Here is a 50885-nt window from a genome sequence, read left to right as displayed (position 1 = left end):
CATTTTAAAAATTGAAGTACAACATATACACAGAAAACTGTTATGTCATAAGCTTGATGACTATGATGTGATATAATAAGAAATTTATATTTGGTCTTTGTCCCAGCTCTGGGCACAGAGATAATCAAACTCTTGTAACTTCCTAAGTGGTAAGAACCATAGGAACATCTTCTGTTATATATATTTTTTGTCCCCAGCTCCTAAAACAGGTGAAAGGAGCATCTTTCACTATAATATTTGGTTTTTCCCCCTTGTTACTGAAATAGCCCTAGAATGGTAAAAGTGAAGGAGTGCCTTTTGTTGTTTATAACAAGCCCCTTTCAACCACACCTCAGTTTATGGTAATGAGGCAATTTTTAGAAAGCTTCTAAGGATGAGGCCTGGTAGCTAGTGAAATGACCATGTGATTGGAGAGTTGGAATTTTCAGCCCCACTCCTCAACCTCTGGAGAGGGAAGAGAGCTGGAGTTTAATTTTTTTTTTTTTTTTTAGTTTATTTATTTTTTGAGAGAGAGAGAGTGAGCAGGGGAGGGTCAGAGAGAGAGGGAGAGAGAGAATCCCAAGCAGGTTCTGCACTGTCAGCGCAAAGCCCAATATGGGGCTCAAACTCACAAACCGTGAGATTATGACCTGAGCCGAAATCAAGAGTCAGGGGCTTAACTGACTGAGCCACCCAGGCGCCCCTGAAGTTTAAGTTAATCACTAATAGCCAACAATTTAATCAATCATGCCTACTCTAATGAAACCTCCATAAAAATCCTAACCAAAAGCATTTGGAGAGCTTCTGGGTTGGTGGACAAGAACACAGCCATATGTCAAGAGAGTGGTGTAGCCCAAACTCCACAGAGACAGAAGCTCCCATACTCGGGACCCTTCTGGACCTCACCTTAGGTATCTCTCACCTGGCTATTCATTTATATTCTTTAATATATCTTTTGTAATTAATCAGTAATGAGTAAACTGTTGCCCTGGATTCTGTGAGCCATGCTAATAAATTATCAAATTTGAGGAGGCGGTAATGGGAACCCCTGATTTATAATCAGTCAGAAGTACACACGACAACTTGGGACTTATGACTGGATTCTGAAGTGGGGGCAGTCTTGTCGGACTGAGCTCTTAACCTCTGGGATCTGTGCTAACTCTGGGGAGTTAGTTTTGGAAAACCCCACACATATGGTGCCACAGTATTAAGCTTGGGTGTTTTTCCTTTGAATGATTTATTACAAAGTGAACACTCTCATGTAACTTTAACCAAAGTTGAGAAATAAAATATTACCTACATGCCAGAATAGGCATGGACCTCACGGCCCCTCCCTACTATTGCTCTCCTTTTCTTCCCAAAAGATAACTACCATGTCTCATTATAGTTTTGCCTATTTTTGACCTTTTTGTAAATGGAATCATATGGTACATATTTTAATAGCTTTATGAATATGTAATTCATATATCATACAACTGACCCATTTTAAATGTGAATTCAAGAGTGTATAGCATACTCACAGAATTGTGCAATCATCACCACCATCAATTTTGAATATTTACATCACCACAAAAAGAAACCCTGTACTCATCAGCACTCTCCCTTCTTCCTAATCCCCCCATCCCTGCCCCAGCACCAACAACCATTTATCTACATTTTGTCTCTGTAGATTTGTTTATTCTACACATTTCATGTAAGTGAAATCATACAATGTAGCCTTTTGTGACTGCTTCTTTTACTTAGCATAATGTTTCCAAGGTTCATCCATACTATAGCATATATCTACTTCGTTCCTTTTTATTGCTGAATAATATCCCATTATGTGGTGATGGACTAAATTGTATCCCTCAAAATTCATATGTTAAGACCTTTACCCCCAATGTGACTATATTTGGAAATAGGGACTTCTAAGAGGTAATTAAGGTTATATGAAGTCATAAGAGTAGCGGCCTAATCCAATAAGGCTAGTGTCCTTATAAGAAAAAGAGACACCAGGGATGTGCATGCACAAGAGAAAAAGCCATATGAGGACACAATGAGGAGGCAGCCACCTGCAAGCCAAGGACTGAAGTCTTGGGAGAAACAAACCTACAAACACTTTGATATTGGACTTCCAGCCTCCAGAAATGTGACACATAAATTTGTGTTTTTTAAGCCATCCAGTCTCTGGTATTCTGTTATGGCAGCCCTAGGAGGTTAATACAAGAACAAATGGAAATTCTCGAGCTGAAATGTGCCACATCTGAAATTAAAAAGGCACTGGATAAATTAGGAGCTAGAGATGAAAAAGAAAGGATCCATGAATCTGAAGACAGGTCAATAACAACTCTTTAAACTGAAGCACAGAGAAGTAAGGCTGAAAAATAATTAACAGAGTCTCAGTGATGTGTGAGACAATATCAAGAGTTCTCACATTTCTATATTAGAGTTCTAGCAAGAGAGGGAGGGAGGTAGAAAAAAGATTTGATGAAAGAAATATTTACAAATTTGATGACATAGGTAATTTCAAGAAGTTCAAAGAAGCCCAGGCATCATATATATAAGGAAAAGCATACCAAAGGTGACTATAGTCGATGACACTGTTGTGCAATTGAAATTTGCTAAGAGAGTAGAAATTAAATGTTTTCATTGGGAAAAAAAAGTTAAATACATAAGGTCATGGACGTGATAATGAACTACATGGAGAGAATCCTTTGACAATGTGTGCGTATATCAAATCATCATATTGTGCACTTTAAATATCTTACAATTTTATTTGTCAATAACACTGAAAAAAAAAAAAAGAAAGAAAACCATACCAAAGCACATCAAAATCAAATAGTTGAAAGATAGTGATTGAGAGAACATTGTAAAAGCACCAAAGAGGGGCATCTGGGTGGTTCAGTTAAGTGTCCAACTTCGGCTCAGGTCATGATCTCACAGCTCGTGAATTTGAGCCCCGTGTCAGGCTCTGTGCTGACAGCTCGGAGCCTGGAGCCTGCTTCAAATTCTGTCTTCATCTCTCTCTGCCCCTCCCCTGCTCACGCACTGTCTCTCTCTGTCTCTCAAATATAAATAAACATTAAAAAAAAAAAAGCACCAAAGAAAAAAGATGCATTACATACAGAGAAACAAAAATAAACATTTCTGCTGATTTCGCATAAGGGACAATACAAACCAGGGGGAATTGGATTGACATTTGAAAACAATAAAACAAAACAAAAGCAAAGGGAAAAAGCCTACCAACCTACAATTCTCTATCCAGCAAAAATAACCTTAAAAACTGAAAGTGAAATAAAAAGACATTCACAAACAAAACAGATGAGATTGGACTAGGGTGGGACTTTAATCCAGTAAGACTAGTATTGTCTTAGTCCTGTCAGACTGCTATTAAAAAAATGCCATAGATGGGCTAGCTTATAAACATAGAAATTTATTTCTCACAGTTCTGGAGGTTGTAGAGTCAAAGATCAAGGCACCAGCATGGTTGCCTTCTGGTGAGGGCCCTCTTCCTGTTTATAGCTGGTGCCTTCTTGTGTCTTCATATGGTGGAAGAGGCTAGGGATTTCTCTGGAGTCTCTTTTATAAGGTATTAATCCCATTTATAAGGCCTCCACCCTCATGACCTAAGCACATTCCCAAGACCCCACCTCTTAATACCTTTGGGGTTAGGTTTCAACATGTAAATTTTAGGGGGACACATTCAGACCATAGTAAGCATCTTTATAGGAAAAGAAGAGATAAACACACAGACAACACATAAGGGTAGACTCTTATGTGATAACAAAGGCAGATTGTAATCCTATAGCTATAAGCCATGGAATGCCAAGGATTGCTAAACTAGCAAAATGCAAGGAAGGATTCTCCCCTACAGGCTTCAGATCCTGATGACACCTTGTTTGTAGACTTCTAGCCTCCAGAAAATTCTTAAGACATACTCAGTTTATGGTACTTCATTATGGCAGTCCTAAGAAATTAATATGCCATGTGTCCCTTGAACAATTAAAATGTATATCTACAAATATACATGAATGTTTACAGCAGCTTTATTCATAATAGCTTGAACTAGAAACAAGTCTAAGTTTCCACCAATCGGTGGATAGCTTGACAAAATGTGGTATATTCATACAATGGAATATTACTCACCATTAAAATTGAATATCCCATTGGGAATGCAAGCTGGTGCAGCCACTCTGGAAAACACTATGGAGGTTCCTCAAAAAACTAAAAATAGAACTACCCTACCACTCAGCAATTACACTACTAGACATTTATCCACTGGATAGAAGTGTGCTGTTTCGAAGGGACACATACACCCCCATGTTTATAGCAGGACTATCAACAACAGCCAAAGTATGGAAAGAGCCCAAATGTCCATCGATGGATGAATGGATAAAGAAGATGTGGTATATATATACAATGGAGTATTACTTGGCAATCAAAAAGAATGAAATCTTGCCATTTGCAACTACGTGGATGGAACTGGAGGGTATTATGCTAAGTGAAATTTGTCAGTCAGAGAAAGACAAAAATCATATGACTTCACTCATATGAAGACTTTAAGAGACAAAACAGATGAACATAAAGAAAGGGAAACAAAAATAATATAAAAACAGGGAGGGGGACAAAACATAAGAGACTCATAAATATGGAGAACAAACAGAGGGTTACTGGAGGGGTTGTGGGAGGGAGGATGGGCTAAATGGGTAAGAGGCACTAAGGAATCTACTCCTGAAATCATTGTTGCACTATATGCTAACTAATTTAGATGTAAATTTAAAGAAATAAAAATAATATTAAAAAAATTGAATATCCTATGGATAAATATAACAAAATATGAAAATCTCAAGATCATTATACCAAGGGCAAAAACGGGGCTATACTGTATGATTCCATTTTCCTGAAGTTTAAGAATAGACAAAACTAATCTATCATGAGAGATAGTGGTTCTATGATAGTAATGCAGATAAATGGTTGTAAACATTTGTCAAAACTCACTGAGCTATATACTTAAATTTTTACTTATGTAAATTATACTCAACATGGTTGATCAAAAATATATACCATAAAAACTTGTAATGAATATTCATAGCAGCATTATTCACAATAACCAAAAAGTGGAAACAACCCAGATGTTGTCCATCAGTTGATGAATAGGTAAAATGTGGTTTAGCCATATGTGTTAGTCTTCTGTGGCTACCATGACAGAATACACATAGGCTGAATGGCATTTCATCTTCTCATAGTTTTGGTGGCTGGAGGTCCGAAATTAAGGTTTTGCAGGTTTGATTTGAAATTAAAGTTTTACAGGTTTGATTTCTCCTGAAATCCTCCATGGCTTGCAGACATCTATCTGCCTTCCTGCTGTGTCCTCACCTAGCCTTTTCTCTTGTATATTCATCTTTCTGGTGTCTCTTCTTCTTATAAGGACAGTAATCATATTGGACTAGGGTCCCACTCTTATGACTTCATTTAACCTTAATTACCTCTTTAAAAGCCCTACTTTGAGGGATGCCTGGGTAGCTCAGTTGGTTAAGCGTCCAACTATTGATTTCAGCTCAGGTTATGATCTCACGGTTTGTGGGATAGAGCCCCATGCTGTCAGCATCAGCACAAGCCTGCTTAGGATTCTCTTTCTCCCTCTCTCTGCCCCTCCCCTGCTCATGCTCTCTCTCTCTCTCTCAAAATAAATAAAACTTAATAAATAAAATCCCTATTTCCAAATACTGTCACATTTGGAATTAAGGGTTCACCACGTGAATTTGTGAATATTGAGGGGAACAATTCAGTTCATAACAGTTTTTTTTATAGTTTTCATTTCTGTCCTTATTTGTTCATCTTTTCCTTAAATCCTTGACAACATTTATTTATTAAAATTTTTTTTAATGTTTATTTATTTTTGAGAAAGAGACAGAGAGACAGAGCATGAGTGGGGGCGGGACAGAGAGAGAGGGAGACACAGAATCCAAAGCAGGCTCCAGGCTCTGAGCTGTCAGCACAGAGACTGACATAAGGCTGGAACGCACGAACCACGAGATCATGACTGGAGCTGAAATCCGTCCACAAGATCATGACCTGAGCGGATGTCAGATGCTTAACTGACTGAGCTACCAGGCGCCCCTCCTTACATTTATTTATTTACATTATTTACATTATATACATTATTTACATTATATTACATTATTTATTACAACATTTATAATAGCTCTTTTAAAAAAAGATTTTAGGGGCCCCTGGCTGGCTCAGTCAGTAGAACATGTGACTCTTGATCTTGGGGTCATGGGTTTGAGCCCCACATTGAGGGTAGAGATTATTTAAAAAAAAAAAAAAAGATAAAAATATTTAAATAAATAAATATAAAAACAGACACTAAATGTCATTTAATTCTATCATATATTTCATATAAACTTCTGTTTCTCCTGACTAATTTTTCTCCTAAATATAGGTCATTTTCTTGATTCTTCAATATCTAGAGGATTTTTTAAAAATGTCACCCATTTGAAGTGACAATGCAATAGATTTTAGTATATTCACAAAGTTGTGCAACCATCACCAAATCTAATTTTAGAACATTTTCATTCACCCAGAAGGAAATCCCATGCCATTAGCAGTCACTCTCCAATCCTTTCACCCCCCAGCCCCAGGCAACCACAAATCTACTTCCTATCTCTATAAATTTGCCTATTCTTGCCATTATCTAGTGATTTTGATTGGATTTTGGTCATTATGTCTGTTACATTGTTGAATTTATGGATTTTGTTGTGTTCCTTTTAAAATGCTGAGTTTTAGGGGCGCCTGAGTGGCTCAGTTGGTTACGCGTCCAACTTCAGTTCAGATTATGAACTATGGTTCATGAATTCAAGCCCCAAGTCAGGCTCTGTGCTGACGGCTCAGAGCCTGGAGCCTGCCTCGGATTCTGTGTCTCACTCTCTCTGTCCCACCCCCACTCACACTCTGTATGAGTCTCTCTCTAAAATAAATAAACATTAAAAAATTTTTTTTAAATATTGAATTTTATTTTGGTAGGCTATTTAGTATAAATCAGAGTGGTCCTTTCAAGGCTTGTTTTTAACCTTTCTGGGTTTTGTTGTTTGTTTCATCTTTTTCTTTTATTTAGTTGTTTATTTATTTATTTAGACAGAGGGCACGAGTAGGGGAGGGGCAGAGAGAGAGAGGGAGAGAGAATTCCAAGCAGGCTCCACACTGTCAGCACATAGCGCTGATGTGGGCCTCAAATTCACGAAATGTGAGAGCATGACCTGAGCTGAAACCAAAAGCCGGTCACCTAACTGAGCCACCCAGGCACCCCTATTTTTAAGCTTTGTGATGATAGCTCTAGAGTAGCCTTTTCTATAGGTCTAACTTAGTCCTACTGAATGCATCAGGTCATCAAAGTCTCTCAACACCAGTCTCCCAACAAGATCTCTTAATACCAAGGTCTCTCTGATGTCTGTTCAGCTTGCAGTTCTCCAGTAGGTTTTCTTTGCTCAGCCTCATAGGGTCCCATTCTACTCTTGTACAGCTTTGTATTTGACCAAAGACAGGGAAACTCCCGTGCAGATTTCTGAATCTCATTCTCTGTATAGTTCCCATCTCTCTGGTATTCTGCTTTATAACTTTTAGCTGTCTCAGTCTCTACAGGCTCTTTTTTCTCCTCAGATCATCAAGTCTGCCATGCCTTGCTTGGGATCCTCCTTCCTATGCTGATATTTGGTAAACGACATCAGGAAGACAGCTAAGGAAACCGTAGGACTCACTTCATTTTGTTCCCCCTTCTCTCACTAATGACTGTCCTGTGCTGCCTTGGTCCAATGACTGAGAATAACTATTTCACATTATGGTACAGTTATCCAGTTGTGTATGACAGGAGAGTTAGTCTGGTACCAGTTACTTTGTCATGGCTAGATGTGTGTGTTATTTTTTGACTGGCTCCCTTTTTGCTCAATATTATGTTTGCGGATTCATGCTTATTGTTGAGTGAAATATTTAGCTCACTTCTTATTTCTATATGGTATTATATAACTGAATATATCACAATTTACTTATATATTCTATTGTTGGACATTTGAGTAGTTTCCATTTTGGAGCTATTGTAAATAATGCTGTTATAAACACTCTTATACGTGTCCTTTGGTATATGAACTCCTGTTGGGCATATGTCTAGAAATGGAATTGCTGGATAGATTATGCATATAGTCAGGTTTATACATATTGCCAATTAATTTTGCGAAATAGTTGTACCAACTTTCATGCTCATGTACAGTTGTATGTGAGTCCCAGTTACTCCATGCTTCATTAACACTAGGTACTGTCAACTTTTTATTATTACATTTATTTATTTATTTTTTTAAATTTTTTTCAACGTTTTTTATTTATTTTTGGGACAGACAGAGACAGAGCACGAACGGGGGAGGGGCAGAGAGAGAGGGAGACACAGAATCGGAAACAGGCTCCAGGCTCTGAGCCATCAGCCCAGAGCCTGACGCGGGGCTCGAACTCACGGACCGCGAGATCGTGACCTGGCTGAAGTCGGACGCTTAACCGACTGCGCCACCCAGGCGCCCCTACATTTATTTATTTTTGAGAGACAGAGAGAGACAGAGCACGAGCAGGGGAGGGGCAGAGAGAGAAGGAGACACAGAATCTGAAGCAGGCTTCAGGCTCCGAGCTGTAGGAACAGAGCCCGATGTGGGGCTCGAACTCACAATCTGTGAGATCGTGACCTAAGCCGAAGTCAGATGCTCAACCAACTGAGCCACTCGGGTGCCCCTGTATATTTATCTTTTTATTCAACAACCTTACTAAATCCATTTTTAATTTTAGCAATCCATCTCTAGATTCTTTTGATTTTATTCATACAGAATCATGTATATAAATAACTGTTTTACTTCTTACTTTCTAATCTTATGGCTTTAATTTCTTTTTCTTATCATATTGTACTTTCTAGGACCTCCAGTAGAATGTCAAATAGAAATAATGGTGAACATATCCTTCATCTCTTGTGCCCAATATCAGGGAGAAATGTGTCAATATTTGCCATGTTTCCAAATAATCCATGTATCAAAGAATAAATCACAATGAAAATTTAAAATGTTACATTGAAAAAAATGTTATATTGGAAGTTAATGAGTATGGCATATGAAACTAGAAGGATATAGCTAAAGCCATACTTAGAAGAAATTTTATAGCCTTAAATGCAAAAACATCAAAAAGGAGGAGGGCTAAAAAATCAATGAACTAAGCATCCATCTCAAAGTGTTAGAAAAAGAGCAAATTAAACCTAAAGATAGCAGAATGGAGGAAATACAATTAGGGCAGGAATTAAACAAAAAACAAATAAACAGAAAACAAAGGATTATCAAAGACAAATATTGGTTCTTTGAAAGGGCTATAAATATTAAAAAACTCCTGACAAGAACAGTAAAAGAGGATATTATAAACAAATTCATGACAATAAGCTTGAAAATACACATGAAATCCAGTTTGCTACATGCATCAATAGTTTGTTCCTTTTTATTCTCAGTAGTATTCCACAGTATGGATATGCCGCAGATTGTGTAACCATTTATCTGTGTAAGGAATCTGGGCTAATTCGAGTTTGGGGCTATCATGAATAAAGTTGCTATAAATGTTCGTACACAGGTTTTTACGTGAACGTATGTTTCAATGCCCAGGAGAACAACTGCTGGCTCATATGGTTCTGGCATATTTTGTTTTTAGGAAAATGCAAACTGTTTTCCAGAGTATCTGTACCATTTTACATTCCCACCATCAACAGATGAGAGATTAATTTCTTCACATCCTTACCAGCATTTGGTGTTGTCACCAAATTTTTTATTTTAGCCATTCTTACAGGCATGCAAATCAATTAAAAATATTTCATTCAGATTATTTAGTATATTTTTAATGATATTTTTTTTAAGTAATCTCTTCACCAAACATGGGGTCAAACTCACAACCATGAGATCAAGAGTCACATGCTCCACTGACTGAGCCAGCCTGGTGTCCCCAAATTATTTGGTAATTTTGGAGGGTGAGTTGACCTGCAACATATTTAACCTTTATAAACAGTGCTGAATTGGGTTTTGTGGGATAGGACCCAGACATCTGGATATTTTAAAAATCTGCATTGGTGAATCTGATTTGCAGTTAAGATTATGAAGACACCTTCATCTCAGAGGACACAAGCTTTGAAGAAAAAGTCATCCTTTGAAGAAACAGCCATATCTAATGATGGGAATATCATAGACAATGAAAATATGTGGTAGCATAGTAGAGCTGAATGACATTTCAGAAATAATAACCAAGGATTCTATAACCATGGAAAATAATGTTTTTTGGAAAATAATTTTTTAAACTTTGAAAGTTCAAAATATAATTTTAAAGGGGTCTAAGTAGACCAAAAAATAATTTTAAATTTTAAATTGATATCTAAATTTAAAAAATGGTTACTTAGAGCCATGAAGAATTTGTTATTACCAAGAAAGTTCAGGTAGGGATGAATCAAGTTATTTGACTAATTTGAGGCTATCAAAATCTCTGACAACCAGGAAAATTGTGGATTATGTCTCTAGAGGGCGCTGAACCTCTACAGAGCAATGCAGGAAAGGAAAATCTTGAAAATTCTAAGAACCAAACAAAAGTAATGCTTCATGAATAGCAGTAACATCAATTAGAAAATTAGAGTATATTATTAAGAAAGGAGCAAGTCTAAGAGTAAAAGGTTTAAGGGAAACAAAGAGAAAATGTCTGCCTAGTTCCCACTCTGGCTTAAGGAGTCCAGTAAGATTCCAAATCACCCCGACCTCTCCAGTGCAACCAGACTCCTAACTAATAACAACACCTATATGCCATTTTGGAGATGATGGTCATGACACCAGAATGGCAAGGGCCAGTCAGGGCAGATTAGGTAGGTCTAAGTAGTCAAACCTGCCCATCCTCTTGTGCTCACTACCTGAAATTACGGCTGTAGGATCCACCCAGTCACTGAAACCAAAAACTTGGGCTTCATTCTTGACTCTAATACTCTAATACTTTCCACTGATAATATGACTAGTTTTCCTACGTGACTACTTTAGAATTTATTCTGAACAATCTATGCTTCTCCAAAATATCCTCTCCCACAGCAAACTATGGGTTCCACCCTTGCTATTTCCCCACATTCCCCAGCAACATCACTCAGTCCTAGTCTCATATGAAGATGCTAAAGGTCACTCAAGAAGATTTTCAGGATTCTGTCTACAAGTCGATTCCTTTAAGCTTGAGTACTGTAAGGTTTTAAAAGAAAAAATTATGAGACTTCTAGGATTGATTAGTAATTACTTGTCATACGGAAATGACGTTTTAGTATAATGTTGCTTAAATATGTCCAAATCCAACATTAGGTATAGACTTCTTATAACTCTTATGTGACCATAAAATCAAAAGAAACCTATATATTGGGTGCCTGGGTGGCTCAGTCAGTTAAGCATCCTACTCTTGGTTTGGGCTCAGGTCATGAACTCACAGTTTGTGAGTTCAAGCCCTGCATCGGGCTCCACGCGGACAGTGCAGAGCCTGCTTGGGATTCTCTCTCTTTCTCTCTCCCCCTCCCCTGCTCTTGGGCATACACTCTCACTCACTTGCTCTCTCTCTCTTTCAAAATAAATAAACTCAAAAAAACCCTACATATTAAATACAAACCAAATTATAGCTAATAAAATAAACTCAACATTATTTTATTATAATGGCTGATGCTGTTTTGCTGAAACTAAATTACCTCTCACATGAATTTGGCACTAATTGCTTTAGAGGAGGTTCTTTGTATTTGGCAAGTTGATGCTACCTTGGGCAGAGCAGTGACTCAATTATAAGACATTTCTCTAATTGAATTACATGCATCACTTGGTTCATGCATTCTCAGTTTATCAATTTTAGATTTACAGAATTAAAAAATTTTTTTAATGTTTATTTATTTATTTAAAATTTTTTTTAACGTTTATTTATTTTTGAGACAGAGAGAGACAGAGCATGAATGGGGGAGGGGCAGAGAGAGAGAGGGAGACACAGAATCCAAAGCAGGCTCCAGTCTCCGAGCCATCAGCCCAGAGCCCGATGCAGGGCTCAAACTCATGGACCGCGAGATTGTGACCTGAGCCAAAGTCGGATACTTAACCGACTGAGCCACCCAGGCACCCCGGTTTTTTTTTTTTAATTTTTTTTAACGTTTATTTATTTTTGAGACAGAGAGAGACAGAGTATGAATGGGGGAGGGGCAGAGAGAGAGAGGGAATGTTTATTTTTGAGAGAGAGAGAGACAGAGCATGAGTGGGGGAGGGGCAGGGACAGAGAGAGAGACATAGAATCTAAAACAGGCTCCAGGCTCTGAGCTGTCAGCACAGAGCCTGACGCAGGGCTCAAACCTGGGAATAGTGAGATCATGACATGAGCTGAAGTTGGACGACTGAGCCACCCAGGAGCCCCCGAGTTCTTTTTTTTAAATATACCTACTTTAAAAGACTTTTAATTAGTTTTTTTAAGCCAAAAATACCCTATGACATGATACATTCATCTGTTAACTTCTATTAAACAACATCTGTACCATTCCCCTACTCCACCAACCCTTCATAACCATTTCACTTTCTGCTTTTACAATTTTTTTTTAATTCCACATATAAGAGATAACATACAGAATTTGTCTTCCTCTATTTGACTTATCACATTTAGCATGTTTTCAAGGTCCACCCATGTCATAGCAAATGGCAGAATTTCTTTTCTCATGGCTGCATAGTATTACATTATATTTGTATGTATATAAATGTGTGTGTGTGCACGTGTGTGTACACACACACATATGCCGCCACATCTTCTTTATCCATTCATCCTTTGCTGGACACCCAGGTTGTTTCTGTATCTTGACTATTGTGAATGATGCTACAATAAAAATGGGAGTACATATGTCTCTTCAATAATGTGTTTTCATTTCCTTTGGATACATATCCAGAAGTGGGATAACAAGATCATATGGTAGTTCTACTTTTTTAAAAAGTTTTTTTGTTTGTTTTAGTGTTTATTTTTGAAAGAGAGAGGGAGACTATGAGCAGGGGAAGAGCAGAGAGAGAGGGAGACACAGAATTTGAAGCAGACTGTAGGCTCTGAGCTGTCAGCACAGACGTGGGGCTCAAACTCACAGACTGTGAGATCATGACCTAAGCTGAAGTCAGACACTTAACCGACTAAGCCACCCAGGCGCCCCTAGGTCTACCTTTAATTTCGGAGGAATCTCCATGCTGTTCTTCATAGTGGCTGAACCAGTTTACTTACTATTATAATTTGTAATAAAATAATGTTTGCACTTATCTAGCCACACATTGGCTTATAACAAAACTAACAATGTTGTACCTCCCAGATGTAATACTTAATGAATCTAATAATTGAACTCCTGACAGTACAACATATGGTTATTTATGAGTAAATTCAGGTTTGAGAAGTAGATGCAGATTTTGTTTAGTCTATGGACTCAGAAGACATAACAATTCTTACAAACTCTTTCATTGTATTTCATAATTACATATTTGATGGTATACTTTGTAGAAATCCTAAGATTAAACCAATTAACTAAATAAACTTTCAAAGATCCACTCAATTTTCAGGCCTACCTGTGACCTGTTGCATCAATATTTATAAGTCATTGTTTTTACTTGACCACTCCATGCTCTGGATGCTTCTTCAATCATTGCCTAGAATGATTACAGAAAAATTATGCCCAAGTGGAGAATCACTTCCCCCAAATGTATTTTATGGCTATAGAGGAGGACCTTAAGGAGGCTCTATTAAATATCAGCCCAGACTTTTCCTTCACCAAGAGTACCAGGGTATGACAGGCTCTCCTGGTGTTGGGGAGGTGTTCTGAATTTCTTCCACATTCTCTCTTGGGCCTAGATTAAATCCCACTCCTCTGGCTGGCATATGGTCCTAATGGTGGTGGCCATAGCAGAGTACTTTGTTCACTCCAGCAGACTCCTATCTTCACTCTCCCAGTATCCTCTGGTCTGACAGTCTAGTCTCTAAAATGAACTTTAGCCCAGTGGAAGGGGCGATCTTCTTCACTAGAGGCACACCACAGGAAGATGGTTGTATACAAAGGAGACGCCTTTCTGCTCAGACACCAGACTGTACCACAAGGATCCTCTTGTTCCCAGGGCTGAGGGGCCCATCTTTTGCACTTCTGGCTGCCACCCTCTCCTACCACCAGACTTTGGCACAGTAAGAATGGTATTAGTCAAAATTGACTGGCCAAGAGCAAGAATGAAATTGTTACTAAATTTCTTAGATATATTAGGATTATGGTTTTATTGGAAAGTGTCTTTTTTAGGAGATGTGTGCTGATGTATTTTGAGATAAGTGTTATGGTATCTCACTTTCAAATAGTTCAGAGGGAGCCTGGGTGGCATCTGACTTTGGCCTAGGTCATGATTTTCCCAGTCCCAAGTTCAAGCCCTGCGTCAGGTTCTGTGGTGATAGCTCAGAGTCTGGAGCCTGCTTCATATTCTGTGTCTCCCTCTCTCTCTCTCTGCTTCTCCCCCATTCACACTCTATCTAAAAGTAAATAAATATTAAAAAAATTTTTTAAATCAAATAGTTCAGAAAACCAAACACACACACACACACACACACACACACACACAGAGCACTTGTGCAGTATATTAATCTGTTTCCACTAATTATCTGCTTATAAATAGAAAAACTGAGGTCAAGGGAGATCTGTTCATAGGTTAAGGCACCAGGATTATACATGATACTGCCAAAGGGTGATTGATTAATCCTAAAGGTATTTTTCCTCTTGGTGGGGAGAAGCAACTGGGTGCCACTGCCATCAGCCTCAGCATGGTCTATCCTGGACCACAAAATGATTGTAATATGGAGAAGGAACATCAAATATGAAATGAGCATGTCTGGGTGTCTGTAAATTGAATACTGGTCGGGAGAACCATGTGTAGCCCTGACAGCTGGTCTTAAAAATAACGTGAAACACAAGCAAAGGGTTCAGTCTGGTTGCCAGGCAACCCTGCCACCAGCTCCCTTTCGGTTGACCTTTTTTGTTTTCTATATACTTAATATTTATACTTTCTGGACCTCCTTTGATTCATTTAAGATTTAATGGGTACTGTTTGTATAAGTTGAAGGGATCCAGGATAGACCAGACTGTAAGTTCTGAAACTAACAGGGCAGAATTCTTGCCTTCAAGCATCTTACAGTCTAATAAGGGGTCCTGGGTGGCTCAGTCAGTTAAGCATAGCACTCTTGATTTCGGCTCAGGTTATGATCTCATGGTTTATAAGATTGAGCCCTGTGTAGGGCTCCCTGCTGACAGCACAGAGCCTGTTTGGGATTCTCTCTGCCCCTTAGCTGCTTCCACTTGCTCTCTCAAAATAAACTTAAAAAAAAAAAAAAAAAGCAGGTACACAATTACTATGATTATGTTTAACATAATCCTTTACTACTTGCAACATAATTACATCTGCAAAGATCCTTTTACCAAAGTAACATTTATAAATTCCAGGGATTAGAACCTGTTACCTTCAGGGGACATTTTCAGCCTACTACAGATGGGGGACTTTGGAAAGCCTACTTTTGGGGCAGGGGGCAGAGGGAGAGAGAATCCCAAGCAGGTTATACACCCAGTGTGGAGACTGACACAGGGCTCGACCTCACAACTGTGAGATCATGACTTGAACTGACATGAAAAGTTGGATGCTTAATTGACTGAGACATCCAGGTGCCCCTGGAAAGCCCACTTCTAAGGGGTGACTATTGAAGTTCTTGTTTGTCATCTGAATAGCTGACTGGCAACTAGAGCTAAGCCATATTCAAAATGGTATCCTGATTCTCTGTAAGCCCAGACGGAGGTGCCTTCCTTTGCTTACTTTACCATTATGTTTCCTCAAACTTTCATTAACTAAAGTAACCTGGGTAGATCTCTTGCTTGCCAATTGAAAGGGTCAAACTGTAACAAAATAGCTGACCTAAGAAGGGTTTGTTTTATACATAATTTTCATACAAATATCAATAGTTAGTTGTAGATCTTTGGACTATTAGTTTAGCCTGTACTCCCCTTCTCTGAGAACTACCTCCTCAACTATGGGAGGGGGCCTTTTGGATATGTGGATACTAAATTACTATGTCATTTAGTAATGACAGTAGCCCCCTAGCCAGAGCTGACTGGATCAAAGGCAGGTGCTTAATTAAGTTGGATCAATCATATTCTCTTCAGGAGCTTAGGACACTGCTCACTTGGTTTCTGGAATTGAAATGAATTGTTGATATAGCCCTGAAAGGCTATACTTTTTGCAAGTAAAAACCATCATGTAGAGAGAAGCAGAGACAAGTGACCGTGAGAACTCAAGAAAATGCAGCTGCCTTGATTCCTTTTTTAAATTTAAACTTTAAAAAAAATTGGGGCACCTGAGTGGCTCAGTTGGTTGGGCATCCGACTTCAGCTAGGTCATGATTTGACAGTCCGAGTTTGGGCCCCGCGTCGGGCTCTGTGCTGACAGCTCAGAGCCTGGAGCCTGCTTCGGATTCTGTGTCTCCCTCTCTCTGCTCCTCTCCCACTTGTGCTCTGTCTCTCTCTCTCAAAAATAAATAAAACATTAAAAAAAAATAAACTTAAAAAAAATCTTTTAATGTTAACTTATTTTTTTGAGAGACAAAGCATGAGCAGGGGAGGGGCAGAGAGAGAGAGACACACAGAACCCAAAGCAGGCACCAGGCTCTGAGCTGTCAGCACAGAGCCTGATGCAGGGCTTGAACTCCCTGACTGCAAGATCAGGACCTGAGCTGAAGTCAGGCAGATGTCAGTCAGTCAGTCAGTTGGTACAAATGCTTAACCGACTGAGCCACCCAAGCGCCCTAAACTTTCTTTTAAAGCTTATTTGAGAGAGTGCGTGCGCATGTATGCATGTGATCTGGGGGTGAAGTGAGAGAGAGACAGAGACAGAGGGAGAGAATCCCAAGCAGGCTCCGTCCTGTTAGCACAGAGCCTGAGGTGGGGCTCTATCTCACAAACCTCCAGATCATGACCTGAGCCGAAATCAAGAGTCGGACACTCAACAATCGACTGAGCTACCCAAGCGCTCCTTTTTTTAAAAAATTTTTTTTAATTTTATTTTTTTAAGACAAAGAGACAGGGAGAGAGAGCAAGTGGGGGAGAGGGGCAGAGAGAGAATCTCAAGCAGGCTCCACACTCAGCTCAGAGCCTGAAGCCTACTTTAGATTCCATCCTCCTCTGTCTGCCCCTTCCCCACTTGTGCTCTCTCAGGAAAAAAAAAAAATTAAAAAAACAAAACAAAACAAAACATGCAGAGAAGACAGTGATCCGGCCATGATGAAAAGGAACTTACTCTTGACATACTATCTTGGTTTCTATTCTCTACTTCTCTCTCGTCTCTACTTTTATCTTCTGCTTAGTCAGAATTTCTGCTTATTCGTAACTTTGGCTTATTCTTGGTTGTATCAGCACCACAGCCTGGATTACTGCATAATATCCTAAACTGATCTGACCCTGAAGCCCTTTTCTTAGAAACAACAGAGAGTGACTGTCAGCAAAGTCTTCTGGGCTTTATAGAGAACAAGTAAGAACAGGTTTCTTCTTCCAACTTGGTAAGGTTCCTCAAGACATCCTAGGATCGGAATTAACCAATGTCATTTGGTTACACTACACTTGGATTAGATCATATGTGGGCTTCCCTGAGGCAGGAGGCTTGACAAGACAACCAAGATCCTTTCCAGGTAAGTAGTCATGTCTGCAATTTTCCTAGTTCTTTGTTATTTAATAACTCTAAGTTCGATTACTTCTCCTCCTCCAAATTTTAATGTCACTTACTACATAAAGTATTACCCAATTATCTTTTGCTCAATGTCTTGTAATTTATACAATGGAAGGGTATTATTCAAAATATGACAATGGGCGTTGAGGCAGGCACTTGTTGGGATGAGCACCGGGTGTTGTATGTAAGCCAATTTAACAATAAATTATATTAAAAAATATGACAAACATTAAGAATGACAAAAATGAAGAAACAGGATTTTTTTCAACCTATAAAAAGTTCTGCTGCAGTTTTTCAAATTTTTTATTGGATTTAAAATGCTTTTAAGGGATATACAGATACACAACTAGTTTGATCAGCTACTAATATATTTTGGTATCCCTTTATTTTTGTACTCAACAGCCAGTTCACCTTTTCTCCATGTTCAACACTTAGTTTTGGTAAAATTTTGCCATGTTCTTCATCTGTTACTAGAGCATGAGTATTTCTACCCTGCTTTGTATAAGCTGCTTTTTTAGTTTTCTTCCTGTGGGTATGTTTCGTAGGGCTCTTCTGTTTTTTTTCAACTTCACTGCTTACATCCCACAACATTATCTTCCCATCATTCCCTCCAGTAAGCAGCATATAGGACTCTGGCAGAAAGCAGACCTGGGATACTCCCAAAGTGTGGCCCTTAAATCCCAGTTCTTGTTCACACTTAACTCCCACCACCCTAAAGATTCGAACCTTACCATCTTCTGCACCACAGCTAAAAATATTGCCACATGATGCTACAGACACAGAGTGGGCTAAAGCAGGGTTTAAAAGCTGACCAGGTGATTGTGGGCTTTCCATCTCTTCTGTTTCATCTTCCTGCAAATTTGTAATCCAGAGTGGCCGTGCTTTCTGAAGGTTCCACAGCATCACCTTTAAATAAGAGGAAGTTATGTAGTCAAACAGAGGCCTAGCCATTTTGCTCAACTATCATGCTTATTCCACTTGTAATAAAGTCATCAAAGTAGTCTGATAATAATTAGTATGATACATTTCTAGCAATATTAAATTTTTAAAAATTCAGCTGGCACCACAATGTGCCAATGGAAAAACTCAGACGCCAATGTAGAAAACAAGATCCTGAATAACTTGGGATTAACAAACCCATCAAACCGTAATCCACATTCTTGAGCAGTTGCATTTCTTTAAGTCACTGTACCCTCATCTCTACAAGTAAAACAGAACATTATAAAACTTATTAATTTTAGTCTATGTTGGCTGCAAGTCAGAAAGCCTGTCAACTAAATAAATGAAATCTGGATCATCACTGAAATGATTTGTATCTGGGATGCTTTCTCTTTCCTTTCATACAACCTAAAGTACCCATTTTAGAGGCTTACCTCAAGTTCCTGTCCCTCTAGGAAGGCTTTCCTAAATATTCCAGCCCACTTCTCTCTTGCCTGTATTTAATTTCTATGCTTTTAATTAACATATACTATTAGCTTGTCAGTTTCTTGAGATTTAATTCACCTTAAACATTTTTTCGCAAATTTTAAGTAGGCTCCACGCCCAACATGGGGATTGGACTCACAACTCTGAGATCAAGAATCATGTGCTCTACCAACTAAACCAGCCAGACATCCTGAGATTTAATTAATCTTTGCTTAATACCTGGAAAGAGCAAAAATTCCATATCCATCTGTTGATTAATTTGACATCCTGGCATATGTGGGTTTTTTTGTTGTTCCCTACCATGATTTTGGACCTACTAAATTGATTTAAATGAAATGTTAATTAAAACCTGTTTAAAACAAAACAAAAAACTTTGTGAATTGATTTTACTCTATAATCTAGTGATTCATTTTCTTCCCACAGCAACCAATTTGAAAAGGAAAATATTCTTCACACTTTCAGAGAATAGACAGCTTTATTTTACCATCTAGTATTATCCCTTAATTATTACTCACAATTTAAAATAGATACTAGAATAAGCATGGTTCAGTCAAAAGCACAGATCTGAACTGACAAGATCACTACTGCTGATGAATATTAAGGATTTGGTTTTCTATTGAAGGTAACTGCCCTCAACTCAGCCTCTGAAAGAAGTGACCTCTAATAACACATTCTGCTTCTATCAAGAAAAGCACTGAAAACTCTTTTAGATTGGATTTATAACATTTTACTAAGTGGCCAGCAGTTGCTATTTGGCTGAAGCTAAAATATTAACAAATTAAAATAAAGTAAAATAAAGAAATACCAGAAAATATAACAAAGATGTGAAATGGACATGATAAGGAAACAAATCCCTAAAAAAAAAAATCTGAACACAAGGCAAACGGCACATTCCCGAATCTGCTAACTTAACTGTCTTGGCAGGTATCCCCAAGTCTTTCTTGCACTACCGTGCATGATGCCTAGATTATATTTTCTGCCCTCTTAAGACATTAACTATACTCAAAGTATTTTCAGCAGCTTAAACATTTTTGTATTTACTGAAATCTAAATGTGTTAACAGCCATCCCAGATTCTACCAATCCAAGAATAATTTTCAAGTATTGAAGATTTCCAGACTGTTCCTTTCTGGACATTCTCTATACTACTTTACTCTTCCTAACTGCCAAAGATTCCAAGGTGTTTTACAATTTCTCAACCACCTGGTTCAAGTGGTGTCACTCAAAGCAGGAAAGCAAGAGATACTAAAAGAAAAGAACACAAGAGTCTGGGGGTTATGGTCCTACAAAATGTCAGTGGGGGGAGAAAGTGGACAACTGGCAAATGTTCAGAAGTGAATTCAATCACTTCAAAGTGACCCTGCTCACAAATTCCTCCCCCTACAAAAACATTTCTTTCCACAGGAAAGATTAATTTTTAAGGAAAAAAAAAGCCTTCCTGCCATCCTGATCCTTAAGTATTTGTACTAGTGATCCTTCAAACTCCAGAAAAAACAATAAACCTTTTGAACCATTTATTTTCAGATGTGGAAATGAGGGGCAAAAATCAATGTGTATGCCACAGAAATATATGATGGTCTCAAATTTCCAAAGGTCTTTACAAGAGAAAACTGTATCTGAGTGGTGGCTACACATGTATTTAATGTTCTTCTTATACTTTACACATATATTATAAATATTTTGTAGTTATTTATTAAAAAATTAAGCAGTCTAGGAGCTCCTGGGTGGCTCAGTCGGTTGAGTTTCCGACACTTGATTTTGGCTTAGGTCATGATCCCAGGGTCTTGGGATCCGTGCTGTTTGCATGGAGTCTGCTTAAGATTCTCTCTTTCCCCCTCTGCCACTCTCCCGCATTTGCACTCTCTCTAAAAAAAAAAAAAAAAAAAAAAAAAAAAAAAAAAAAAAAAAAGAAAGAAAGAAAAAAAAATTAAGCAGTCTCAAATGCCTTAATAAATCAATTTGTTAAGTTCCCTGCCACTCTAAGTGTGCTTTGCCTAATTATTTAAACTGATGTAAATCAAAGGGTATAATTTTAATGATTTCTGTAATAACAAAGATAGGTACATTGAATATATCTCCTGTGTGTGGCAATAATTCAATTCCTGCCTTGAGGTAAAATGTGTTTGTTCAGAGAGAAAGAGCTCTCAAAATTAACCTTATAACAACTCCATTCCACTTTTATGCCTACAGTCTTGGACTCCTTCAGATTAGCTATTCTTAAAGTTTAGAATAACATCAGATAACCAGGTTTTAAGAAGTAAACTGTTAGATACACAACTTGAGCGGAAGTCAAATGCTTAACTGACTGAGCCACTCAGGCACTCCAAGGAAAGTAATTTCTTAAAAGTTCTGTGTGCTTACCACTGTTAAATCACAACCCAATGCAGAAATTAATCTACAGTGAATATTTAGGTCTTGGCAGTCAAATCAAATAAGCAATTACCTAAGCCTCCTTTTCACAAAATATTTAGGTTGTTCTATATTGCTCTCTAGCAGTTGCCTGCCACTAGAACTTCTCTCCCAGAACTGACGGCAAAATAAATTCTAGATGCCTATTTCTTATCTAATCTGAGAAGTATATAGGTCATTTTTGCACACCTAATTGTTTCTGCCATGCCTAGTATATTAATGAACCAGAGATTGGAAACTGGTACAGCCTAAGGTTGAAAGAATGACTAGTCAAAGAGACACTGTACAATCTGCCTACTCAACACAGATATCCACCTGGATGTGTAGGTCTTTTGTGTGTGTGTGTGGGGGGGGGTGCGCACGCGCGTGCGTGTGTGTGTATAGGTCTTTCTGTATAACCAAAATAGGCAGATTATCACCATGAGGGTAGAAAATGTAGGTTTGTAAGGGCTTGGTCAAGACCTAGGTGTGGATAAAGAGTTTATAGGTTGTAGGGTCACTGTGCCCCTCAAATGCAGAATGATTCCCAACAGAGGAACTATAAACATTTTTGGTAAGACAATTCTTTATTGTTTAGGGACTGTCCCAGTGCTGCTGGCCATCCACTGATCCTGCCTACTAACTACCAGTAGCTTGGGGGAGGGTAATGGCAGTCATTGTGGAAACAACAAAACCCAGCCTCGTTTATTTCTAACTTATGAGGGGGTGTAGTGGGTAGAGAAGGGAGGGGTAAAGACTGCTGGCCAAATAGGTAGAAAGATAAAGCCTTTGATGATATTAATGGAATCACAAAGTCTTGAAAGATACTGTACACAGTAAAGAATATAGACTGGGGCACATGGGTGGCTCAGTTGATTAAGTATCCACCTCTTGATCTCAGCTTACGTCACAATCTAATGGTTCGTGGGGTCGAGCTGTGGATAGGGCTCTGTGCAGACACCGTGGAGCCTGCTTGGGATTCTCTTTCTCCCTCCCTCTCTGACCCTCCTCCACATACTTTCTTTCGCAAAATAAATAAATAAACATTAAAAAAAAGAATAAACACTTATAACTGTGCAGGACACACGTCATTAATAAACAATGATTCTTTTTCTAGAAGTCGCCTGTTTGCAAACCAAGAACCTTTTCTAACACATTGCTGATGATCTCCTGCTTGAGATCTCCTGTTTGTGATACCTCTGGTGTCACAGAAAAAAAATACAGCCTTTGGAGCCAGAGAGACTCAAGTCCGAATCTCAATTCAGGCAGCTATATGGATACTTAATTTGAACCTCAGTCTCATTTCTAAAAAAGTAACAGTAATTATCAGGGTATGAGTTGAATGAAAACTAATATGTAAAGCACTGGCAAGTAGTAAGTGCTTACCAAAAAGAAACCATGATTATTCTCACTCCAGTGATACATTTATTTTTAACTAGGCTTCATGCCCAGCATGGAGGCCAACGTGGGGCTTAAACTCACAACCCTGAGATCAAGACCTGCGCTGAGATCAAGAGTTGAATTGGACACTTACCTGACTGAGCCACCCAGGCACCCCTACAAGATTTACTTTTAAGAGGAAGTACATCTGGGGCATCTGGGTGGCTCAGTTGGTTGAGCATCCGACTTCAGCTCAGGTCATGATCTCACAGTTTGTGAGTTCGAGCCCCCCGTTGGGCTCTGTGCTGACAGCTCAGAGCCTGGAGCCTCTTCAGATTCTGTGTCTCCTTCTCTCTATGCCCCTTCCCCACTCATGCTCTGTCTCTCTCTGTCTCTCAAAAATGAATAAACGTTAAAAAAAAAAAAAATTAAGAGGAAGTACATCTGCTATGGGAAAGTTCAAGCTATCTGAAAGCTTTCTTTTATTAAACCAAACCAAAGTCTGCTTCCCCATGACTTCTATTACCACTAGCACATTCCACTTTTCCCCCTCATGAAAACTAAGAATTAAACAGTTCCATTTCCAGGGCGCATGGATGGCTGAGTCAGTTAAGTATCTGACTCTTGGTTTCAGCTCAGGTCATGATCTCACAGTTCATGGGTTAGAGCCCTGCACTGGGCTCCGTGCTGACAGTGTGGAGCCTGCTCAGGATTCTCTCCCCCCTGCCCCAGTTCATGCTCTTTCTAATAAATAGATAAATAAAAAAATAAACAAACACTTCCATTTTACCCACATAACGGGGTTTCTTGCTATATCCACTCTTCTGACAGACTTCCTCTGAATTTGGTCTAATTTGTGATGTGATGTTCCTTTTAAAACTTACTCAAGGCAATGCTCTGATCTTGGTCACCAATATACAATAATTCAATTAATACACCACAGAATTTTAAAGGACAACAAGAGATTCTCTCTCTCTTTTCTTTTAGAAAAAATAATAGAATTTGTAGAGAGTGGGCGATAGTCTTCCTTCAGCATGCTCCTGTTTAAAAAGATGTTTAGGGGGCGCCTGGGTGGCGCAGTCGGTTAAGCGTCCGACTTCAGCCAGGTCACGATCTCACGGTCCGTGAGTTCGAGCCCCGCGTCAGGCTCTGGGCTGATGGCTCGGAGCCTGGAGCCTGTTTCCGATTCTGTGTCTCCCTCTCTCTCTGCCCCTCCCCCGTTCATGCTCTGTCTCTCTCTGTCCCAAAAATAAATAAAAAACGTTGAAAAAAAAAAAAAAAAACTTTAAAAAAATAAAAAAATAAAAAAAAAATAAAAAGATGTTTAGAATCAAATATTTCAATTCTCAGGTTTTATGACTGTCTTAAGCACAGAGAAAGGAAGGCTAAAGGATAAATGATTACTTTATGAATAAAATCTACTTGGCTTTGTCAAGTTAGCATTAAACATGCAGAAATAAAGCTCATGCTTCATACACAGATAAGACACGTTAGAGAACAGAAAATGCAAAGATATATTTAGCCTGGTCAGTAATTTGATCGTTACCAAACCCATTAAAAATTACCCAAGTACTCTCTGCAAAATATTCATTACCTGCATATCCAGTCCACATGACACCAGGCTCTGAGGTCTTTGAGGCCGAAAAGCTACTGAAGAACAGATATTGGAATGTCTCTTCAGTGATCTGCTAACTTTCTTATTTTCCAAATCTAGGATTTTGATTGCTCCGGAGTCATCGGCAGAAGCCAGCAGGTTTTCAGTTTCATTCAATGAGAGACAATTGATCTCTTCTTCATTCACATGAAAATGGTCCAAGGAACCTTTGAGTGACCGGACATCCAGTAAGCTAATGGTTTCTCCGTGTGAAGCATAGAGCTTAGTGGGGCAGGAGGGAGAGAATAAGACACTGGTAACATCATCAGCCCCTTGGAAGCGTTTATGTCCTAATGGAGTCCCATCTTCACCCCAAACCATAAGATCACCACCCTCTGCTCCAGAAGCGACTAGGCCTTCTTGACTTGCATTCAGGCAGAGAATAGGTGAAGAATGTCCACCAGTCCACTTGACTGCCATTATGGCCCAGAAGACACTGTGGAGAGGGGGAAAAAAACTATAATCTCTTATTTAAGAACTTGATGGGAGGAGACAAATACAATATGCAGTATTTCACTTAAATATTTAAAAAGACATCTAAAAAACCTTAATTTAAAAAAAGGACATTTGAAGATCAAGTCTACAAAAGTTTAGTTGAACACAGGATTGTGGTACACCTGGCTGGCACATGCCTAAATGGACTTTCTATGCTATCAGGGACCCAGGCAAACCTTGTCCTCTAGCATCTGATATGAGGTTCACATTAGAATAAACATCATATATTTAAATTAGTAAAAATTATTTTTAAAAGAGAGATGCTTGGGGCACCTGGATGGCTCGGTCGGTTAAGCATCCGATTCTTGATTTCAGTTTAGGTCATGATCTCATGGTTTGTGAGTTTGAGCCCCACATCCGGCTCTGTGCTGAAAGTGTGGAGCCTGCTTGGGATTCTCTCTCTCCCCTCCCCCATCTCTGCCCCTCCCCCCCTCAAATCAAACAAACAAATAAACAAACATTTAGGGGCAACTGGGTGGCTCGGTTGAGTGTCCGACTTCAGCTCAAGTCATGATCTCAATGTGGGTTCAAGGCCCGCATCAGGCTCTGTACCGACAGCTCAGAGCCTTAAGCCTGCTTCAGATTTTGTGTCTCCCTCTCTCTCTCTCCCCCTCCCCCACTCTTTCTCTCTCTCTCTCTCTCTCTCTCTCTCAAAATAAACGTTAAAAATAATTAAAAATAAACTTAAAAAAATAAAAAATAAAAGAGAGCTGTTCAATTATCAAGTTATATCTTTTATATGAATAATGTTTTAGAGAATGAGCTCTGGAGCTAGATTCTCTGAGTCTGAATAGCTCTACTACCTATTATTAGCTGGGTGACTTTGGTCAAGTTACTGAACCTCTCTGATTCATTTTCCTTCTCTATAAAATGGGGGTAATAAAAATAATAGCACCATTTCACAGGATCATAGCAAAATAATATGTGTAAAGCACATATAACAGTATCTGGTACATAATGAGGGCTCAACAAATACTACCATGATCACTTTTCCTATTTAAAAAAAATATATTTTAATGCAATCTCTACACCCAACATGGGGCTCTAACTCATAAACCCATGATCAAGAGTCACATGCGCCACTGACTGAACCAGCCAGGCACCCCTCACTTCTCCTATTTTTATTAGGCTGGTCAAAGTGGTATCATGTATCTACATCAATGGTGCTCAAAGTATGGCCTCCAGACCAGCAGCATCAGCATAAACTAGGAACTTAGAAATATAAATTGCCCAATACTACCCTAGAGAATCAGAAATGCTGGGGTTGGGACCTAGCCATTTGACAATAGTTTAAAAAAAATTTTTTTTAACATTTATTCATTTTTTGAGAGACAGAGTGTGAACAGGGGAGGGACAGAGAGGGAGACACAGAATCCAAAGCAGGTTCCAGGCTCTGAGCTGTCAGTACAGACCTGGAAACGGGGCTTGAACTCAAGAACTGTGAGATCGTGACCTAAGCCGAAGTGGGCTTAGGTCATCCAACATGGGGCTCAAACTCACAACCCTGAGATCAAGAGTCACATGTTCTATTGACTGAGCCAGCCAGATGCCCTGTACTCATGTATTTTTAATTACTTTATCACCCACTTAACACTTAACAGCAGTACTTATGTGCGAAATTGAGATTCTTGATACACTAGGCATCCCAGATTTATATAATGAAACTGTCATATAATACCACCCTGCCTTAACTGCCTGTTGGATAAAGCAAAAAAAAGGAAATCAGGGCAATTTATATAACTCTAAATGGTTAGAGAAAAGAAAGCAAACAAATCTACCGGGAGAATTTATCTAGTGAGAAATTGCCATTGCTGCTTTCATATTTTCAGATATGAAACCTGAATTTAGTCCAATAGCACAGAGATAAATTTCCTAATATTGTTCTGAAAAATGATTTAAAATAATCTGACAATCTGCCCGAAGTTTCTATTCCTGACACAAAGCTTATTTCCTCCCATTTTTAGACACTCGCACATACACAAAATCACTAACTAGACTGCAAAAAAATCACTAATCTTTTAGTAATCAAAGTAACAGGGGAGGGGGGGGAAGTAACAGAAACATGGTCACATAAACAGATATAGCAATTCTCATAAAGATGACAAAATAGGAGAGACAAAAAGATTTATTTAAAAAAACATTTATTTCAGCAGAAGCACTGAATTAGTATACAGACGAAACTAAAGACTGAAGTAAATAAGTTTTAAAGGAGAGGTTTGGAGAGGAAATGACTCAGAAAGAGGTAAAGACAGGGAACTCGGGTAGTTTGATTTTTGCTGACAAGTAATGAAATAGTAGTTAAATAATTTTCTACCATAAAAAAGGCTTTTGCCAAATGTTCCAGATAAACGAAGAAAAAAGTACTCTTAGCACAATTTGAAATAAATGTTATTAACGTTATTTAGGCTTAGGGACTGTCATCTGTGGTGACTGACTTATCACGTTAACATAGATAAAATGCTACCTTAAAATATGAAGTTTGTATTAACCATTGAAAAGACCAGTAGAGTTACAAATAATTTTAACTTTTTTCTTTAGAGAATTGATCGATTATTTCCTATGTTAGTTTTAATTTTTCTACAGTGAATCCACTTTAAAGTCCGGGGAAGTCTGCCCTCTACAGCTTTAGGATTTTGTGTGCATGTATGTTTTTGAATTCCTACTGGGATTTTAAGTTTTCTCTAAGGCAAGAATGAGGCAAGGTTTCTAGTACTTCTGTTTTCCCATCACATATCTACCCACAGGTGACCTAAGTAAATGCCGACTGGTGAAGTTTTAGCAGGTTTTCTGCCTAATATAATTTTTTTCTGGAAAAGACTAACTCATTAAAGACACACGTGGTTAAGCTCACCCCAAAGTGTGAGAAATTAGGCAATAAATGGATTTTGAGCTTAAAGGAACTATTACAGACAACACAGCTCCTGTAAATTTTTCCATAATGGAACCAGTAAGTGTCTATTAATCTCACAAAACCAAGGTCAGCCCTACCTTAACCTCTACGCACCAGTGTAAAATACAAATTAAACTTCTAATCTCTACATCACATGAATAATATTTACTGATCACCAAGCTAGTCAGAAATATAAAAATAAAGACCTATTATGGAGAATGTTAAGAAAAATAGTTGAAGGGCTCCTGGGTGGCTCAGTCAGCTAAGCATCCAAGTTTGGGTCAGGTCATGATCTCAGAGTCATGAGTTCAAGCCCCACATTGGGCTCTCTGTTATCAGCACAGATCCTCTGTCCCTCTCCTCTCTCTGCCCTTCCCCCGCTTGTGTGCTCTCTTTCTCTCAAAAATAAACAAACATTAAAAAAATAAAATTAAAGCAAGAAAAACTGTGGGGAAAGTCCCAGAAATGTACTATACATTGAAGCATTTCAGCTTATGCAGGGTATTGATCACGGGAGTCAACCAGAACCCCTGGGATCACTTGTTTAGTCTACAAAATTAAAATTATTTGTTCTTATTTGAAACATACCCAAAGGCCACTATCAAAAAGTATTAAACAACAGGGGTGCCTGGGTGATGCAGATGGTTGAGCACCTGACTTTTGATTTCAGCTCAGGTTATGCTATCATGGTTTGTGAATTTGAGCCCCGCATTGGGCTCTGTGCTCTCGGTGCGGGGCCTGCTTGGGATTCTCTCTCCTTCTCTCTTTGCTCCTCCCCAACTTGTGCACTCTCTCTCTCTCTCTCAAAATAAATAAATAAACTTAAAAAAAAAGTATTAAACAACAGATTGCTGTGGTATAAGGCAGTGGCAAAAAAATGTAATTAAATCTGAGTTAAATCAAAACAATCTTTCAGAAATGAGCTGTCAAGCCACTGTTTCTTGTTTTTCCTTACTGGGACAGCAAAGCCTACAAGAAATAGGTAGGAGCCATTACCTCCTTGTTCAGGTATCAGGTCAACAAGCTTCTCTTCTCATAGGTAACGTCTAAAGCAATTTATCATAGCCTATTGTGCATTACTCTAATTAGATAATAGTTTCCTTTAACACCTAATGAAATCATGGAGTGGGCAAGGAAAGGTGGGGTATCTTGAGAACATTTTTAGAAAGGGTGGAAGGCGAAGATGGAAGTTCTGAACAGTCAGAAGGCAGGAGGGTACTAAATATGGGGGAGGGGCAAGGTCAGGAGGATGATTTGTAGAAAGAAAAGGACCCAGTCATAAAATCTTTTCCTACTTTGAAATTCTGCCTGGGGCACTTGCAGGGGTACTTGCCACAAAGTCAGCTCACTGACTGGGCTATATTAGCACCAGAATTATCTCATAGATCCTTCAAAGGCTCCACCTCACCTACACTGTGACAGACAGAATAAATGTCAAAGTCTTTAATAACTGAATGATATCTAAATACTGCTCTAGTTATATTTCCATGTGCCCACACGTCCTTTTCAAGTGTCTGTGCCTTCAAAGCTGTTGATTCTGCCTGGTTCTTTGTCCCCTTCTCAGATGGACCAAACTCTACTTATCTTTGAAGAATAAAAAAAAAAAAAAAAAAAAAAAAAAAATTAAAGTGCCTTCCCAAACAAACTCTGACCTCCTTGGGAGGGGACATCTTGTATGTCCCATAGATGAAAGTTGAAAAATGAATAATGAATAAAACTCCCTAGTCTGAGATTACACTACCATTCAAACAATATGAGGTAGTCACTATCAGTATAATAAGTATAGGTCAATTTTTTTTCACGTTTGGGTTTTCCAAAGTTGGTCCTGATGTGGAGAAGCTGGATAGCAACCAAAATGATTGAAAGGCTGTGGCATTAGCACTAGTTAGTAAAGAATCTGGGATATTAAACTGGGAGGAAAAAAAAATCTGGGAAGAAGGGACTAGCAAATAATAAACACCATTTACCAGAGAGTAGAGAACGTAGTTGCTGTTCGTTTTTAATGGAGAATTAGAAATGTATTATACACAGAGGGAACTACTGAAAAGATTTCTTACCACATAAAGGCAAGACAGTGGAGTTGACTACTAAGGGAATCTGTGAGTCCTATAATAATTACCCCAGAGTTGTTTTGATAATTATATAAAACTCGAATCAAAGACCTGGCACAATGCGTTGTTCACATGATGGTTATTATTTTCTCTCACTAAGCATTCTTTAAAGGCTGTCAGAAAACTTTTGGCCACCTAGGAAAATGCAATATAACTAAATAATGCTTAAATTCTTTCTCTTCCAAGAAGCCATCTATAATTACAGCCTCCACATCATTCTCCCTATTGGAATGTCTAATTATATAAAAACACGCTGCCTGGATCCGCCTACTAATCGGGTTAGCAGGAAAAACTGGGAAAGGCTACATTTTGTCCAAAGAAGGGAGGACTTAATCAGCAATTACTCGGCACTTTCAGGCTATCGAAACATTTGGGCGGGGGTGGGGGGAGGTGGTGCGGGGATTCAAATATGATGACCTTATTTTCCAAATACACGCTAGGACTCAGGTTCTGATAAGTGCCAGTACCAACAAAGAACAACAGGGCTTGACCAGGAGAAGACGACCTCAGACGCCAAAGGTAAAGAAAGAAGATCCAACTTAAGTAGAAGGTGGCGGAGCTAGGACTTGGCTAGCAAGGAACTGGAAATTTCATGCGTTAGAGTGGAGTCTGAAGCAGGGACCTGACACAGGAAAACCTCACAGGGAAAGGGGCCCAGGAAAGCAGACGCGAGACCACTAGACCAAAAAAAGGAAAAGACACCGAAGAACAGCCACAAAGCCATAAGATGCCAGCCTCATACCTGCGCTTCCCGCTTTCCTCCTCGGCGCCTCGTGATGACCTCACCTGTGGGCGCCCAATCCCATCTAGCGCTGGGCGCGGGGCGCCTCAGCCAAACAGTCACATCCGGGGCCGAGAGGAACCGCGAGCGAGCTGGGCGTGCACCCTTGCTTCGTGCCCTCAACCAGTATGGCGGAGCCACGGGCGCGCCGCGGGGAGGCCGTGCGAGTCGGGCGGTTCCGACGCCCGCGCTGAGCCGGGGAGGAGGGGCGGGGGACGCCCGTGCGGCCGGTGCGTCTGCCCTCAGTGAGGCGGGGCGCGCGGCGGACGCCCCCGGGCAGGGGCGGGAGTGGTGGAGGGCCGGTGGTTGGCTGTGAAAGGGGCGGTGAGCGAGGTGCTTCGATCTCAAGGCGAGGCTTGGCCTCCCCAGCAGAGACGGGGGGAAGAGGCGGCGGCAGCGGCGGCCCTTGGGCCGGCTGGTGAGGCGATGGCGGCACCAGCCCCGGGGCCTGGCGGAGCCTCTGGTGGCGCTGGCTGTAGCGGCGGCGGCGGCGCGGTCGGCGGCTCGGGATCCGGGTCCGCGGGCGCAGGGGGCCGGCTGCCCAGCCGGGTGCTGGAGTTGGTGTTTTCCTACCTGGAGCTGTCCGAGCTGCGGAGCTGCGCCCTGGTGTGCAAGCACTGGTACCGCTGCCTGCACGGTGATGAGAACAGCGAGGTGTGGCGGAGCCTTTGCGCCCGCCGCCTGGCAGAAGAGGCTCTGCGCACGGACATCCTCTGCAACCTGCCCAGCTACAAGGCCAAGGTGAGGGAGCCCCGGGCCACGCCGCTGCCCCCAGTCCCGCTTCTCTGCGCCGCTCTCAATCTCAGTGCTTCTCATCTGAGCTCTGACTCAGACGCCTCGCCTCACCATCCCGCCTTTGCACGGCTGCAGTCTGTACCTTACTTCACGTCCCCCTCCATGAAGATCCTCTCTTCTCTTTGAAGTTCTGCTCCTTAAACCTACCCCCCTCACTTCCGTGATGCACTTTTTAAAGGACCAGATAGTTTCCAGTTACTGGTTTCCATCACTCATTCCACTTTCCACAGACTTCCCCCATAAAGACAGACCACCCCCATTGTTGTACCATTCAATACTTTCCTATTTTTTATTAGATCATCTTAGCTGCCTTAACACCGGCTGAATTTCTAAGATCTTTGCTTTCACCCCACATTCACCTCACTCTTTTCAAGCTGTGATTTATAACTATTTTATTCTATTTTCGCCTCTAAGTTCTCTTTCATTCCCTTGATTATGTTTCAGACTTGTAAGTGAGTGTAGTCCTAGACATCCTGCTAACTTTCAAATTACAGGTTTGAATAGAACATCCTCTCCCCTTCCCCGTCAGCACCACTTAACCATCCTAATACTGCCTTGTTCCACTATTGGCTAACTTCCCTGCCAACTTTTTCATACTTCCACCTTGATGGTGTGCCTCTTCTATTCTGTGTGTCATCTTATGTGCTGATTCTGGTTTTGATGCCTTTTCCCCCTAGATTCTTGTGCACATTCCTGCCTTTTTCATATACAAATAAAAATTCCAACTAACAGGTTATGGTAGGGCTGAGAAGATTCTTCAGGCAATATAAACAAAGACCTCGAGCTTGAATTCAGTTGGATGGATAACAGCTATTAAGTATAGCAGTCACCAAGAGCATATGTGAGAGAGGATGAAGTCTGTCCTAGAATGTGGTAAACATAAAAAATACATTAATAACTAAAAAGAGGAGATACCCTTTTTAAAGCTAGACTGCCAAAGGGGGAGTCAAAGTAAAGTAAAATTTTTTTCTCTGTGTGAAATAGATGTAAAATTTATTCTGTAATAAAGCAGGTTTTAGTTTAATAAGATAAGGAATGTTGCAGTTAAGTATGTCAACTATCAAATTAGTTTTTTTCTATTAAGTGAAATAGCACATTAATTTTTTTTAAGTTTATTTATTTTGAGAGAGAGCACGTGCACAAGTGAGTGGGAGGGGGGCAGAGAAAGAGGAAAAGAGAATCCCAAGCAGGCTCTGGGCTATCAGTGCGAAGCTGGACGTGGAGCTCGATCTCACAAAATGAAATGTGAAATCATGACATGAGCTGAAATCAAGAGTCAGTGCTTAACCGACTGAGCCACCCAGGTGCCCCCAACACATTAATTTACTAGGACAATATTTGTACATGGTGGATGCTCAGTGGATACTAGTTGTAATTTATGTAGTAGAATGCAGAACATTGCAGTTTTATCAGGCAAAGTAGGCTTTAAGACATTTTTGTAATTGGTCTGTAAAAGATACATTTACATGAGTCAGGATTCATATGACAGTATGTGTTAGTGTGTTCATATAAGTCAACATGCAAAAGAAGCAATATAGTATAAGCAAAATGTCTTGCCTTTTGCTCTTGTCTGCCAGCCACCCAGTTTGCCTTCTTGGAGGCAACCTGTGTTACCTGTATCCTTCCAGAGATATTTTAGGTTTCTTAGGTTTTTAATACTTTATATTGTCTTTCTACCACACCCATGATAGGTATTGTAGATTTCCACTAATCATATGTTCGTTCAGATGTTGCAGGACATAGGAAGAATGTCTTGAGGATAAAAAGATTAATTCAAAAGAAGTCAGAGACCCTAGTAAGGAAGTCCTCAGTCAAGTAGAGAAGAAAAATGTATAGAAATAATTAATACATGATAGAAATTGCTCCTGTGACATATATATATGTACACACATATATATATGTAAAACATATACTCCCGGTATATATATATATATATATATATACACACACACACACACACACACACACACACACGAATTAGAATTTCAGTGAAAGGAGAGATTTACAAGTTGAGTGGAGGCTTGGAGAGGGTTTGAGGTTAGGATTATATTTGATCTGAATTTTAAAGATAGGGAGGATTTGAACATTTTACTAAGAAGAAATACTCTGAAAAAAGTAGGACAAGAGGAAAGCAAAGGCTTTGCACAGCATATATGTTTACTTTAAAAAGGGTGATCTCCAGGCACTATGCTCACTTTTGCAGATACAATGATGAATAAAAACAGACACAAAACTCTTAATGGATGCCTTGCTTATGGAGCTTAGAGTCTCATGGGGGGAAATAGATATTAATCAAATACACAGTTGTAAAATTGCATCTGTGGTAGGTGCTATGAAGGAGAGAGAGGTGCACAGTGCTCTGAATGTCAAGAGATGGAGGATTTGACCTAGGTATGGAGGTCAAGAAAGGCTTTCCTCTGAGGAAATAATGCATGTCCTGAGACCTGAACAATAAAGCCAAGGGGAGAGAGAAGACTTCTAGGACAGAACTTGATGATTATGAGGGACAGAGAATACATCAGTGTGGCTGAATCAGAGCAAAGGTGAGACAGGTTTGAGAGAAGATGGAAGAGGTGGAGTGAGGCCAAACTACAGGGAAGCCATTTTGGATTATAAGCAAGAGGGGGTTAGGAGTGTGGGGATTGGTGATGTGTTAAATTTTTTTGTTGTTGTTGCATTTTTAAGAGGTTATTTCTGACTTTGGTATGGAGAACAGATTGGAGGGGGACCTTAGAAATATGGATAGATCCGCTAGGAAGTGGGTAGTGGAGGAGATGGGGAGAAACAAGAAAGATTTAGGAAGTAAAACCTACAGGATTTGGTAATAGATTTGAAATAGGGGTGAGAAAGAGGGAGGTGTTAAGAATGACTCCTAGATATCTAGCTTACATAATATGAGAATCACCTGGGCTAGATTTAGGAGAAATAGCAGTGAGTTCAATTTTGGTAGAGTAGAATTTACAGTGTTTTTGAGACATCCGAGAGATTTCAGATAGGCAGCTGTTACAGTTTGGAGCTTAGAGGAAAGGCTAAAGATTTCTATCTTTATATAGGGTCTAGTGAGATTGAGTTGAAGTAGTGGAAAATACAATTATAAAGGTAAGCTGAAACTCATCATGGATGTCCTTGGCATGTAGCCTTCAGTGTATAGTTTGGGCTTTGTTCTATTATTATAAACCATAGAAGTTTGAACAGAGCAGTGACAGATAAGTACTGTGCTTTAGAAAAACTAGGCCATAAGATGAATTGGACAGAACGGGGGTTAGTACCTATACCAGAGGTACCTAAGACCTGAACAAGTGTGTAGAGGAGAGAAGAGGATGGCTGGGAGAGCTATTGCAGAGAACAAATCCATATAGGACAGCTAACTGAGAGTGGGTGAGATGAGGAAGAAGAATCAGATAGGATTTCCAGGGAGCCTGGGTAACTGGGAGGAGGATGCGGACAGGTGTGGGATAGCATAAAACTGGAAAGTATTTGGAATTGCCGGTCTATTTAGGATTTGTCTTCTTTTTGAAAGTTCATATTTTTCATGTTACCAAGGAACATCAATAATTCCAGTCATACTGAGCATCTAAGTATAATATATTCTCAGATTTTCAGACCTAGATCCTAAAGTAGGTCCTAAAGGTGTTTGTTACAATGTAAAATTTAGGTTGTACATGAGACTGTGGGAAAGAAACTATGGATTGTTTTTATTTATTAGTTTGTATATTTTTTCATTTCCTCTCAATTCTTCAGTATCCAAATCTAAAAGATAAGCACACTTATTATAATCACAATATCATCACACCTAAAGTGTAAAGAAATTAACAATAATTCCTTAATATAAACAATGCAGTGTTCAAATTTCCAATTGTTTTATAAATGTCAAATGTTATATTTAAAATTTTCAGTTTATTTAATCAATATCTGTATAAGGTTCTCATGGCAAACTGCTGATATATATCTCTTAAGGCTATTTTAGCCAGCAGATTCACCTACTAACTCCCATTCCTGAAACTTATCTGTTGAAAAAACAGGTTGTTTACCCTGTAGAGTTTCCCTCAGTCTGGATTTTGCAGATTTCATTCCAATAGTGTTCCTTATCCTATTCTGTCTTAGACTCAGAGAGGTTTGCTCAATTTAGGTGAGATTAGTATTGCTATTGTTTTTGTTCTTGTTGTTTTTCAATGTATTTTCTGTTAGAATCAAAGTGGTTGGGTTGGATGCAGACTTAAATGTTGTATGGTTCCAACTGTGGTGGAAAAGAACTTAGGAGAGCAAAATCAGGGAGATTCGGTAGTCGTGGTTAGAATAACTTCATACAAGTGGCAAGACTGATTCAGGTTTTAGAAGATACAGTTTATGTTGGAGGAGGAAAGTAGCTATGATACTACAGATAGGGAGAACAACATGAAGTTAGAAAGGGAAATAGGAGGAACCAGACCTGGAGAGCTTTGAAAACCAGGAAGAATAGTAGTTAGTATGGAACCATCAAAGGTTATTGAACTGAGATGAAATGTGATAAAGGTGCTGTTTTAGAAAAATAGGTCTGGAAATAATTTAGGTAGAGAGTTAATTATTGAGTGTAGGAGAGTTTTAGGGGGCAGAGGTATGGTGGTCACCAGAAAAGGGTACAGTGAAGAAAGATTAGTCCAGAGTAATAGGAAGAAGTCATAGCAGTTTGGAGAAGAGGCTGGCAACAGTGTCATTGTGACAACGAAGGATAGAGAAAAAGCAATTGATATTTGTAAGAATTAGGGAATAGGCATAGGTAATTATCAGTTAAATATTTTATAATGATTTTATAAAATATTTTATATTTTCTTGTCTTGATAATAATCTGTTGAATTTTTAAATAATATTTGGGGGACATTTTACTCACCCATTTAATCTTATGTTCTGATATTTTATGTGCTTAAAAGTGTGTTATAATAGGAACAGATAGGAAAATATTTAGAAATACTTCAGTATTGGGGTGCCTGGGTGTCTCAGTCGTTTAAGTGTCCGACTTCGGCTCAGGTCATGATCTCACGGTTCGTGGGTTCAAGCCCCGTCTTGGGCTCTGTGCTGACAGCTCAAAGCTTGGAGCCTGCTTCCGATTCTGCCTCCCTCTCTCTCTCTGCCCCTCCCCTGCTCCTGCTGTGTCTCTCTTTGTCTCTCAAAAATAAATAAAAGTTAAAAAAAATTTTTTTTTAAATACTTCAGTATTACAGCCTCCTGAATCAAGCAGAGTGTTTGTTTGTTTTTTAATGTCTCTGCCCTACAGTGTAATAATGAAGCAGTGAGGTACTGGCAAATAGGAACTGAACACTGGATGAAGGGGCTAGATACCAGACTTCTCTTTGGGACTCTTGCTCTAACTACCTGTTGACTTTTAGGTCTGTGCCCTCATCCCTGTGTTGCAGTAGGTCCCTTTAAAGTCCTTCCTAATGCTGAAATTCTGTGATTCTGGAGTTGGTGGCTCAGATTAACTAAAGCAGTAGATCCCAGCCTTTGGTTGTTTTGGGGTCATTTGAATAAGGGATTTTCTTTTTAAAAAAAAAATTTTTTTTTAACGTTTATTTATTTTTGAGACAGAGAGAGACAGAGCATGAACGGGGGAGGGTCAGAGAGAGGGAGACAGAATCTGAAACAGGCTCCAGGCTCTGAGCCATCAGCACAGAGCCCGACGCGGGGCTCGAACTCACAGACCGTGAGATCATGACCTGAGCCGAAGTCGGCTGCTTAACCGACTGAGCCACCCAGGCGCCCCAAGGGATTTTCAAAAAACATACAAATCAAAAACTTTAAATTACTAAAGAATGAGAAATGTTTACTATTTAGACAGAGTAGCAATTTCCATACTGCCCTTATTTTGGAAGTTTACAAAACTGATTAGTGAAGATCAACTAATCTGTCCTATCTATGGCAGCTGCTCGTAATGACTATCTCTTTATAAATTCTAGTGCTTGAAATTAGATGCCGTCTAAAGGGTTATTTGATTTGGTAAAATGAGAGTGGTGCTGTCTCCATGTATGAGTAATAACTAGCAAGGAGGCTGAGGATCTAACATAGTTTGTGGTTATTAAAATTTTTCATAAACTTTAGAACTGCTATGACTACGTTCTCTATTAAAATATTTTGGGGAGGTAGGGGCGCCTGGGTGGCTCGGTCGGTTAAGCGGCCGACTTCGGCTCAGGTCATGATCTCATGGTCCCTGAGTTCGAGCCCCGTGTCGGGCTCTGTGCTGACAGCTCGGAGCCTGGAGCCTGTTTCAGATTCTGTGTCTCCCTCTCTCTCTGACCCTCCCCTGTTCATGCTCTGTTTCTCTCTGTCTCAAAAATAAATAAACGTTAAAAAAAAAATTTTTTTTAAATATTTTGGGGAGGTACCTGGGTGGCTCAGTTGGCTAAGCGTCCGACTTTAGCTCAGGTAATGATCTCGTGGTATGTAGGTTCGAGCCCTATGCCAGGCTCTGTGCTGACACCATAGAGCCTGGGGCCTGCTTTGGATTCTGTGTCTCCCTCTCTCTCTGCCCCTCCCCTGCATGCTCATGTGCGCACGCGTTCTCCTGCTCTCTAGCAAAATAAACATTAAAAAAATTCTTTTCAGTAAAACTATTTTTTGATGACAGTATTGCCAGCATGAAAACTGTATATCCCTTAACTTTTTGATATAAAAATACTAAATATAAGCTAGAGTAGAGGAAATAGTTTAATGAACCTTCCAAACCTATCACCAAGCTTTACCAATGATTAAATATACAGATAATCTAGTTTTGTGTTTACCCTACCCATTCTCTCACTCCAGCCCTGGATATTTCAGAGCAATTCTGAGATATCCTAATGTCATCCATAAACATTTCAGTATTATCTCTAAAATATAAGGATTCTTGTGTATATCTTTTGATATTTTAAGAAGTCTATTTGGAAAAATGATACCATAGTTTAGAATTTTGATCAATAATAAAGCAGTTGGCAGTCATTTTATTTTTTCTTTTCTTTTTTTTTTTTTTAACGTTTATTTATTTTTGAGACAGAGAGAGACAGAGCATGAACGGGGGAGGGGCAGAGAGAGAGGGAGACACAGAATCGGAAGCAGGCTCCAGGCTCTGAGCCATCAGCCCAGAGCCCGACGTGGGGCTCGAACTCACAGACCGCAAGGTCGTGACCTGAGCTGAAGTCAGACGCTTAACCGACTGCGCCACCCAGGCGCCCCTATTTTTTATTTTCTAATGTTTATTTATTTTTGAAAGAGAGAGAGAGACAGAGTATGAGCAAGGGAGGGGCAGAGAGAGAGGGAGACACAGAATCCAAAGCAGGCTCCAGGCTCTGAACTGTCAGCACAGAGCCCGATGCGGGGTTCAAAACCACAGACTGCCATATGACCTGAGCTGTTGCTGGAGGCTTAACCAACTAAGCCTCTGGCCACCCAGGCACCCCAGCAGTTATTTTAAATGTTGCATACACATTTTGTTAGTATTCCATCCTGAAACTAGCCATTTTTTGGAAATACATACTGTATTATTTAAAAATATATAACTTTATTGTCTAAAAACATGTAGCCTAAAACCATGGATACTTTTTAATGTTTAAGAAAAATCAAATTTCTATTTCTTTGGTCTGCTTTTCGTCTTTTCAGGTGCGTGCTTTCCAACATGCCTTCAGCACTAATGACTGCTCCAGGAATGTCTACATTAAGAAAAATGGTTTTACTTTACATCGAAACCCCATTGCTCAGAGTACTGATGGTGCAAGGACCAAGATTGGTTTCAGTGAGGGCCGCCATGCATGGGAAGTGTGGTGGGAAGGCCCTCTGGGCACTGTGGCAGTGATTGGAATTGCTACAAAACGAGCCCCCATGCAATGCCAAGGGTATGTGGCATTACTGGGCAGTGATGACCAGAGCTGGGGCTGGAATCTGGTGGACAATAATCTACTACATAACGGAGAAGTCAATGGCAGTTTTCCACAGTGCAACAATGCACCAAAATATCAGGTGAGAAACTAGGTATTTTCTCAGTTGTGGTCCTTTGTCAAATCATAAATCATTAATTTGTTTTAAGTTCACAAAATTTTATATAGCAGCTTTGTGTGTCTTTTTGGTAATTTAAAAATAAATAGTGTAACTGGCCTTTCTTTGCTACTTTAATAATCTTTTAGTATTTCCGTATTTGTTTCCTAATACATATTGACCTTGAGCTATCGGTCTTTGCTCTAAATCAGGGGTTGGCAAACTTTTTTCTATATAGCGCAGGTAATAAATATTTCAAGCCTTGTGGTCCCTATGGTCTCTGTCACAACTATTCAACTCTGTTGTTGTAGTACAAAAGCAACCATAGATAATATGTAAATGAGTGTTCATAGCTGTGTTCCAGTAAAACCTTGTTTATGGGCTGCAAGCAAGATTGGTCTAATGACCATAGTTTGCCAACTCATGCAAGATTGTCCTTTTTCCTGTATCATGTCACATCCGAACCTACTTTTTTCTAGACTTCTCACTCCCAGAAATGTACCTGTGCACATGCACACACATATTCACCCTCTGCTATTCATTAATCTGTTTGTGGATTCAGAGCCTCTGCAGATGTCAGTGATTTCTATAAGACAGGCAAATTTAGGCAAACTACTGAGTTTTTTTTTTTTTAATCTCTTCATCTTATCTTAATGCCATACTCATTTGATTCTAGGGTCAAAATTACAGTTCCTATTTGTAAATGCCATATGATTAGCATAGAGTCAACAGAGTCTAAAACAATAATCTGATAAGAAATTGGAAATTTTAGGGGTGCCTGGTGGCTCAGTCGGTTAAGCATCTGACTTTGGCTCAGGTTGTGATCTCGTGGTTCCTGAGTTCAAGTCCGCATCAGGCTCTATGCTGACAACTCAGAACCTGGAGCCTGCTTCAGATTCTGTGTCTCTCTTTCTCTGCCCCTCCCCTACTTGCACTCCTTCCCTCTCTCTCTCTCTCTCTCTCTCTCTCTCTCAAAAAATGAATAAACATTAAAAAAATTTAAAAAGAAATTGGAAATTTTAAAGAATTATAGACTTAAGAATAAGAGATATTAGGAGCACCTGGGTGGCTTAGTTGGTGAGCATCTGACTTCAGCCCAGGTCATGATCTTATGATTCACGAGTTCAAGCCCCACATCAGGCTCTATGCCAGAGCCTGGAGCCTGCTTTGGATGCTGTGTCTCCTCTCTCTGCCCCTCCCCTGCTCATGCTCTGTCTCTCTGTTTCTCTCTCTCTCAAAAGTAAAAAATAATAATAAAAAAGAATAAGGTTATTATTAGAGTCATTTCATAATGATAAAGGAGTTAATCAGATAGAGAGATATAACAATTGTAAATGTATATGCACCTGATAAAACAGCTCTAAAACACATGAGGCAAAAACTTAAAGAACTGAAAGAAGAAATAGGTAAATTAGCAAGTATAGTTGGAGATTTCAGTACTGTCTTTAAGTCTATTTTGTCTGATGTTAATATAGCAACTTCAACCTTCTTATGCTTACTATTGCAAGGTACCTCTTTTTCCCTATTCTTTTACTTTCAGTCTGTCTTTGTTTAAAATGGGTCTCCTAGCTGGCATATAATTGGGTCTCTTAATCTAACCCAATCTGACAATCTCTGCCTTTTGATTTGAGTGTTTAATCCATTTACATTTAATGTAGTTGTTGGACTACAATTGATATTGTCCTGATCTCTCTGCCTCTGAAGTTGTGTTCTTTTTTAAAAATCTTTTTTCTCTTTGTTTTTTGGATCAGGTAATTTCTATTGCTCTATCTTCAAGTTCATAGATTCTATGGCTATTAGGCCAGGGTAGTGAATTTTGTTTATTGTATTTTTCAACTCTGGAATTTTCATTTGGCTCCTTTTTATAGTTTCCATTTTTCCATTGAGATTGTCTGTCCATTCATTAATATTAGATTTTTCTTTAATTCTTTGCACATATTTATCATAACTGCTTTTAAGTCTTTGTCCACCAAATCCAACGTGTAGACCTACTTGGAATTGGTTTCTATTGACTGCTTTTTCCCCCCAGAGTATGAGTTGTACTTTCCTGTTTCTTTTCATATCCAGTCATTTTTAAATTGAAAATTGGAAATTATAGATAATATACTAGTAATACTGGAATGTTTTGTTTTTAGGAATCACTTTGTTTTTTCTGAAATGTGTGGGTTTTATTTTAGTAGGCAGTTAACTTGCCTAGATTCTTCAAATTGTGAACTCTGTCTCCCCCATGGTATATAGCAGCTAATGTCTTTGTTGGTTTTTGTTTTGTTTTGTTTTTGCAGCGGGGGAGGTTTGGCTTCTAGCTGCTATCTTACCAGCCTGGTTTTATTGGGGTTTCCCGTGTGTCTGTGTAAGACAGTGATTATACAGTGATTTGGGCAGAGTTATTTCTTGGATTTAGGGCTCATCCGCTTTATGGTTCCATTACTTCTGGAGTTCCTCCTCTAAATTTCCAGTTGCTCTGCCATCTCCCAAGTTTTGCTCTCTGACACCTAAAGCTAGTAAGACTTTTGCTTTCTGTTCTCTGTGCTGTGTACATGCTGTATGCTCAGTCAAAGGTAAAACAGATATGCAAATTTCACCAGGAGTGGTTCTGTCATCTTAGTTTCCATCTTCTGTAAAATAGGGAGAATCCTAGGATAGATGTGAGGATTAAATGAGATAATACAAATAAACCACAAAATGAATACCCAACAAAATATTAACTTTTCATTTCTGTTTGCTGTTGTTTGTTTTGTTGGTGGCAATAGTGGTGATGATAGTTAGGATGTTCGTAGGTCCATAAAATGGGGTGTTAGTTAATCTATGAGTTGGGCAAAGAGAAGAAAAAAGTAAATGTTTGTAGTTGTCTGTGACAGGAAATACAATGAAGGAAAGTAACAACAGCAGGAGTTATCATAATTGGGAAGTATTAAATTCTGACTTTTGATTGCTAATGTTAGGACTTTCTGCCTCCAAGTATGTAAATAAAACAACCTTTTATAGATGCAAATTATAAAAGTAAAATATCCTTCTGTCCTTGTTTGTCTGCACTTTTCCATGTAGGAAAATAACTGGATGTATTGTGCTTCTGCTTTAGTTTGCTGTTTTTATAACAAACAGGTGTTTCAGAGCAGTGGCCCATAAAATGACTAATAAGCCTATTCTGCATCTTTAGAACCTATGGTCAGATTTGGCTCTTCATGATTATATAAGTTCCACACTGTTTGAAGAACTGTTTTGTCAACTTTAAAGGTTATATGAGTGTTTTTATTATGGTAATTTTTATTGTGATAAAACATACACCTTTATTATTTTAACCATTTGTAAGTATACAGTGCAGTGGCATTAATACATTCACAATATGTTTATCCATCACCACTATCTATACCTAAGACTTTTTCATCATCCGCAGCACAAACTCTATGCTCATTAAGCAATAACTTCTCATCTCTCCTTTCCTCCATCCTCTGGTAGCCTCTATTCTATTTTCTGACTCTACGATTTGAATATTGTAGGTGCTTTATATAAGTAGAATCATGCAAATATATATTTTTGTGTCTGGCTTATTTCACATAACATAACATTTTCAAGGATCATCTGTGTTATAGCATATATCAAAATTGCATTTCTTTTTATGGCTGAATAATATTCCGTTGTATATACATATTGTAATAATTTGAAAAGGTTAGATAGACATTTTTGGTAAAATATACCAAGTTACAGATTTTAGTGGTAAACTTCTAAGAAAAGCCTTTAAACAAAGAGTAAATAAAATCTGGGAACTGTTCAGTAGGAACATTTAAATTTTTGGTATTAAATGCAGATCCCATCTTAAAAAAAAAAAAAAACAACTATTGGGCACCTGGATGGGTCAGTCAGTTAAGCTTTGGACTCTTGATTTTGGCTCAGGTCATGATCTTGTGGTCATGAGACCGAGCCCCACCTAGGGCTCCCTGCTGGGCATGGATCCTGCTTAAGATTTTTCTTTCTCCCTCCCCCTCTGCCCCTCCCCAGCTCACTCACTTGCATGCACACGCGCACTCTCACTCTCTCTAAAAAGAAAAAAAAGAAAAAGAAATTGGGGCACATGGGTGGCTCAGTCAATTGAGTGTCCAACTTCGGCTTAGGTCATGATCTCGTGGGTCACGAGTTTGAGCCCCTTGTTAGACTATATATTCTTAATATTTTAACTTATTGATTTGTATCTTATTTTTTCTAGCTATGCCCTTGGTGAGTTTTCTTCTAACCTTCTTTTGGTGTCTATTTTCAGATAGGAGAAAGAATTCGAGTCATTTTGGACATGGAAGATAAGACTTTAGCTTTTGAACGTGGATATGAGTTCCTGGGGGTTGCCTTTAGAGGACTTCCAAAGGCCTGCTTATATCCAGCAGTTTCTGCTGTATATGGCAACACAGAAGTGACTTTGGTTTACCTTGGAAAACCTTTGGATGGATGACAGTGGCTTTCTTGGGATGAAAAACTGAATGGAGAAGATACCTGCTTGTGGAAAGTAGAATCATGAAGTGACAGTGTCATACATGCATGCCCAAGAAACATCCTGAAAAACACATGAAATTGTTAACTGGAGAAGCAACTCTACAGCAGAGATTATCTTAGTGTTTCCTCTTTCTACTGGGCCAGAAAAATCCTCAGGGTTGCAGTTGGTTGAGTGGGCAGTTGACATATGCATGTTGCAACAGATTTTGTCTCTAAGTTAGCAATGTGTTATTTCCAACTTTTAAGGTGAGATTTTAGAGATGCTATAAAAGGGATAAGATAAGGAAATAGCAAGATTTTTAAGTAGTGTGTTTGTGAAGAAAGACTGATCCTGTTTTACAACTGCCTGTTTTTTCTCCAGACCCTTTTTTCCAGCCAGCTTGACTATTAGAAAAGTATGAAACTGGTTGGGTTTTATTTAATATTTTTAATATATTGAGAAGCATGGTCTGCCTGGACTGCACTTCTCTAACAGTGAGATGTAAAATTGTGCAGCTATTTTAAAAGTTGTATATATAATAAGTGTGTAAAAAAACCTGTAAAAACAAAAACAGGACAAAGGGGTTGCTTTGTTCTAGTTCAATTTCTTTAAACCACTACATGGTACAAAATTAGAATAACATTTAGGGAAAATTAGGTAACTACAAAGAAGAGGATTAAGAGGAGATGTGCTGTATTGGCTCATTTTTAAATTAATTTGGTTTACAGTTTCCATAACTATTACAGTCTGGTTATTTTTCTTTTAATGATCAAAATTATTGTAAAGATCCCTCAGTCTCTTGAGTTTAAGATTGAGGGAAGGCAAATCTATTTCTAATCATACATGTATCAGTAGTAATAAGAATAATGTGCATCTTATAGTATCTGGTTTTATTTTTTGGCCTTCTGAGAAAGTATCTCATAACAACACAGAACATTGCCATTTGCTCTTACAGGCCTCAAATATGAAAGCTGTTAGTCACAGACCTAAGGAAGAGAATTAATGGTCCTTTTATTTTGTAATTTCATAATGCTATAGATATTATAAATTTTTTTTAATTTTATATTGTTTACATCATGGCAACAAATCTAAGCCTCAGACTCTTCATTGGGGTTATCAAGAAAATGTTTACTCACCCACCTGAAACAGTGCCAGCCTGAACCCAGGTTAAGAATGTTCTTAATCTCATCATAGATAATTGCCCCCATGGGACTTGAAATAAAATACCTTGTGCTGAAAACTTCAGGTTGGCAATATTTTGAAGGTTTCATTGTGGAAGAGCTTGACATTAGTTTTTGACTAATAAATCTGATTTCACTAATATTCTTGAGTTAATCTAACATACATGAGCAGAGATTTTCTTTTGTTATAAGAGAAACAAACATCCTTCCGTATGAAAGTATAAATGTATGGTTTCAGATGCATCTTTGTGATAAGAATTGACTATGGCAGATGAAATCTTTGCCTTTTAGGTTATTGCTGTGCGTAATTTTGTTTTAAACCTAATCAAATTAGAGATACCAAGCAGCTGGCTGGGGTTCTTGCGTTGCTCCTTGAGAGTTAAGCTTATCAGTACTCTCATGAAGCAGGGGATTTCAGTCATGAACAAAGATTTATTTTTGCCACCTGACAGGTTTACAAATATTTATTGTCTATTTGGTATGTTGCTTAAAGGTGAAATCCGTTAAAAGTCCTTTTCAATATCCATGTCAAGAAGAAACCTCCTGAAAAACCATATTTAATAGTACAGAGTAAGACTATATGTTAAATGTATTAGAGAATATAGCTGCTACAGAAATTGATTTTTCTTGGTGTAGAACAACTCAATTTAATTGGCAAAGTTTAAAATTTAAAGAAAACTGGTTCAGGATGAAGATTGATAAATGATAAAACAATAAAGTCCCTTATGTGCTTGGTCTTTTTTCGGGATATGATATAGCCAATTCCAAGAGAGTTTGCGAGAGTTTTGTTTATAAATTCTGTTTTGTCTTATTAGTAAACGTTCATTTGTAACAAAGTTTTGAAGGTGCTGAATGGAAAACAGAAACATGGGGTTATTGCACATTGAACCTAGAATCAAATAATTGCCTAAATATTTAACAAAAAGCCATCCTTATCTCAAAACTGAAATTCTCTAATATGCTATTTGCAGTTTTATAGAATGGAGGTTCATATTTAGAATGAGCATCAGGGGAATGAAGAACCTTCATTTGTAACTTGGTAAAGTATTTTATTACTGGAGACCAATAGCTGTACAGAGAATATTAAACCAAACTATTACAATGTTCAAGGAAAAGGAATCTCTTTTTCATTGGTGCTGAGAGAGCATTCAGGTAGAAGATGTTGCACCTGAAAGTTGAGTGTCAGTCATCTAAACCAGTGGTTCTCAAACTTAGCTGTACTTTGGAGTCATCTACATTTTGAAAAATCTTGATGCTTTTAGGGTCTCATACCCTAAAATTCTGATGTTGTTCTGATGTTGGACATGGTCATAAGGATTTTTTTAAGCTTCCTAGGTGATTTCAATATGCTGCTAAGGTTGAGTTTTAAATTCACCTTAAGTTTTCTCATCTGCAAAATTAAAAAAAAAAAAAAAATCCCTGCTCCCTTCACTACCTCACAAGTATATTGAGGGTAAAGGAGAAAATAATGGGAAAGTACTTGTGTGATGGATAAAAAGTGCTATTGAAAGGCAAAGTAGTATTTGTTGTATTTCAACTGAAACTATGATCAGGAAAGAAAAATATGTAATTGAATTTACTTTGTTGACTTGGGAAACCGGGAGCGTTCTGTTTCTTAACTTTAGTGAAGCATGCAGATGTGCAAACACTCAATACTATTACTCTTATTCATACTATGGTCTTCTGTCATACTTGAGATAGGCTGTTTTAATTATCTGGTTCTACATAGGAAAGAAACATTAAGGCTTAAATTCTGTAATGGCCAATGGCTCACAATTCATTAAAACTTTTCATACAAGGAGTTCTGTGGTTAATATATGTAATCATTTCATAGTTGTCATTTTTTTTTCATTATCCGACTTGATTATTAAGCCATTTATTTCATCTCCTTCATTCTTACTCATGTAAATTTAGGTATAGATTTTATAAAGCACATAGAGCAAGTAGGTTTTGCCCCAGTTGACTAAAGTCATGGCTAAATGATTAGGCATCATCTGCCTTTTAGATATGATTTAACTTGGGAAAGAGAGTTACAAAAATAACAGCCCAAAACCATACAGTAGGTATTATAATTAACTTATAATTTAAGTCCCCAAACTGCTGTTTATATAAACTATAATATTAATATTTTTTGATCTTTTAAAAAAAATGAACAGTTTTGAAGAGATAGAAATGTAAAGAGTTTTAAAGATTACTTCCTGGAAATCAAGACCATCTCAATTAGGACCACTCTGAAGTCTTTCTGGAAGGAACAGTCCATACCCAATCCAAATACTATCCTCATAAAGCATTCCTAATTTCTCTAGCTGAATGTAATCTCTCCTTCCTTCAAATTTCCCTATTTTTATATTTATCTATACTTAACTCATGCTTTATTACTTTATACCTTGTATAAATTTATTTGTATTTATTATTTGTTGGTGTCTTATCTCCTCTAAACATCTTAGGACAGGATCTCTGATGGACTCATCTTTATGCCCATATCATCTAAGCCCAATAGGCAGGTGCTCACACATTTCCTGAAGGAACAGAGAAAGAATTATGTAGGGACACTAAAGCTGCTCTGAAGTTACAGACTATATTAACAAAAGATAGATGAGAAAGAAATTCTGTATCCTATTTTAAGTGAAGCACGAAGGAAAGGGACGTAAATTTGAGGTTAATAAGGAAGAAATAATGACTGTGAATGCATTTTAGCCATTCCCCTTTATGCTTAAATATTGATAAACTGATTTTTAGTTTCGGGTGTAAATTTCATATTTGTTTAGAATTAAAATTAGAATTCTGTATTTTAGTTTTTTTGAAATTCTGTCGTTTTGCTTTAGTTTCTTAATAAAAAGTTAAAACAAACATTAACCACCTGTGACTGCTTACATTTAGAACAACTTACATATATATATTGGTCGGAAAGGAAAACTGAGGTAGCTTAATAGCCAAATGTGATGGAATTTACGTATAAGTTGCATGTCTTTTAATAATGGAATCCACATTTCCCATGTTTAGCATGGAAGGCAAACAGGAAATAGTAATTCACGAGGAACCTGTTCCCCCATTACATCTACCCCAGTTAACAGTTGTTTGATAATGTTTGCCAAGAGTTACAAGAGGCAAGCATGGCTGAACTAATTGCTCCTGTGATCCAAAAGCTTAAAAGAGAATTTAGTTGATCATGTTGCCAAAAGTTGCTTGATGTATTTGTTCAAATTTTACAAAGGGTTTTAATTTCCTAAGAAGAAAGGTAGGTGTAAAATTTCTGGATCTTTTGTTTAGGGAGAGCTTTACTAATCTGTTGTCCTAATTTCTTTTCTTGGATCCTCCCCCGAACCATTTGCTTTTTATTTAATGTATTCATTAAAATATTATTGAGGGCAAATTCTATCCTCTTCAGTATATGGTTCATTAAAAGAAATAGCCTCTCAGAATTTAAAATTGTTGTTAATCAGCTTGTGTATATAGGACTTCATGATAAGTGACTTAGGAAGTAATCGTTTAGGGAGTTTTCTTTAGGTTACCCTGTTGACAGTCCTTAATTTCTGTTTCTTTTTAGACAAGAAAACAAGAGTTCAGGGAAATCAAGTCCTGTCTGTTGTATGATATTTAGCAAGTCATAGTATTTCCGCTACCTTTTCTCCTCTATAAATAAATGGGTGGGGGGGGGGGGTGAAATTGAGTATTGGGGATAGGTTTTGTGGCTCTGTCTCCCTTGAAACCAGCTCCTTGCAGTAATTTATTAAAATGCTAATATCCAAAGTTAGGTTAATTAAAGGCATATTGTAGTGGAAATAGCCAGATATCTTTGTTTATTTTAGTGTAGCTAACCTGTTGACATTTTCCAACCAGTGTTTAAAAGTTCTTTCAAAAATAAATAAATAGGGGCTCCTGGGTGGCTCAGTCGGTTGAGCGTCCGACTTCAGCTCAGGTCACGATCTCGCGGTCTGTGAGTTCGAGCCCTGCGTCGGGCTCTGGGCTGATGGCTCAGAGCCTGGAGCCTGCTTCCGATTCTGTGTCTCCCTCTCTCTCTCTCTGCCCCTCCCCCGTTCATGCTCTGTCTCTCTCTGTCTCAAAAATAAATAAACATTAAAAAAAATTTTTTTTTAATAAATAAATAAATAAATAAATAAAAGGCCTTTCAGAGGCACTTAGGTGGCTCAGTCGGTTAAGCATCTGACTCTTGATTTCAGCTCACGTCATGGTCTCATGGTTCATGAGTTCAAACCCCGCATTGGACCTTGGGATTCTGTCTCTCTTTCTCTCTCTGCCCTTTCCACACACAGTCTCTCTCTCCCTCTCAAAATAAATAAACTTAAAAAAGAAAAAACTGAGTCTTAGAAGATGAATACGAGTTAGGTTAGATCCACTATTGTAGGTGCACGGAGTAGCATGTATGTGATACAGAGGCATAAGTGGATCCAGTATGTATGGAAACTGTGCACACTGGAAGAGTAGTGGGAGAGGATATGGAGCCAGGGGTTTGGGGCCAGACCATAATTGCCATGCTAAGGAGTTTGGGTTTCATCCTGTTTTTCATGGGGAAGCCATTCAGAGGCTTTCGAGCAGAGGCATGGCATGACCTGTGCGCTTTAACAATTACTCTTGCTGCAAAAGGCAGTGATAGAAAAATGGCAGATGAATTAGGAAGTCTAGGCAGGAAGTGACTGTAAAGATGTAGAGGAAAGATGTATTTAAGAGACATTCAGGAAGATAAATGGAGACCATTTGTGGGTAGAGGACGAGGCACTTTTTTTGGTGCGGATGTTTGGGACAATCATGGTACTCTATTAGGATAAGGAATTGAAAAGGAGGAATAGATTGGAGCAGGAGGTGATGCATTCAGTCTTGAACATGTTGAATCTGAGGTAGAAATACACAAAAAGCAGTTAAAACTACTGTCTGGATTAGGGAGAGAGACAGCCAATAGGCTGCTGAATAGGGAGTGAGAGGTGCTGGCACGTTGCTTTCCTCACTGGTTCTGCCAGCCTTGCTGGGCCCCACAACCCCGTGGGCAGAGTGAGGGGCAGGGATGCCTGGAGTACCTGAAAAGACAACTACCTGTCCCTCCACCATGGTGGGTTGTTTTTTGTTTTAGCTCTTGTGTGCCCTACTCCTGTAACAATCCCAGCACTTCAAATGTTTTAATGCCTCTTTTTTAAATTTTTAAATTTCCTATCATTTTGGTTTTCAGGCAAGAACACTGGAGTCATAGGTTCTAGGTCCTAAGCAGATTTCTTCCCTTACTAGGGCCGTTTCTTTATCTGAGGTTGACCCAGCTTGATGGTTTTCATTTTGGGATGCCCACTAGAATCACCTGGGGCTCTTTTAATTTTTTAAACAGCTTGAGTGTAACTGGCATACAATAAGTTATACACATTAAACTGTGCAATTTGGTAAGTTTTGACATCTGTATACATCCATCACAGTCAGGAGACTATACATCTGGAAAGTTTTTAAAAGGTAAGATGCCCAGGCAGATTAAATTAGCATGGGGGATGGACTCAGGCATCAGGGTCACGGTTTTTTTGTTTTTTTGTGTTTTATTTGTTTTTATTTTTTTTAAAGTTCCCAGATAATTCTCGTTCAAACTAGGG

At 38.8% G+C, this 50885-nt stretch overlaps 2 protein-coding genes across 2 annotated transcripts; one reads left to right on the top strand and one right to left on the bottom strand.

Annotated features, from left to right (window-relative positions):
- Positions 1-18050: 18050 nt before the first annotated feature.
- On the bottom strand, positions 18051-30975 carry WDR53 (WD repeat domain 53). The gene is made up of 3 exons (XM_058730975.1): positions 30850-30975; positions 24552-25047; positions 18051-18671 (listed from the first exon to the last, which is right to left on the bottom strand). Exons 2-3 carry the CDS (start codon positions 25029-25031, stop codon positions 18078-18080), a joined length of 1074 nt encoding a protein of 357 aa, XP_058586958.1. The 5' UTR covers positions 25032-25047; positions 30850-30975; the 3' UTR covers positions 18051-18077.
- A 94-nt stretch (positions 30976-31069) lies between these two features.
- On the top strand, positions 31070-48156 carry FBXO45 (F-box protein 45). Its single transcript, XM_058730976.1, has 3 exons — positions 31070-31629; positions 39289-39645; positions 43913-48156. Exons 1-3 carry the CDS (start codon positions 31315-31317, stop codon positions 44096-44098), a joined length of 858 nt encoding a protein of 285 aa, XP_058586959.1. The 5' UTR covers positions 31070-31314; the 3' UTR covers positions 44099-48156.
- Positions 48157-50885: the final 2729 nt, after the last annotated feature.

This window comes from Neofelis nebulosa, chromosome 5 (assembly GCF_028018385.1).
Source record: "Neofelis nebulosa isolate mNeoNeb1 chromosome 5, mNeoNeb1.pri, whole genome shotgun sequence".
Classification (NCBI taxonomy): Eukaryota; Metazoa; Chordata; class Mammalia; order Carnivora; family Felidae; genus Neofelis; species Neofelis nebulosa.
Note: the sequence above shows the minus strand (reverse complement) of the source record. Positions and strands in the feature narration are given on the sequence as shown.

Bases quoted from the DNA above. Each gene is read 5' to 3' on its own strand.
- FBXO45 (XM_058730976.1), top strand. From the start codon at position 31,315: ATGGCGGCACCAGCCCCGGGGCCTGGCGGAGCCTCTGGTGGCGCTGGC. The intron at 31,630-39,288 runs GTGAGGGAGCCC...TCGTCTTTTCAG, and splicing joins TGCCCAGCTACAAGGCCAAG to GTGCGTGCTTTCCAACATGC. The intron at 39,646-43,912 runs GTGAGAAACTAG...GTCTATTTTCAG, and splicing joins ACAATGCACCAAAATATCAG to ATAGGAGAAAGAATTCGAGT.
- WDR53 (XM_058730975.1), bottom strand. From the start codon at position 25,031: ATGGCAGTCAAGTGGACTGGTGGACATTCTTCACCTATTCTCTGCCTG. The intron at 18,672-24,551 runs GTAATGAATATT...TCTTATTTAAAG, and splicing joins CATGTGGACTGGATATGCAG to GTGATGCTGTGGAACCTTCA.